The 63746-nt window shown below is 45.1% G+C and overlaps 1 protein-coding gene and 1 pseudogene across 2 annotated transcripts; one reads left to right on the top strand and one right to left on the bottom strand.

The window, feature by feature from the left end:
* Positions 1 to 6221: 6221 nt before the first annotated feature.
* PLK5 (polo like kinase 5 (inactive)) lies at positions 6222 to 39095 on the top strand. Of its 2 annotated transcripts, none has more exons than XM_075611416.1 (16): positions 6222 to 6366; positions 23894 to 24122; positions 25085 to 25189; positions 28600 to 28716; positions 29212 to 29341; positions 30706 to 30793; positions 30909 to 31004; positions 31445 to 31643; positions 31980 to 32118; positions 32207 to 32292; positions 32393 to 32498; positions 33024 to 33104; positions 33711 to 33870; positions 33974 to 34103; positions 37512 to 37622; positions 38003 to 39095. In XM_075611416.1, exons 2-16 carry the CDS (start codon positions 24024 to 24026, stop codon positions 38183 to 38185), a joined length of 1830 nt encoding a protein of 609 aa, XP_075467531.1. In that variant the 5' UTR covers positions 6222 to 6366; positions 23894 to 24023; the 3' UTR covers positions 38186 to 39095. The 2 variants fall into 2 exon arrangements, with proteins under 2 accessions (XP_075467531.1, XP_075467532.1); XM_075611417.1 differs by having other exon boundaries at positions 6225 to 6366; positions 23891 to 24122.
* Positions 39096 to 57796: 18701 nt separating this feature from the next.
* LOC142501465 (thimet oligopeptidase-like) overlaps positions 57797 to 63746 on the bottom strand; it is a 32574-nt pseudogene continuing 26624 nt past the window's right edge.

Here is a 63746-nt window from a genome sequence, read left to right as displayed (position 1 = left end):
TTGGGTGATTGTCGAACTCTGTATATATATATATATATATATATATATATATATATATATCAATCAATGTATGTGATCCTGAACTGTCACAGTGAAAGGGTTAATGTTGTAGGTATATAAGAAATGCTGCTGATGAGCTGCTCCTTACACTGACGTAGGGTGGGGGGGCGCGTCGTGCTTGATACTTTATGTCCCCGGCTCGGACGCGTAATAAAATACGGATCAATCCGAATCGTGGTAACCTTGCCCCCGTTTTCTTTACTCCAGTGTCCCTCTGTTTCCCATATCAAACCGATATGTAGCAGCGTGGGATCTGTTTTCCCGTCATTATCCCCCATGTGCAACCACCTTTGTGTCTGGGTCCAGCAGAAGTTCTGTGAAAGAATCCCCGGAGCACAGTATGAGCCGGTCCATACAGGGCCCCTGCTAATCTGTCTGTGCTGCGGAGCACAGTATGAGCAGGTCCATACAGGGCCCCTGCTAATCTGTCTGTGCTGCGGAGCACAGTATGAGCAGGTCCATACAGGGCCCCTGCTAATCTGTCTGTGCTGCGGAGCACAGTATGAGCCGGTCCATACAGGGCCCCTGCTAATCTGTCTGTGCTGCGGAGCACAGTATGAGCAGGTCCATACAGGGCCCCTGCTAATCTGTCTGTGCTGCGGAGCACAGTATGAGCAGGTCCATACAGGGCCCCTGCTAATCTGTCTGTGCTGCGGAGCACAGTATGAGCCGGTCCATACAGGTCCCCTGCTAATCTGTCTGTGCTGCGGAGCACAGTATGAGCCGGTCCATACAGGGCCCCTGCTAATCTCTGTCTGTGCTGCGGAGCACAGTATGAGCCGGTCCATACAGGGCCCCTGCTAATCTCTGTCTGTGCTGCGGAGCACAGTATGAGCCGGTCCATACAGGGCCCCTGCTAATCTCTGTCTGTGCTGCGGAGCACAGTATGAGCAGGTCCATACAGGGCCCCTGCTAATCTCTGTCTGTGCTGCGGAGCACAGTATGAGCAGGTCCATACAGGGCCCCTGCTAATCTCTGTCTGTGCTGCGGAGCACAGTATGAGCAGGTCCATACAGGGCCCCTGCTAATCTCTGTCTGTGCTGCGGAGCACAGTATGAGCCGGTCCATACAGGGCCCCTGCTAATCGGTCTGTGCTGCGGAGCACAGTATGAGCCGGTCCATACAGGGCCCCTGCTAATCGGTCTGTGCTGCGGAGCACAGTATGAGCAGGTCCATACAGGGCCCCTGCTAATCTGTCTGTGCTGCGGAGCACAGTATGAGCAGGTCCATACAGGGCCCCTGCTAATCTGTCTGTGCTGCGGAGCACAGTATGAGCAGGTCCATACAGGGCCCCTGCTAATCTGTCTGTGCTGCGGAGCACAGTATGAGCAGGTCCATACAGGGCCCCTGCTAATCTCTGTCTGTGCTGCGGAGCACAGTATGAGCAGGTCCATACAGGGCCCCTGCTAATCTCTGTCTGTGCTGCGGAGCACAGTATGAGCAGGTCCATACAGGGCCCCTGCTAATCTCTGTCTGTGCTGCGGAGCACAGTATGAGCAGGTCCATACAGGGCCCCTGCTAATCTCTGTCTGTGCTGCGGAGCACAGTATGAGCAGGTCCATACAGGGCCCCTGCTAATCGGTCTGTGCTGCGGAGCACAGTATGAGCCGGTCCATACAGGGCCCCTGCTAATCGGTCTGTGCTGCGGAGCACAGTATGAGCCGGTCCATACAGGGCCCCTGCTAATCGGTCTGTGCTGCGGAGCACAGTATGAGCAGGTCCATACAGGGCCCCTGCTAATCTGTCTGTGCTGCGGAGCACAGTATGAGCCGGTCCATACAGGGCCCCTGCTAATCTGTCTGTGCTGCGGAGCACAGTATGAGCAGGTCCATACAGGGCCCCTGCTAATCTGTCTGTGCTGCGGAGCACAGTATGAGCAGGTCCATACAGGGCCCCTGCTAATCTGTCTGTGCTGCGGAGCACAGTATGAGCCGGTCCATACAGGGCCCCTGCTAATCTCTGTCTGTGCTGCGGAGCACAGTATGAGCAGGTCCATACAGGGCCCCTGCTAATCTCTGTCTGTGCTGCGGAGCACAGTATGAGCAGGTCCATACAGGGCCCCTGCTAATCTCTGTCTGTGCTGCGGAGCACAGTATGAGCCGGTCCATACAGGGCCCCTGCTAATCTGTCTGTGCTGCGGAGCACAGTATGAGCAGGTCCATACAGGGCCCCTGCTAATCTCTGCCTGTGCTGCGGTTTACAGCTGCCTCTATGCACAGTCCCTGCTCAGCAGCCAGGGCTCAGCTCCACACACACCAGCTCGGTCCTCAGATACAGCCCGGTAACTCTCCCCAGTCTCTGGTCATGTGGCTCTTTTTCTAACTACCTTCAGGCCTCCTCTGCTCTGTCTTGTGCAGTGTGTGCAGCGTGTGCAGCGTGTGCAGCGTGTGCAGCGTGTGCAGCGTGTGCAGTGTGTGCACTCCCGTGAGCTCTGCCCCTGGATTTGTCTTTTATCGTCTGGTTCTGATTGACAGGCGGTCTCAGTAACCCAGCTGTCAATCACAATTGCTCCCACCTCACCTGGTTTATAACTGTCTGGAGTTCACTTCAAGCAGAAATTCTCCTCCCCCGCTCCAGGAACCTATATAATTTTAGAATCTGTACGTGTCCTGCTCTTTTTTTGTTTAATGTTTTTTTTTTTTTACGTTAAAAAAAATATATGATTTTCTTAATCTCTAGCTTCTTAGGTTACCATGGTAACCTTTATACTGCACTGGGCTCTTGGGAGAGCTCCATTTTAACCTCCCAAACATTTTATATTTCAAACACTTACATCTCCTGAACAGAGCATTGGATATAAAACGTAAAAAGAGCGTTGGAATGGACACGAAGAGGTTTCTTAACTCTTTGAGTGCCAGTGGGTCTGCGGCACCAGAGTTCCACACCCCTTCCGGCAAATCGCAATAACGAGACCCCTCTCCTGCGCAACTCCCCCCCAGAAAACGAGCTGAAACCCCATGATGTAGCCCCTACGCCGTGAAACCCCTGGAGGGCCAGACCCCCGATGTAATGGCTTACGTCATGGGTCACCCAAGGGGTTAAAGTCCTAAAAAGCAAAAGAAGATGGCGATTAGCGCAGCCCGCCACCGCCGCCCGAATATAATACTTTTGCTCTACATCGTGCTTTATCTCCTTTTTTAATTGCAGGGAATACGGAGGTAATGGAAATTAACGAGCTGAAGAATGTGATGTTTGGTAAAACATAAAAGCGTGATGTTTTCATAACTCAAATGCCTGTGACTCCATGTCCACGATAAGCCTGTTTACCCTGCTCCTTCTCTAGCTGCTGCGAGTAGCATTGCTGAGTTGTGACAGACCCCCTGACATTAACCACACTCGGCAGCTGGCGGCAGAAGGCGGTGGAATGAGGAGCGGATTTCAGGGAGATTTCTGTGCAGCGAAGTGATAAGATCTGGGTGAGGACGGCAAGCACAATGACAAGTTTCCAAGAGCCCAGTTTGCTGTTGGCACTGGGAAAGCGTGTCGCGATTTTCCAAACATTTTTTCGGCTACATTGGAATTGAACATTTTCTTACAGGTTAATGGTTTGGGGATATTGACATTTCTGGGAATACTTTCGTTCGTCTTTGTTTGGGTTTAGTGTAAAACTATGTAGTAGTAGATCTACTCTCCCGGCGTCTGCCCGCTGATAATGATCTTGCTGTAGCACTTGGCTGCCCTTACACGCCCGTTTGATGAGCCGCCAGGAGAAATTGTGTAAACGTGAAGATAAAAAAGGTACTTAAAGAAAGCTGGACAGATGCTATTTCCTGCGGGATCTGCATATTGTGTGCGTTCCAGCCCTCATTCACCTCATATTTTCTTGGGGGGGTTAAAGTGGTTCTTAGGTACATTATCATTCTGTATTATTCCCTTTACACCTCACCTGAGAGACACTGGCAGCATCAACAGTCAGCAGGACCAAGAGTAGGACAGCTCCTCTGGTTCCGTGCCTACGAGGTGAAATAAACCAGTGTGAGTCAGACGCACAACTTTCTGTCATCTGAGCTCCAATAATAACATTTGGTTCTCTATTCTCAGAGTAAGAGGAGCTTTGCACGATGTGGAGGCTCAGAATTGCTTTCGTACAACTTAATGACGCTGCATGAAATACTATTTCAATGTGCTTATAAAAGTAAGAACTCACCAATCCTGCAGACACATCCCAGACAATTTAGACGGGACTAGATTTGGGATATCCGGAGACCATTTCACCAGCTCTTCGCTGAATCGGGTCCCTCAGAGAATGTAATTCAGTGAAAGTCACTGATACTCTGTGAAATCCTTCCTCATAATGTCCTGTCCAAGTACAGGTCAGAGAGATGCCAGCCACCCGCCTCCCATTCCACACAGGGCTAAGGCGATGTCCACATGTTCAGAGCTGTTCTCAGCTGCCCTGCTCCAAGAAACTGATCCCAAAACTTAGACACAAACCTTTCCTCCCCACTGTCCCGCCCCTAATGTTCTACATTATTTAGATAATTCCTTCCCATAGCAGTTGGTTAACATTATCCAACAAGGATGGTATACCAGTTAAATAATAATACAAAAATACTTTGGTTTAATTCTGGGGCTGAGCACTATATACTAACATTTTATTAAAGGAATATTAATTATTATTAAATCCTTGTTATCTCTGCACAGTACGTGTGTTCTGTTATTTTCTCTATGTGAATACTCCTTGCTAATTTTTCTTGCAAGAATTCTATCTGTCCTGATTACTCAAATTAGCAAATTAATGACAGTGCTTTATTTGTAGGTTATTAGCCTTTGAAATGTAATGAGCTGATTTTCACCCATATAAGAATACATTGTAGGTGCTGAGTTGCACTGATGGAAGGTTTGATTTCAAACTGGAAGGCAGTCATTTAGTGAACCCTGGAAAGCAGAATTTTGCTGATCGATCACAGGAGAACTAATCGATTGGCAGTTTAGACAATTAGTTTTCAATAAAGGTAATCAAATACTGCATACATAAAAAGTGTGTGTGTGTGTGTGTGTGTGTGTGTTTTAAGCTGCTTAGATTGCCTTTTTAAAACTCATTAACAATGGCATTAAGAGTTGAATAATAAAAAATAAAAAAATACAGTAAGTATTATCTAATACTGTACTACAGAATGTATATATGTATATACAGTATATATATATATATTTATATATACAGGCATACCCCGCTTTAAGGACACTCACTTTAAGTAGACTCGCGAGTAAGGACATATCGCCCAATAGGCAAACGGCAGCTCGTGCATGCGCCTGTCCTCACGTCCTGAACAGCAATACCGGCTCCCTACCTGTACCGAAGCTGTGCGCAAGCAGGGAGACTATAGAGCCTGTTACACATGCGTTATTTACATCAGTTATGCACGTATATAACGATTGCAGTACAGTACATGCATCGATAAGTGGGAAACGGTAGTGCTTCACTTTAAGTACATTTTCACTTTACATACATGCTCCGGTCCCATTGCGTATGTTAATGCGGGGTATGCCTGTATATATATATATTTATATATATTTAAAAACCATAAGATTTCACATGTTTTGCTGCTTTAGAGTCCTGGGCTGGAAATGTGTGTCAGCTTGAAGGTTTATAGTGGTGTCAGAACAAAACTTTTACCCCTAATATTAGCAAATTTGGTAACGTAGCTTTTGAAACCATACTGAACTGAGCTAAAATTCCCTGAGTTAAATCATACGTAACTGGTGTTGCACCCTTCCAAACCCTGTAAGAGCCCTATTTCCGTGTCTGCATGGAAGTAATGCCAAGATTAGGTATGACCTAACTAACATAACGCTAAGTCCTAGCGTTAACCTTAATGGACTCTAGTGGATATGTGATAAATGTGCCTCATTTGCAGTGCTGGCTTGATGGCGGTGCCACAGCGCTACAGAGGCCCCGCCAAAACTCCACTACACCAAGCCCCGCAAAACTCCCAGCTGGGGTTACCTATTTGCATATCATTTGCATATCATCACCAATGGTCGTTAACACAATGCTCTTTACTGGAGAAGACAGGGCTTCGTTTTTCTCATTTGAAGTTACTCTGTTAGTCTTAGCATGATGGCAAGTGACTTAACAGAGCTTTGTGGATCTTGGCCTAGGAACCCTGTGTATAAAGGGATTATAATGCGGTGCTTTTTACCAATAATGAGTATGTAAATCGTTTCTCATATACCTTTCAGAGCAGCCCAGCTAATCCCTTGCAGCTCTCTGCTTCAATGTATACACAGGAGATGCATCAGTGCAGCGTGGTGATGTGCGTCTTGTTGCAATGCATCATTTTCCTACTTTCTGTCGTGTACAAGGTAAGATACGTTTCCTTGTGCTATGTGCAGGTTGCTGACCAGGGAGGTTTATGTCACCCAGACCTTGTGGATTTGTGTGTGTGTGGGAATAAAAGATAAATAATTGTACAGCCTCGATGGAGCACTGATACTTCCCATAGGACTAGGTCCACTTTAGGAATCCTCCTCCCAACATTCCCGATGTTGCAGCCTGGCGTTGAAGTTAAACACTTGATAAATGGATGCAAAGAGGTGCACAGCCATAGCCTCTCCGACCTTGGACACATAATTCAGTCTGACTTTTTGAGACTTGAAAATTGGATTTCCCAAAACAAACTGTTTTTAAACACTGACGAGACTGTAACAATGGTATTTGGGACCAAGGCTACATTTTTTAAAGCTTCCAATGACTGAGCTCCAGATCAGAACCAACGCTAATAACACCCTAACTCCTGTTACTAGTTTTAAATACTTGGGCATATGGTTTGACTCCCATTTAACATTTGGGATGCACATTGATACCCTGACATCCAAATCCTGTGCCACACTAGGTGTACTTTACAGGAACAAATCCTCCCTAAATCTGCTAGTCAGAAAGCGTATCGCACAGCAGATGCTAATGCCAATTATCGACTATGGGGACATAGTTTACGGCTCGGCACCACAAACCCATCTTAGCAAACTTGATACCCTCTACAATTCAATATGCTGTTTTGTTCTCCAATGCAACTACAACACACATCACTGCGAAATGCTCAAATAACTAGATTGGTCATCACTCAAGTCTAGGCACAAAGTTCACCTTTCCTGTCTTGCCTTCAAATACTTTCTGGGCAAGCTACCAGTCTATCTGAACAAGCTCCTCACCCCTACCACACGCAGTACTTATCACCTGAGATCTAACTCCAAAAGACTGTTCATGGTCCCAAGGTTCAGCTCCTCTTACCGTGCACCCCAAAACTGGAACATCCTACCGGAGACTCTCACAGCCGCCACCAGTCTAAGTTCTTTAAAATCTAAGGCTGTCTCACATTTAACCTGGTCTGTAACCGTTACAAACGCCTATAATATATATTATCTCTAACTGTGCATGCAATGTCTTGTATATAATGTATACCATGTTCACTAATGTAACTATGTATTTGTAACCATGTATTATTTGTCTTAACTCTGTGCCCAGGACATACTTGAAAATGAGAGGTAACTCCCAATGTATTACTTCCTGGTAAAACAATTTATAAATAAATAAAATAAATAATATCTGATTTACGTGCACTCTCGGGGTATGCCTGGCAAAGGCAATTACTCCATGTCATGGTGCTGATGTCACAGGGTAACTGACAAGCTGTTACTCTTTAACAGTCCAACATGAATCAGAAAAAAATAGGTAATAAAATGACTAGCGATGAAGGATTTCGTGTGATGCAGCCAAGGATACAAGACTCTGCCCTGAAGTGAGCTAACAATAGATGTTACTTTAGTAATATAAGGATACATTGTAGCTGCTGAGTTAAACTAACGGAAGCAGCCATTATGTTAGTCACACAATCAGGTTTTTACACATTTATAACAGGAGCACCAAACGATTGCCAGCTTGAGTAGCAATGTAGAATTATACATTGCCACATACTTTATATATACATATAAGAAGAAAAAAAAGAGAGGAATGTACCAAGTACTGTCTGTCACTACCTGTAGAGCATTATTAACCTCTGTAACATAAAACACCCTTTTGTTTTATAAAAGTTCCTGGCGCCCATCTTTTTCCTATCCACTTATTCATGCCCGGCCTGCACCTAACCAGCACCCTGCAAAGGCCTGAGATACTGAGCCCTGCTATTGTATATAACCCAATTGATGTGACCCCCTTTAGAGCCGGGTAAGGAGGGCTACACTTGCTTCTCTTATCCCCATTGTTTGTACTTTATTTCCCCTGTACTGTAATTTTTTTTTGCAAAGTGCTGCATATCCTGTGGGTGCCATATAAATAAAATTATACAAACAGTAAAAAAAAAAACAATTCTTGGTCTATCGGTCGAACAGAGAACACAGGCCCGGGAATTCCCGAACGACAGACATTTCCCAAACATATTATCTGCATGCTTTGTTTAGAACATTTTGAACACACAGTAGGCATAACCCTGCAAGCTTCAATCTTTTCAGTAAGCGATGAGATTGTTTGTACACAGAGCTGTATGGACAGAGCACTTGGAATGGCATATACTTCTGATACATCGGCAACAAGAGATTACATTCTGGTTTCATCTGACTGCAGAATCAGGCGCGTAGAAATCAGCTACTCTCAGGATCAATAGATATAGAAAAAAAGGTTTTATTTGAACGGGATCAACATTTCGGTCCTTTGTATATATATAGTATAGACCCTCACCTGCATACAGGGAATTCTGATTGCCTCCGCCCCCTCTGCCCCTATCATTCTCTCTTGCGGGCAGCCGTTTCGCTATCTGACTGGAGCTTCACTGTTAGCAATTGTGTATATATAGAAACTGTCCACCCAGAAAAGTAGCAATTGCAGTGTCGGTGATCAACAGCCCCCGTAGCAAAGTGCACTGTAATTCCAGTCTGACCAGGGATATACATTCCACACTTCCTCCCCCATAAAATCTAGCATCCCACAGCACTGATAAGGAGCTTCAGATATAAGATAAATATTTGGAGCAGGGTGAGCTGTAGATTCACAGAGGCACTGAGATTATTACAGGAGAGGCTGCTATATCAATGTGGCTTTAAACTAGTTTGTGATCTCACGCAGACACAAGTCTGACTCGTGGTCAGTTTTGTTAGGGTCACTGTCAAGCAGCAGGATGGGGATCTGATCATCTGACTACAGGTGTGTGAGATCCTTTTAATTCAGGTCCCTTTGTACCCCTGTGAGTAGGGTTTCTGGCTCTGCACTTCTTTAACCCTTGCTGTGCTGCAAAGCTGTGTAATATGGCAAGCCTCATTTTGTAGTTGGTGTATATGTTAAAATGAATAAGAAGTAAACAGTAACACACTATACTCATTTGCATGTCATTACCCAGAATCCCTGGCTGCAGTGGAAGCATTGTTTGCTAAAGCCATATACATAGTACTGGCGCGCGCGACCGCGTGTGTGGCTTTGCACACGCCTGTACTTGCCACGATCTATGTCCTGCAGGGTTGCTCGATGGGGGGGGGGGGGGGAGCGTGGTGAGGGCGTGCCGGGGGTGTGTGTGTGGGGGCGTGTCCGTGACATCACGTGAGCGGTTCGCCCTCATTGGCTGAACCATGCACGTGACCGGGCCGTCGCGCGGCAAATTCAAACCAGTTTGTCACGCCTAGTACCGGTCGCCCACGTGCAATCTTTGCGCAAGCACATTGGCATCCATTTGTTTGTATTCGCTCGCGCCGTCAGATCGACTATGGATGCAGCATAAGAGATAATGGGGAAGAGCAGGGTAGCAGACCTGTCTGAGACATGGGAATGTGCTCGCAAGCGGCGTTTTTATTTACTGTACCCTGTACTGTGGAGGGGTTATTTACTGTACCCTGTACTGTGGAGGGGTTATTTACTGTACCCTGTACTGTGGAGGGGTTATTTACTGTACCCTGTACTGTGGAGGGTTTTCGTCACCGTCTCCGTTTTGTTACCCACCATAACTTGTTTAATGTCGGGTGAGACTTATTTTTTTATTTCCAGTCCCAGAGAAAGGGGGTTTATGTAACGGGTTCCTGAAGGCTGCACAGTATATACAATCTGTAGCGCAAATCAGGGAGGTGCAGCTTAAATTGCAGTTATGGCAGCACTCTGTGTTACAGAAACCAATGACGTCAGAGCAGGCTTAGGCCTTGCCCCCGCTGCCTACTGCAGCGGACGCTGCACGGATGAGAACCCTCCCCTCAATGGCGCCAGGCCCGCTGCGAGGGGGGGCCGCAGCGCTCGCGCGAGAGCTATTCCTGCTCTCAATAGAATTGAGAGCAGGACTCGCGACGAGCGATAAGGCACGCCCCCCGGCGGTTCAGCCAATGAGGGCGAACCTGCCGGGTGACGTCATGGCTGCGCCCCCGTCACTCCCCCGCCACGCCCCCCCCCCACCGGTCTCTCTTCCTGCAGTGAGTTGCAGACCGGGGAATCGGCTGCACGCGCCGCCAATCTCGCGGGCGCGCGTTGCAGCGGAGTTACCGGGGCCTTAGCCTAAGAGCCCAGGAGGACAGGCAGAGTAAGGGGATCTCCTGGGAGGAGACATGGAAGCTTTGTGATGGCTGCAGAAATGGGGGGTTATCAGTTAAAAGATCTTGTGCTCTATCCAATGGTTTGACTTTTGCATTGCTGGTGTAAATGTGGGTTCCTTCCTTCATGTGCATCTATGTACCTTTTTGTTTCAACATTGCACCTTATTCCCTTATTGATTGTAAACTCTCAGGAGCCAGGTTCCCAGTACCTTCTGTATCTGTAATTGATGTCACTCTGTACCCCCACTCTACCGCGCTGGGGAATATGTTGGTGCTTTACAGATAATTATAATATAGACTTGTGGTGTGAATGATGACGCTGGACCAGTTTGTACATGAATCTGCACAACTGGACATCTAGAAGTCAAATGATCTTTATAGGTCTGTTTATTCTCCATCCCAGCAATAATCCACCAAGAACTGATGCAGGCTACTCACCCCTTTCCCGCAAACAGCCGGATCCAGCCACAAAACCCCTGTTTCCACTCTCAGACTCACAGGGTGGGGAGGGGAGATTGAAACGATAGACAGCTGTGAGCCAGTAAAAATGACTTACTGCGGGTCACTGTGCTGAGGTTTTGAGTTTCCCCAGAAGTTAACATTAAATTAACACAAGCAAAACATTTTTTTTAATGGGTTCTATTGGAACAAACCAGTGTTAACAGAGGATGAGCAGTACAGATGCTTGTGATGCACAGATGCAAACAGTATGTGCTAAAAACATTTGTATACGCGCGTCTTAAAATGAGTGGCAACTGCATCAAAAGTTATGCCAAGTGAAACCTAGTGTCAAATCTACAAAGTCTGTTTATATTGTTAGCACAGAATTAGGAGTGTGTAAGCTGCTATGTATCAACAACATTTGTTTGGACGCAGAAGAAATGTTTCATGATATACATTAACAAAATGTTAATATTCTCACAGTAGAGCTATTATAAAATCTATTAAGCTACCTGATATTTTCTACATCTTGTTCCGGTGGTGGGGACAATCCGGATTTGTTTCATCTACATCTCAGCAGTCTGCCATCATTTTTCAAGCCTCTTCATTGCTGCCGCACGCACGGTGACGAAGGTCCCAGCTGACAGGTGCGGTATCAGCGGACATCCCTAATCGGCACAATTGGGAGTCTCCATCCAGGAGCAAGAAGGTCAGTAAAGACACTATCAAGAAGTGCTTGGCTCTGCTTCAAACTGACGGTTTATTTCTTTTTATCACGCAATTGTTTCCACCAATTGAAGTAATCACGGGACTCTGGCCGACACATATTGATTGCCAAGCATTCATCCGTTTCCTATTTACAATCATCTATTCAGTGCCAGAGACTTAGTTCAGCCCTGAACAACATGCCCAATATCTCCAATTGGGGATTACAGCTATCTGGTGTCTTACCTTTTATCTCATGTATTTTATATTGTATATATTTTTATTCTGCTAGCGGATGTAGGTTGTCCTATTTTTTAATTAAATCTGTTATACATTTATCTTGCATTAGGATTGAGCGTGTTTCCTTTTTTGCTATATATATATATATATATATATATATATATATATATATATATATATATATATATATATATATATATATATATATATATATATATATATATATATACATATATACAGTGTTCGACAAACCTATACATTTGCACGCCCCAGGTGAGTGGATTTAACATCGTGGCGAGCTCCTATTGGCCCAAGCAGCACACGTTTGGTACTAGGTGGCGAGTAGATTTTTTTTTGTTCGGCGAGTAGATTTTTTGGTGATTTGTCGACCATTGTATATATATATATATACAGTTAGGTCCGGAAATAATTGGACACTGATACAAGTTTTGTTATTTCGACTGTGTACCAAAATAAATTCAAGTTACAGTTAAATAATGAATATGGGCTTAAAGTGCAGTCTAACAGCTTTAATTTGAGGGTATTCACATCCAAATTGGAGAAAGGGTTTAGGAATTATATCTCTTTAATATGTAGCCCCCTCTTTTTCAAGGGACCAAAAGTAATTGGACAATTGACTCAAAAGCTGTTTCATGGACAGGTGTGGGCTATTCCTTCATTATTTCATCATCAATTAAGCAGGTAAAAGGTCTGGAGATTCCAGGTGTGGCATTCGCATTTGGAAGCTGTTACTGTGAACCCACAACATGCTGTCAAAGGAGCTCTCAATGTAAGTGAAACAGGGCATCCTTAGGTTGCAAAAAAAAGAAAATCCATCAGAGAGATAGAAGGAACATTAGGAGTGGCCAAATCAACAGTTTGGTACATTCTGAGAAAAAAAGAACGCACTGATGAGCTCTGCAACACAAAAAGGCCTGGACGTCCACGGAAGACAACAGTGGTGGATAATCGTAGGATCCTTTCCATGGTAAAGAAAAACCCCTTCACAACATCCAGCCAAGTGAAGAACACTCTCCAGGTGGTAGGCATATCATTATCCAAGTCTATCATAAAGAGAAGACTTCACGAGAGCAAATACAGAGAGTTCACCAAAAGGTGCAAACCATTCATAAGCCTCAAGAATAGAAAGGCCAGATTAGACTTTGCCAAACAGTATAAAAAAAGCTAGCCCAGTTCTGGAACAGCATTCTTTGGACAAATGAAACTAAGATCAACCTGTAGCAGAATGATGGGAAGAAAAAAAGTATGGAGAAGGCTTGGAACGGCTCATGATCCGAAGCATACCACATCATCTGTAAAACACGGTGGAGGCAGTATGATGGCATGGGCATGCATGGCTTACAATGGCACTGGGTCACTAGTGTTTATTGATGATGTGACAAAAGACAGAAGCAGCCGGATGAATTCTGAAGTGTATAGGGAATAATTGTCTGCTCAGATTCAGCCAAATTCAGCGAAGTTCATTGGACGGTGCTTCACTTTACAGATGGACAATGACCCAAAACATACTGCGAAAGTAACCCAGGAGTTTTTTTAAGGCAAAGAAGTGGAATATTCTGCAATGGCCGAGTCAATCACCTGAACCCGATTGAGCATGCATTTTAATTGCTGAAGACAAAACTTGAGGCAGAAAGACCCACGAACAAACAACAACTGAATACATCTGCAGTAAAGGCCTGGCAAAGCATCACAAAGGAGGAAACCCAGCGTTTGGTGATGTCCATGCGTTCCAGACTTCAAGCAGTCATTGCCTGCAAAGGATTCTCGAACATTTTATTTACGATTGTGTTAATTTGTCCAATTACATTTGAGCCCCTGAAATAAGGGGACTGTGTATGAATATGGTTGCAATTCCTAAACGTCTCATACGATATTTTTGTTCAACTCCTTGAATTAAAGTTGAAAGTCTGCACTTCTATTGCATCTCATTTGTTTCATTTCAAATCCATTGTGGTGGCGTACAGGGACAAAATTATGAAGATTGTGACAGTGTCCAATTATTTCCGGACTTAACTGTATGTCTCCATTCAAATATCTTCAAATTAGACACTTCCTGCATAAACTATTAAGGGACATAGACTTCCCGGAACTGTCCAACTTTGAGTCCATGTGTAAAAAAGGCACTTACTAGAAGGGCTTGATAACAAAAATATATGCAGGAATTGAAGCAGCAGGTAACACTCCAGATCATGGATATATGATCAAATGGGCCAACGACCTGGGCCTGGAAATTGATAGGGAGGGTTGGAGCGATATCTGGGAGAACGCATCTAAAACATCCATATGTACCGTAACTAAAGAGAACATCTATAACATTATCTACCAGTGGTACCTTACCCCAAAGAGGCTCAGACAGATATATCCCGAATCCTCTGATCGATGCTGGAGAGGATGTGGCCTTCTTGGGGACATGGTCTACATTTGGTGGAACTGCCCGATTATACACGAATTCTGTTTTTTCTTTCCATGAAATTATCGAATCCACAATTGGTCTCAAAATCGCACTAGACCCACTGATCTATCTACTAGCCATCTACATGTATATGGAGTGATGCCTGTCAGTACCTAGACCTGCCCTGTTATGAGGGCGGGGTTACAAGCCCTTCCCCCCGGGTATAAAAGCTGACACTCCACCAAATTGAGTGTCATGATTATGGGACAGTGTGATACCCTTTTCCCTACAAGAGGGTTATAGAGATTGGGATGGGGTCTTGTGGCCTCAAGCCCCTGGGGTCTGCTCCAGGGCTGGAGAGGTGTCATGCTGTTATGCAATAAACCTCCTGTTGGACCAACTATGGTGTGCTTATTGGGAAGGAGTGTTGCCGGTGGGGACCATCCTGCACTCAGAAGGATCCTCATGGGATGGAGGCGCTGCATAGTAAAGAGATGGAGAAAGCCTGCCCTGTTGCTGCTCCCAAACTACAACTGCGGAGCCACTCATACCTCCTGAACCAGCAGGTGAGCTAAAGCACCGGGGACAATACCCATGTAGTGGCCAGATCTTCCGTGGCATGGGGTAGCAGGTGCTACATGACCTTCAAATAAGCAGGGGAACTTGTAACGTTGTTTTTGTAGATATAAATCTCCATATTGACTTAAACAGTCTGTGAAAGATCCTGCTGTCGCCACTTTTGTCTCTCTGGTGGTCGGGTCGTTGATTTATGTAATTTGGGAATCACATAAAAGACTGGAATAATGGGATTTTCCCTCAAAAGAAAACTATATTCTTCACGACTGTTTTTTTTTTTAGTGCATGTTCTAACAAGTTCTTTAAACATCTTTTATATTCACTGGTCGGATTACCTTGTAGCTTTTCATGCGCATGTTCGTCATTCAAAATTTTATATGCAATTGACTCATGGAAATCCCTGGTCATAACAACTATTTTCACCCCTTTATTTGCTTTTTTAGTAACTAGGGCGTCATTAGATATAAGTTCTCATAAAAAGCCCTTTCTTCATTTTTAGTTAAATTGCTTCTTGGGTTTTAGGTTTGAACTTATTTTTATCAAAAATCTCATCAATATCTTGTATGACCAGTTTCTTATATGAATCAATAACATCACCTCTTAAAGGAGTCATCCAAGCCAGTGATTATTTTTGTATTGGGGGGGCAAAGGTATAAATATTTTTTTTATAGATGTTTTTGTCAGAGCTGGACCCCATTTATTTCCGCTCCAGAGACCCCCTGCTTCCAGAGATACTTACCTCAGAAGAGGGTGCCGGTATCTCTCTGCTTCTTTAAAGCTCCCGCGTCATGCTGGCCAATAGGAAACCGTACTGATGACGTCATGGGTTCCTACTGGCCTGCAGGAGCTTTGATGCCATTAGGTGATCCCTCCTAGCCAAGCAGAGCGCCTACTGACACCCCCTATGGATAAGTATTTCCAGGAGCAGGGGGTCCTGGAGCTGAAATTAACTGGGTTAAATGCCGGAGACCCCCTGCTTCAATGCTATGTTAAAAAAAATTCGCCAGCTTGGATTGCCGCTTTAAATGCATCAAATAAAAAGTCAAGTCATCCTTTAAATTACTATGTATAATTCCCTGTTCAACATTCCCCTTTTCTAGGTTGAACTGTGAAACAGGGACAGCATTAAATGTACCATTATCTGAACCTTTGATAACATTGAATGTCTCTTGTTTATTACAATCAGGACTCATATCTTTTTATTCTGTTAATTGATAAGTTGGCTTTAATATTACTTGTTCTTTTTTTGGTATTATTTTCTGTATGGGGTTCCCTGGTTGTCCTTTGAACCATCACACAAGATAAACGATCACCCGCTATCTGATCTCCATGAACTTTTGAAAGAAACATTTTAAAGCAGTACTCTTGGTGATAATTTTTGTTGTTTGGGGGGTAGCTCTGGCTGGGCTAGTTGGGCTAACGTAATGGTGGCTTAAATGTCTTGCGGTCCAATAGGAAGCTGTGACATCATCCCTTGTTGCTTCCTATTGGCCTGCGAGACGTGGGACCTTTAAACTGAGCAGAGATTCCGGCACCCCCTTCAAAGGTAAGTAAGAGAGACAGAGAGACAGACCCTTGCTTAATACTTGTGTAGCCCCTTTTCCCCATAACTAAAGGAACCACCAGTACTGCTGTTACCTGTTTGGCTAACAGAAGGCCTGAGCCTCCACCTCTGTGAGTCTGGGGTGTCGCTTGGTCGCCTCGGTGCAGCGTCTCCACCTGAGAGGGATCGCAGCATAGCGGGATAAACCCTCACAGGAACCAATACTAACAGTAATCACACACTCGGGTATATAATAAAGGGTTTTACTGAACATATATATATATGACGTCATCAATGTTTTTTGTTTTCGGCAAAATCACATGGTTTTCACGGCCCAATCAGGACCGTGGGAACCATATGATGAAAATGTGACGTCATAGGCCTATAAAAGCCTATGTCGTCTCATTTTGAAGCCAGCCGCCGAGGAGGAAGGACCTCTGGAACAAGAAGAAGACTAGGGCGTGGCAGATGAAGATAAGAAGACCCGGAAGAAGACAGATGAAGACGGAGAAGATACAGATGAAGACCCCCGCTATGGATTACAAATAGAAGAAAGAAGACACAGACACTTTTGGATTGTAAGGGTTTATTTTTTTATGGTAACCTGGTTTCTGTTGTTGGATTATTTCTTCCAGACATCCGGTTCAACGGGATTCGGTGAGTGGTTAATGGTAAGTAAACCAAAGAAATGTATGTTATTTTACTTTTACAGGTTTTTTAGAATTTTTTTTCATCTCATCCATTTTTTTTTAATGTCCATTTATTGGCCCTGAATTTATGTATGTCACTGGACATACATACATACGTACGTACAGGGACAGTCACTGGATGTATTGTATATTTATTTTGAATTTTATTAAATTGTTTTTTATGCTCTTTTATTGCACCTGTATGTATGTATGTATGTAAACTATAGATGGACATACATACAGGTATAATAAAAACTTGTTTGCCTAATGTTTGCTTGCCTTGTTTTGATGTTTTTTTTATTGTAATTTGCTGCTTTGTGTAAAAATGTGTTTGTAATGTACATTTTATTTTTTCAAAGGTTCTTTTAAAGGCTGTTTGAAATAGATTATTTAATTGGCTTATTTTTGCAAGTTAGATTTAGTCACATGTTTACTTTGAGATAGATTATTTTTCAGAATGGTTTGTTTTTAGGATTTGAACTCTGTAATTGATTTTGATTGTAATTGATTTGAGATTAGATTAATTAATTGATGGTAATTTAATTCTGTTGATTTGCTTTGTTTGTATTTAATGATTGGTTTGTATCTTGTTTGGAATAGTTTATTTGATTTTGAGCATTGCTTGGCAAAGTATACATGATGCACAGATTAATTGTATCATGTACACATTGTCAAATTGATTGTTTTAATTTGCATTTCTTAGATATTGATTTGGCTTGGTGCTGTTTGATATTTGGAGATATTTGTATTTCTGCATGTATATCCTTAACCATTCATTTGTATATTGGTTATTCATGTGTGTATATATATATATATATATATATATATATATATATATATATATATATATCCCCCATAGCCTCTTTGCATACCCAGTTAAATCAGCCCCACACTGATGAGACCCATTAAGGTCGAAACAGCTGTCTGTGGGTGGTTTTCTGGGTATGCACCTTAACCCTGGCTGTGCTCAAAGCTGTGACCATGCAGCAAGCTTAAGCCTATAGGGAACCATGTTAAAAATGGCTTTTGAGGCAAAAAGTGACACTGTGTGCTCATTTGCATGTCATTTCCCAGAATCCCTTGCTGCAGTGGAAGTGCTGTATGCTGGGTGATAATGGGGAAAGGCGGGGTTGCAGACCTGCCTAAGACATGCAAATGAGCATACAGTTGTATTTGCATATATATATATATATATATATATATATATACACACACACACATACAAACCATACGATACCGTTTGAAGCACGAGATCAGGAGACAGCACTCTGGTAAGTTTGATCACAAGTTTTTGTATTGAAAAAGACACATAAACCAGGTTTATGTGTCTTTTTCAATACAAAAACTTGTGATCAAACTTACCAGAGTGCTGTCTCCTGATCTCGTGCTTCAAACGGTATCGTATGGTTTATTATTGCTTTATGGGACAAGCACCCAATTTTTTCTACTTGCAAGTGGAGTGCCGGCTGCTTCTGTGGATTCTATATATACATACATATATATATATATATAATGAAGCCACTGTACAAACGAATGGGTGAAGGGTGGGTATCGGGGCAGGGTGGCTTAACCCCTTAATTACCTTTGTGATTATGAACCGATAAGGTGATTAATGGGTTAAGTGATATCCCAATGTATTTGCTATGTATTTGTTTGGCTACGGAGGACAGAGGGCACTTGTTGATGGAGGTGATTGATATTGCTGAGGTTAGTAGAGCTGTATTTATTTTATTAGGCTAGTTAATGTGTTTAATAATGGACAAATCTGGATAATAATTATTTTGCCCATTACTGTACTGTATGTGTGTTTGGTGGTGGTGGTGGGATTTATTTATTTAAATGTATAGGACAGGTTTCTTTTTTTGACATACAGGGTTGGTTCTTTAGGTCTGCGGGGACCTCTGGAGACCACCTGAGGTCGCCTCGGACTTTCCATGGGTACCAGGCTGCGGACTCACGGGGGACACCTGCGGGGAAGAACCGATGGCCCCACATCTCCTGTGGGGGCACCGCGGACCCGTAGGGACCACCCAAATACTTTAGGTCACCCTTCCTTACGAACATTATTTAAGTGAAACTGTACCCCACTTCTGTGGTTTTCTTACCCCTCCCATTTATTTTCCGAGCTGGGAACCACCGAGGACCCTCAGACACCTGTGGGGCTGACCCGGGGACCCCCAGACATCTGCAGGCCCATCCGTGGAGACCCCATTTGGGGCCCGCGGAGACCACCTGGAGGCCCACGGTGCCTGATGGGGACCACCCGTAGGCCTCCAGACCCTGTTTGAAACCTTTTGCTGGGCCACTATGAGGTCTACGGACACCCGCCAGGGCCACAGGGGACGCTCGTGGGCTTGGGGTATTAACCCTGTATGTCAAAGAATAAATCATGTTGTATGGGGGGGCACAGGGGGTGGGTTATATATTATTTATTAAATACAGTAATGTTTATTGTGGGGCTGTGTATTGTTTTGATTGTGGGGGAAGGGGTTATTGTCCCCGAGCCTGGGTAGGTCTCCCGGGTGTGTAGTGGGTGAGGGCGGTTAGGCCTCACGGGTGGGGGTAGTGGGAGGTATTTAGGCCTTGTGAGTGACGGTGGGTTAACCCCTTAATGACTGTCGCGGTTAATAACCGCTAAGGTGATTTAAGGGGTTAGGGGACATTAGATTGGCTCTTTTTATTCTTGTGTATATTTTTCAGCACCCGAGTGTATGGACGGTGATGAAGATGAGGATGGCCTTCATCGTGGGTGCCGGACAAGGGTGAGTACAAAATGTATTAATTTTGATTAATGTATATTTAATGGGCAAATGCATTATTATCCATATGTGGATAATAGTAATTTTGCCCATTACTGTAATGTATGTGTTAGGGGGGAGGGGGTATTTTTTTACAGTACAGTATTGTTTATTTTTTGGGGGCACACTATTGGTACCGCAGGCCCGCGGGGACCCCCGGACGGCCGCGGGGTCCCCCGGACACCGCCGAGGGGAAACACGGACACCCCTGGACACCCCCGCAGTCCCGCGGGGATCACCCGGGGACCCCCGCGGGGTCAGCCGGCTACATCCGCTGGCCTGTTGTATGGATGGTGTGCCTGCAAAAAGGTAAACAAAGAAAACATTTCTAAGTCCAGCTCCTTTTGCGCCTGCCTTTAGCTGGCGCATTTGTCAGGCGCGTTTTTTAAGACTGATTCACTTAGCGCTTCTTAGTGAATCTCAAGTACTGGCAAAAATCAGCGCATTTGCCGGATCGGGCGCATTTTGCGCCGAGGGCTCAAAAAAGCCCTTGTAAGAGCGTTAAGTGCAGTTATCACTGCTTAGTGAATCGCACTGCAGCCTTTATCGGGCTTAAAGGGTACTTTGCGCTCTTAAAGCCACTTATCGGAGCTTAGTGAATCACCCCCCTTGTGTTTAAAGAGTTCCTTCTGTAGGCATTTTATTCCATTAGCAAGTAATTCTTATTATAGGCTATGGCTGTAAAATTCCGGGCATTATTGAAATCCCTGCTCTCTGATTTGTTAGAATTCTGGGCATTATCCAATCAGTAATGCCCTGAATTTTTAGCAACTTGCCAATTCACCTTTCAGAGATGTAGGAGGGGCGCGCTGAGAATTTGAAATAAAAAAAATTGCCTATTTTAAAACAGTAAATACCTCTTCTGGTCCAAGCTCCAGCAGCACCTCCGCTAGTGCTGTCAGAAGCTGGGGGTCCCAACTGGTAACTTTGTTACTTGCAACAAAGTAATATTTCTCACCACTTCTATAGCTTGTGCTAAGGTAATTTGTATTTACTTTTTACTTAGTTGTAGTTAATACCACTGTCCCCCCACTTCTTTCCGCCATCTCCCCTCCACTCACCTCTCCCCCTCCACTCACCCTATCCCCCACTTCTCCCCCTCACCCCTTTTCTCCCCCCACCTCTCTCTATTCCTCCTTCACCCCTCTCTCTTCCCCCTCACCTCTCTCTCTTCTCCCCCCTCACCTTTCTCTCTTCTCCCCCCTCACCTCTCTCTCTTCTCCCCCTCATCTCTCTCTTCTCCCCCTCTCTCTTCCCCTATCTCTCCCCCTCTCTTTCTCCCCTACCCCCCTCTCTCTCTCCCCTCCTCTCCCCCCTCACCTCTCTCTCTTCCCCCCTCTCTCTCATCCCCCTCACCTCTCTCTTCTCCCCCTCATCGCTCTCTTCTGCCCCTTCACCTCTCTCTTCTCCCCCTCCCCTCTTTCTTCTCAACTCTCTCCCCCCCACCACTTCTCTCCTCCCCCCTCACCTCTCTCTCCTCCAACCCCCTCACCTCTCTCTTCTCCCCCCCTCACCTCTCTCTTCTCCCCCCCTCACCTCTCTCTCTTCTCCCCCGCCCCTCACCTCTCTCCCCTCTCATTTCCTACGTTACATATTTTTTCTACACTGGTGCATCAGCGCAGTTCCGATTTATATATATATATATATATATATATATATATATATATATATATAAATCTATTCAAAAGTGTCTATTATTTTATGAAAAAAGCCTACATTTAGCCTATAATAGTAAGAATCCCCTCAGAACAGGGCATTACTGGCCAATAATGCCCTGGCTGGGTTAATGTCCATCGGCTTCGCCTCAGGCCTTCAACTCTTCCAGCCAGGGCATTATTGGCCAGTAATGCCCTGTTCTTTGGGAATTATTACTTAATTCATGTTCTTTCACTATTCATTCCATTAATTTTAAGGGGCATGTATTGAATATATAATATTTTATTAATATAAGCACTCGTTGGGTGTAGTTAGTAGAGCACAGTTATTGTCTTGTTTTTGTATGCATACATACATAGAAACTCACATACATACAAATGTTGCTGATTTCCTTGGTTTTGATATTCTGCACCAATTTGCCATGGAATTCTACGGAAACTTTGGGATATTCTGCTTTATAAAGGAATAGGTTCTGTTTTCTGGGGGAAGAATGAAGCGGCTACATATATACATACATATATTCAGTGTAATTGTATAATGCAAAATGTATTGTCTGTGTGAGAAATATGAAAAATAGGAAAATCTTCACTAACATATTCAAAACCACTAACATTTGGTACCAAAATAGGTGAACAAAGTAAAACAAGTTATTTGTAATAACTAACTATGAAGGACACAAGCGGGTTAATTACCTGGTCTAGTAACTATTATATACATAGAGTTGGAGGATATGCAGTAGTTTTTTCACCTTGGGAAAATATTTTAAAAAAATAATATTTTAAGGGTTTTTCAATTTCAAGATGGATTTTCACAACAGACGTCAGATCACTGTATCTTTTGAATTGCTGCATGATTTACACAGCTGGGAATTATCTGAACCCAACATGATATATATTATATTGCAAGTTATTGCTTAGTGCGGTGTTCGCAGTTTGGTTTCCAGTTCTGTATTTGTAGAACTGTTAAACATACTTCAGATTCTGAGCGGAAATAATAACAGTGATAGAGAAGGAGTTACATGGGTGAGTGCTTTCACTTAATTTTAGCTCCTTATTGCCCCCAATGAACCACCCCACATACATCATGTTAGGGCCATCAAGGTTGGTCCCTATGTACACATCTATTATCAATTGATTATTTATAATTTATTTATAAAATATTTTACCAGGAAGTAATACATTGAGAGTTACCTCGCGTTTTCAAGTATGTCCTGGGCACAGAGTTAAGACAAATAATACATGTTTACAAATACAGTTACATAATGAGCAGGGTATACATTATATACAAGAGATTGCGTGCACAGTTAAAGAAAATATATATTATGAGCGTATGAAACCGTTACAGACCAGATTAAAATGTGAGACAGCCTTAGATTTGAAAGAACTTAAACTGTTGGTAACAATTGATAACATGTATCCTGGAATCCGTAGAGCATAAGAGGGATGAGTAACAACAGCTCATATAATTTAATCCCTGGGTCATGTCATCTCTCTTAATTCTCCTCTTATTACAATTTGCATCCGATACATTTTTATCTTTCATCACTTGACCCCTCCTATCATCACTCTATCGAAATGTCTGTCTTTTGTCATAGGTTGCCCCCTAGTGCCATAAATACAGTACTGCAGCTTGTATGGTACTAGACCTAACACTGACATTTAGAAAAACAATCTGAAAACAGAATCCTAAAACTAAATAGCTGACACTGAATAAGAAGGGAGGGGGTAAGTGTGCAGAATTCACCTAATGTAAAGTCAGTGGCTCATCCTCGTGGCCTTGCATACAGTTGCTGGTGCCACATTGTGAAGCTAGAAGCATATCGGGCACAACGAGTTTAGGAAAAGGAGGCAAAAACTGTGCAGTATATAGAGTAATATAAAGAGAGGACACTGGAGCACACCCTGATTCCTCACTGCGAGTGAACAGTTTCTGATACAGTGTTTAAAATGCAGCTTTCAGGATTCTCTCACATAGTAAAATGACTGCAGCTAAAAAAAAAACACCTCCAGATATAGTATTAACAGCAATTAGGGGTTTTCCTTTGATGTGTTTGGTGCTGTGTCTGTACTTCCTGAAGACTTCATAGCAGCCTATTGTGTTCTATTAGTCGGGTATTTATACATCATACCACAAGTTGGTATGGGTAAATTATTTCCATATTTAATTTGGTCTCTCGGTCTGTCTTTCTCTCCTCTACTTTTGGCCTCTCCTCCTCCCTCCTCCTCCCCCTCCCCTTTCCTCTCTCCTCCCATCTCTTGTTCTGTCCCAGCAGCGATCCTCCAGTGGGAGGTGAGGACAGTTTTGATAGCTGGAGGTTTGTCCTCTGCCTGTGGTATTGGGCGCCTTGTAGAGGATTCCCTGGCTGGACAGTAAGAGCTGGAGCTCAGGATCATGTGCAGGACATGGAGTTCCCAGGGAGCCTGCACAGAGATGGGCTGCATTATTTTATCCAAGAACCTGACTCTGGGAGATTGTACAAGAGAGGAAAACTCATTGGGAAGGTAGGCTACTCTAACAAACATCAATGACCAAATCCGTTTTTTTCCAACAGGGGTTCCTAGGAACCCTTGGGTCCCCCAGGCATCCCTAAATAGTTCCCTGTAACTTTCAGATTATTTGAAAATTGTACAAAGCACAGAAGAATTTACAATGTATCTGATCTCAGATGCGCTATTAGAGAGGGGTTGGGCTCCTTACAATGCATCTGATCTCAGACACGCTATTAGAGAGCGTTGGGGTTCCGCAAAATGTCACAACATAGTTATAGGGTTCCTTAACCAAAAAAAGTTGGAAACATCATGTCAGCATCAGTGAGATAAACAGCTGGAACAAAATAGCCAATGTGCATATTATTAAATGAGAAAACCTTTATCAAAACTTTTTTTGTACATTAACACAAAAAAGGGACCTGGTTTATTCAGAGAAACTCCATTGGATGGATTTCCCTTGAATAAATCAAGTGCTTTCTTCCCCGGTCCAGAGCTGGATTACAAAGCGTGTATAATGAGAGCAGTTCCCCGCTCCTGTCTGTACAGGTCTCAGGTAAAAATACCTCCTTTTGGCTACTGAGATATTTCAACACTTGGGTGCCTGTTTCTCCTGATATTCAGATCCTTTTTGTTAGAATAAAAAGGATCGGAGTTGCGTATTTACTTGGTGTTTATAAGGCTGGCTCCTGATTTTCTGCTCACACGAGTAAAGACATTCCTGGGAGAGGCGAGCGGAGTTTAAATGTTTAATCACCAGTAACATGATGAGCCGCTGTGAAATGTTAATGAATGCTTTGTTAGAGACTGGCTCATCGGACAGTCAGGCTATGGAATGAAGTGAGTGGCCGAGGTGAGACGCTTGTACCATATGTCATTTGTTTCTTTGAGATGGTTGGTGTCAGGTAGCATGGTACAGATATGTAAATTGTCACTGCCATTGCGTCAATGTTTTGTATCCCATGTCATAACCTCAGGGTGCTTTTGGGAGGTGCTACAAGTTCACAGACACATCGAGCAACCACGTGTACGCCGTGAAGATCTCTCAGACAAGAAAAGCTCACCTGCAGCACAGAGGCGGGGTGAGCGCTGAAACATTGGCACATTTCTTTACAATGCGTCATTTAGTTGGAGAATGTTTTATGACACGTGGGTAAAATTATTAAATACCTTGTTTTAGTCAATGTGCATGGGTGTGTGTATATATATATATTTATATATATAGATATATATATATAGATATACATATCTATATATAGTCAGATAGAACAGTTGGCACTCCTATAGGCGCTGGTAAGCTGTTGGTGCATTTCCCATATAGATAATATGTTCATACGTTACCGTTTCGAGGTCTGGTAATCAAGAGACAGCACTCTGTTAGAAATACTTCAACTCAAGTGTATTAGTGATAACAGTGATACATAAAAAAAACAACGTTTCGGTCCTCCAAAACGGGGCCTTCCTCAGGGGGATGCAAGGGGAGAATGACAGAAACACCACATATATATACATCTAACAGTGCCAGCCAATTAACAAATCGGCACAAACCAATTAAAAAGACATAAAAACCGTGAATCTGACGTCATGTGTTAACCAACGTTACATAAGGTAACGCCATGCTGCCTACGTCATGTGTTGTCCCGGCTAAACGGTTGCTAGGCGCAAAGTGTCCATGTCAACCCTGCTGGAGGCACGGAGGTTCCCTGCACTTGCCTGGTCACGCACGAGCACCTTACCATCGTCTTCCTGCAGTCACAGTAACCGTCTAGTGCATGCGCATTGCGGGGGCTTCCCCGGTTGTCAGGGCAACGCGAAGGCACAGTCGCACGAGCGTGTGGCAAAGCAAGGCACACTGTCAGCTATGGCTGTGAGTGAGGTGTCACATAGATCGTCAGTGCGGTTTAAGCCTAAATAAACCAGGGATGTGAATGGGGGACGTGCAGGGGAGTGTTGTGGTGTGTATCGCAGAAAAAATGCCTAGCAACCGTTTAGCCGGGACAACACATGACGTAGGCAACATGGCGTTAACTTATGTAAGGTTGGTCAACACATGACGTCAGATTCACGGTTTTGATGTCTTTTTAATTGGTTTGTGCTGTTTGGTTAATTGGCGGGCACTGTTAGATGTATATAGTTGATGTGGTTTACTTAGATTTTGCAAAGGCTTTTGATACGGTTTCACACAAGAGGTTGGTGTACAAAATAATGAAAATTGGACTCAGTAATAATATTTGCACCTGGATGGAAAACTGGTTAAAGGACAGACAACAGAGGGTTGTCATAAATGGAACTTTTTCAGGTTGGGCTAAAGTCGTGAGTGGAGTACCACAAGGATCGGTACTGGGACCCCTGCTTTTTAACTTGTTTATTAATGACCTTGAGGTTGGGATCGAGAGCAAAGTCTCCATCTTTGCTGATGATACTAAATTGTGTAAGGTAGTAGAATCAGAGCAGGATGTAATTTCTCTTCAGAAGGACTTGGAGAGACTGGAAACGTGGGCAGGTAAATGGCAAATGAGGTTTAATACAGATAAATGTAAGGTTATGCATTTGGGATGCAAGAATAAAAAGGCGACTTACAAATTAAATGGGGATATATTGGGGGAATCCTTGATGGAGAAGGATTTAGGAGTGCTTGTAGACTGCAGGCTTAGCAATAGTGCCCAATGTCATGCAGTAGCTGCAAAGGCAAATAAGATCTTATCTTGCATCAAACGGGCAATGGATGGAAGGGAAGTAAACATAATTATGCCCCTTTACAAAGCATTAGTAAGACCACACCTTGAATATGGAGTACAATTTTGGGCACCAATCCTAAGAAAAGACATTATGGAACTAGAGAGAGTGCAGAGAAGAGCCACCAAATTAATAAAGGGGATGGACATTCTAACTTATGAAGAGAGGCTAGCTAAATTAGATTTATTTACATTAGAAAAGAGGCGTCTAAGAGGGGATATGATAACTATATACAAATATATTCAGGGACAATACAAGGAGCTTTCAAAAGAACTATTCATCCCACAGGCAGTACAAAGGACTCGGGCCATCCCTTAAGGTTGGAGGAAAGGAAATTTCACCAGCAACAAAGGAAAGGGTTCTTTACAGCAAGGGCAGTTAAAATGTGGAATTCATTACCCACGGAGACTGTGATGGCAGATACAATAGATTTGTTCAAAAAAAGGTTGGATATCTTTTTAGATGGGAAAGGTATACAGGGATATACCAAATAAGTATACATGGGAAGGATGTTGATCCAGGGATTAATCCGATTGCCAATTCTTGTAGTCAGGAAGGAATTTATTTCCCCCCTTATGAGATATCATTGGATGAGATGACTCTGTGGTTTTGTGTTTGCCTTCCTCTGGATCAATAAGTAAGTATAGATATAGGATAAAGTATCTGTTGTCTAAATTTAGCATAGGTTGAACTTGATGGACGTACGTCTTTTTTCAACCTCATCTACTATGTAACTATGTAACTATGTAATATATATGTGGTGTTTCTGTCATTCTCCCCTTGCATCCCCCTGAGGAAGGCCCCGTTTTGGAGGACCGAAACGTTGTTTTTTTTAATGTATCACTGTTATCACTAATAAACTTGAGTTTAAGTATTATATATAATATATCATATATATATACACACACACACACACACACACACACACACACACACACACACACACACACACACACACACACACACACACACACACACACACACACACACACACATATCTCTCTCTCTCTCTCTCTCTCTCTCTCTAAATTGTAAGTATGAAATGCGCATAAGTGGTGTTATAAAATGGCAATAATAAGTCTTATTAGTATATTATTAGTAGTAATTATGGAGAGTGATAAGCATTTCTCATGTTTGTACCTAGTATAGAAAGCTTCCAGTCCAAATATAAAATTGTAAGTATGAAATGCGCATAAGTGGAGTTATAAAATGGCGATAATAAGTCTTATTAGTATACAGTAGAAAGCTTCCAGTCCAAATATAAAATTGGGGTAGTTTGTGATTCCTGGTATCTAGTTGCATCTTCTTGTTGGAGGAAATCTGTCACCTCAATGAGAAAACCTATGTGATAGAAAACAAAAGCGCAAAAACAAACACCCCGAGATCGCTTTGTAAAGCGCGGAGTACACTGTGAGCGCTATATAAATAAAGATATACATGAAATATAACTTTAATAACAGCAAAAAGGATATAGGTGGTGTAGGGCTGAATGTCTTAAGATAAGCCTGTTTTTAAGACACAACCCTTTTTACTGTTAAGGTTTTTATATTTCATGTGCTGTACATTGTATGTATATAGTGCCCGCAATGTACTTAGCAAAGAGATTTCATGGTGTTTCTTGTTTTTGTGCTTTTGTTTTCTATCACACAGATGCATATTTATATATAATTAGCGTGACATCTGTTAGCTGTTCATCTTATTGCTGTATTCCTTATTATCACTTATTTCATTACGTTTCTTTGTATTTTGTACTCAGGTGGAAAAAGAGATTGAGCTTCACAGTCAGCTGAAGCATAACAATGTTGTTAGATTCTATCACCATTTCCAGGACCAGAAATACATGTATATGATACTGGAATATTGCATGCACAAGGTCTGGTGTATACTTTTATATGATATCCTCTTATTTACTATTTGATTGCAATTAAACTGGTGGCAGGTGGATGGGGTCAGATGTTGAACACATTCCTTTGGGCTGTGTCAGGAAGGCTGAGGGTTGGTTTAGGGAAATTCAGTTATATGCAGTGATAAGACGAGGCAGTTTACAGAAATTGGTCATTTAATTTGACTCCATAGCTTTACATTTTCATATCTTGCCATTAATGACCTTGACCTATGGCTCCTGTTACATATTCTGCTTGCGTTACAACCAGTTTAGAGGCAGCAGCTCCTGGGAATGAGGATATTAAGAAGAGTGAACAATTCTAGGGTCCACAGTCCCCTCAGGCATCTGGATTGTTTACTTTTCCCCAACGACAGAGCCTTGTAAATCCAAACTCCCGGCCTTGACGATGCTATCACTGATGGGGCTGGGAAATCCCAGGCTTGGACAGCAAATTGAATTTACCTCTTTCCTGTTTTCCTTCAGTCGCTCGCTCACATCCTGAGGGTCCGGAAATTGCTGACAGAGCCAGAGGTCCGATACTACATGAAGCAGATAACGAGGGGACTGGTGTACGTGCACAAACAGGGCATTATCCACCGAGACCTGAAGCTGAGTGAGTGACTTCTTTCATGCTACTGGCTGATCACATCTATGGTTACATTGGGGGCCACATTGTGCTCACCTGCAGTCTGTGTCACAGAGGAATAAAGTATGATATTCAGTGGGGCTTTTTAAGACCAAGTAAAAAAAAAAGTCACCTTGTTTCTCCCATGAATATTTAGCCACTGTCTGGTGCCATAAATAGCCAGAGACACAGATTGGCTGCGGGACTTCTAGTGATACCCTCAGCCCCAAGCACATCATTCTCATCTTTTTATGATGCATTTTATAGCACTCACAAGCCAATCACGTCTGGTCCGCTCCACCGCCCCGTCTTCTCATTCTCCCTCGTTGGCCTTTTTTTTATATCAAAATATTGATATCAAGGATTTAAACACAAAGTGTGAAGGGATGTGCTAGAAATAAGAAATTGGAGGTTACACAGAGTTCCCTTATCCTGCCAGTGTAAGATTGCTTTGTTTAGTTCTTTGACGAGAAGACTGCACAGCACAGTTACCCCTGCAGTGAACCCTCTGTCCCTCGCCACTCTGAGCGACACATTTCCGAAATTCTACTTACAGTTAAAAATATAAAACTCAGACATGGCTGTTTAGCTGCTTCTGGCATGAACTCCAGGACGATTACATCAGAGCTATTCTAGCAATGTCTGATTCCTCAATCTGTCTGCAGTGCAAGGGAAAAAAAACTAGTAAATTCACTAGGAATATTTTATTGCAGCTAGTAGCATTCCCAGAAAAAATGTTGTGATCTATTTTTACACACTCATACAAACATAGATATATCTAAACACACACACACACACACACACACACACACACACACACACACACACACACACACACACACACACACACACACACTGTATATATATATATATATACACATACACACATATAGATGTATCTAAACACACGCACATACACACACACACACACACACACACACACACACACACACACACACACACTATATATATATATATATATATATATATATATATATATATATATATACACACGCACATACAGATATATCTAAACACACACAGACATAGATATAGCTAAACACATACACACACAAATATCTAAACACACATACACTCATACAAATACTCACACACTCATACAAACCTGCGCACAGATACACACACTCATACAAAGATGCACACAGATACACAGATACATACACATTCAAACATACACTCATACGAACATGCACACACATACACACTATCTTTGTTGTGACCTTTTATTATTAATCTAAATATCATGGATACAGAACAGTAACATGCAGATAAATTAACATTTGTGCAGTTTAGGAATTCACAAGTGATTTTGTTCTGCTGTTAATTGGCAGGTAACTTTTTTATCACTAAGAACATGGTTGTGAAAATTGGAGACTTCGGGTTGGCTACAACCTTGGACCATTCGAAAAAAAGACCAGGGTAAGGAAAGATTGTATATGATGTCTTTAAGCTGTCAGTCAATTTGCATGAATCCCAACGCTGACATGTTTGTGGGACTCCGAATCTGATATTCGGCGTCTTTTTTTAATTCCAGAACAATTTGTGGGACGCCCAACTACCTGTCACCTGAGGTTCTAGCCAAGGAAGGTCATTCCTTTCAATCGGACATCTGGGCCCTCGGATGCATAATGTAAGAATAGGATGATCAGTGGCACAGACTGAGAAACTCCTCAGTTTCACGCACGAAAAATATCACATTCATCAGTTAAATTACTGAGCTATATTTAAAGGAAAAACCAGATGTAGAGCAGAGCTGAACCTAGCAGTTTAGCTAACTGAAGTTAACGTTGAATACGTTTTTTCATTGTAAGATGGCAACATCTCATTATAAAACAGGTGTTGGCAGTGAAACGTAGTTGTCTCTTTAGCACTTTATTGCACAGACACAGAGAAAGTGAGATAAAGACGATGAATCCCTCCAGGTCTGGCCATTCCCTTCCTTATCGTACCATACATACATAATGTCTGACACATTGCACTGTCTTTGAATAATAATATAACCAGGCGAATGCAGGTCATGCAGTGAATCTGTGGCGTGCTCAGTGTGGAATGACCTTTATCTCCTTGCAGGTACACACTGCTGACCGGATACTCCCCGTTCAGAGCCCGTTCCCGGAAGGAGATGTATTATTTTATACGCGAAGGCTTTTTTCCAGTGCCTATGTACTTATCGCTAGATGCCAGAAGACTTATAATCTCCTTGCTCGCCAACAGCCCCAACAACAGACCATGTTTGGAAGAGATTCTTGGACATGAGTTCTTCACCCAGGTGCAGAACCGGCACATTGAATGTATTTATTGCTTGTGTTTTTTTGTATGGTGAGCGGGGATTCCAAACCAGCCTGAAGCATTCATTTATTGTCTGCTAAAACACATATCGTCACATTTATGTGTTGAGGTGTTAAAAGCAGAGAACACATCTGATGGGAAGAATGGTAATGAATAGTCCCCAAAGTGATTGGGGGGTTCATTATAAGGCACTCTGTAAGGTAAGGACATGGAGCATGTCTGTTCCTGGTAAGTTCTTTCTTCTATACAGTGATGTTTTTGACACACAAGCTGTAAATATCACTAATTCAGGCTAATAATCCCCTGATTGTTTTAGGGGTTCACACCAGAGAAGTTATCCTCCCGGACGTGCCACACGGCTCCTACCTTCTCACTTTCCAGCCACCTCACTAGATTCTTCAGGAAGGCAGCAAAGGTTTTGTACAGAGGAGTATTTCAGAAGCCCTTCTGCTCAGGTATATGGCTCTTGCCCAGCACAGGGTAGAAGGTGAACATTTTCTTTCTGCTGATCATTAATCATTAAGTCTATCTTATTTTTTTCAGATAGTTCCGTCACTGATAAGCGTGGAAACGCTGTCCTCATTTCCACACAAACCCAGATGTCCCAAGGCTCTGACAATCATTATAAGGTAGGACGAGGGTTGGGAGCACAGGAGGAAAATACGTTGAAGAAAGATTTATGTCCCATATATCTCATGACCCCTTTTTGTGACCTTTTTTTTTTTCAAGGGTGCAGAGTCAGAAGACTCCATCACTTCTTGTGATGGATCCCTGAGCCCGCTAAAAATCCTCATGAAAGGAACATTGAGCCACAGGAGCAGATCGGCTGTCCACAGTGAGCTTCACTTTAATCGTCTATTAAAATCCAACCTGCAATGCCATAACAATAATGCCTTGTATTTATGCAGTGCTGTCAGTGTGCACAGAGTTGTATACTGCACTATATAAAAAGATTATTTAATCCAGCGGTGTGTAAACTGGGGGGCGGGAAAATTTCAAGGGGGGGCGCAGCGGTTACAGAGGGCCCGCGCTCTTCCCCACGGCATTTAAATTAAATGCCGGGCATGGCGTGAGGCCTCTGTAACTCACCTGCTGCCAGCCGGGTCTTTGGCGATGCACCCCTGATTTAATCCATCTCAAGAACTAAGAACCTTCATTTTATTTTCTCGCGCCCAGTGAGATAAAGGGACATGTTCGAGGTCACATGGACTTGGTACTGAGTTCTCCTACCCGCAGGTCCCTTAAATTGTGGGGATGAGCTCAGAAACATAATGGTGGAAACAGACTAGTATTCTGAGATAGCGCTGGTGTCAACTTGGTTCTGTGCACGATTCACACATTTATCTCCCTTTTCTTCTAGTGCAGAGAGGCGCGGTGGGTAAGAGAGCGGTGGAGGATGTAACCCTTGTATTGCAGAGCTGTCTCCACAATATGGAACCAGGTGAAGAAGAGAAGTTCCTTATTGTCACTGTGTGGATGTGTTGGGTGCTCCTTCGGGATCGAGGCAGTTTTACCTATTGTAGGAATAGATGTGTATAGTTTATTGGGCCAACGTAAACATTATACATGAATACCGCACCTGCCCCTGATTGGGACACACGAGATTATTTATAATATTGTTACTGTGGAAGTTTACCTGAAAATAATCAAGTTTTTCCAGGTAAAAAGTTTGAAGGTGAGAACTAGATCGGACACTGCCGGGAAAGATACTCTGGTGGGAGGGGAGTAAGGAGAAAGAGCATTTGGAGATGTTACCTGTTTTCTCCAAATCAGCCTACAGTATATCAGTCTATGAGGAAGGCCCAGTGAAAATGACCTTGTGTTAGAAGTGAGGGATTCTGGAAGGAGCTGGGACTGAGAGTCAGTGTATAATATGGTAGCATTCATTATTTCATCAGGTCAGGATTCATTATAACAAAAAAGTAACGACTAATTTTGCCTGGAATTCTGTGAGCTGCATGTCAGGGCTATGTAAATATAAATTATTGTAGGACCAGCCTTTCACAGACCTCTCCCCTCCCTCACCCTTGTGCTCTCCATCCTCCAGGAGTCCTGGATCCCAGGGAGCAGGTGACATGTCCCATCCTTTGGGTGACTAAGTGGGTTGATTATTCTAACAAGTACGGCTTTGGCTACCAGCTGTCGGACAGCTGTGCTGGAGTCCTCCTGAGTGATGGGTCTCACATTTCCCTCTCCCCGCACCTGCAGTAAGTACAAAGCACACAACAGGTTTCACTAATTCACTGGCATTATTACTATACCATTATATTAATTGTAGGCAGCTCTAATGACTTCTAACTTTGGTTGCAGAAAAGTTTGTTATTCTACCAGCTCGGGAGAACATGTTACTTTCCCTGAACGGAGCCCGCCCTGCAGGCTGGACGTGAAGATGGGAATTCTCAAGTTCTTCTCGGAATACATGCAGGAAAGGATACTTGAGGTTAGTTGCGTGGAAGAGCAGCCGGTAGAGTGCAGGTCACTTAAACACACAATAGATCACATAAATAGAATATACACAGTAGATCACAAGGATCCATCAATGGTTAACACAATGGGGCCATGTACTAAGCTTCACAAATAGCTTTTTTGCTGCAAAATTGTCACCCGAAAATCTATGTACTAATCTGAAATGTCTTAGTCTGCACTAAAGTGGACTCCGCTTGGTGTACAGATGTTAATGGTATGTACTAAAAAGGAATACTTCTGTGCGCAAAAAGGAATCCGTGAGTTCAACTTGGTGTGAAGCCTCAAATGTCTGTTAATAGTGTTACCAGCGGTGTCAACCAAAACTTAATTTGATGTAGCAAGGATGATTCATTATATATGTTAACAAAATTGCATTATCTTTACAGTACATCTATTATAAATAATATTACATTCATTTATATTTACCAACATTAGTTATACACTTTAAAAAAATGCACATAATTCTGTTTCAATTTAAATTGTATCAATCAGGTATTGGCGGCAAAAGGATTTGTGGATTCTACATAGTTACATAGTAGATGAGGTTGAAAAAAGACATAGGTCCATCAAGTTCAACCTATGCTAAATTTAGACAAGAGAAACTTTATCCTATATCTATACTTACTTATTGATCCAGAGGAAGGCAAACAAAAAACCCCATTAAGGGGAAAAATTAATTCCTTCCTGACTCCAAGAATTCGCAATCGGATAAACCCCTGGATCAACATCCTTCCCATGTATACTTATTTGGTATATCCCTGTATACCTTTCCCATCTAAAAAGATGTCCAACCTTTTTTTTGAACAAATCTATTGTATCTGCCATCACATTCTCCATGGGTAATGAATTCCACATTTTAACTGCCCTTACTGTAAAGAACCCTTTCCTTTGTTGCTGGTGAAATTTCCTTTCCTCCAACCTTAAGGGATGACCCCGAGTCCTTAGTACTGCCCGTGGGATGAATAGTTCTTTTGAAAGCTCCTTGTATTGTCCCCGAATATATTTGTATATAGATATCATTCTAGTATGAATTCAATCAGTGGGACATAAAAATATAAGATGCCTTAATCACATCTAAGCAGAAAATTCATGTGCCTGTTACAACGCATTGGGAATACAGACTCTCAACTCTTGATGATGCTCTTGGTAACGCTGCGGTTAAAAGAAGATGGCGTTCTTCATACCACTTCCCATGGAGTCTGTTGATACAAAAGAACATAGCAAAAGCCTGTGTCTCTTCCCTTTTCTTAGTAGAAAGGTATACAGAGGCACTCCCAATGTCAATATGAGTGCAAAGAAAAAAAGAGAAAAGATCTTAGTACAAACTAACCCATTAATGCCCCTATGTTCCAAACAGAGGCCTGTAGTAGTGTCATGTAGAAAAAAGATGGAGGCACACATGTAACTATGCAAAATTGCTAAGGTTTAGTGCATAGTAGTAGGCAGAACTAAAATAACGTTTTGGGGACACAGTCCCACGAGTGGCTTTTGTCTGCGGAAGGGGCTGTGTCCCCAAAACGTTACTTTAGTTCTGCCTTCTGCTATGCACTAAACCTTAGCAATTTTGCATAGTTACATGTGTGCTTCCATCTTTTAATCCATCAATTATTACATATTACATAATCCACAGTCCTCAAACTATTTGGTTGTTGTTGTATCAATCAGTTATTCAAGATGACTCAATGCATCAAAATTCATTTCAAACAGCGAACAATGCATCATATGTATGAAGCCTTCATGCATGTAACGCCCAGTTTGTGAAGGTTTGTACTAATATTTAGCACTAAAACCTAACAGGTTGGTAGCCCTTGAGGGCTAACAGGTTGGTAGCCCTTGGTAGCCCTTGAGTCAGCCTGAGTCTGACATATACAGTACGCCCTGTCTATCTGTTTGCCTCAGCATAAAAGTGCTGTGAGGCTGTGATAACGCCTCGTTTCAGTGCTGACAGGTGACAATGTGAAGTATTCTTTTGTTTCGGGTGCTCATTAAAAGTAATTAACATTGTATATTGGGAGTGAATTTCAAATTTGCTCATCTCACTAAGTTCCTTTTCTTTACTGGATATAGATCCAATGTTGGTCTTTCTCCCTCCTAATAGAGGTAAATGAGAATTTTAATCCTAATAGATGTACAGTATATTAGTATTTTATCTGGTAGTGTTAGGACCTGTGAACTGTGTCTGCTTTGTGGGGGCTCACAGGCTTACAATGCTTTGGCCAAAGGGTTAAACTAAATGACCCTTTCCCAAGAGAATATACAAGTATTTTACTGTGTATTTCTGTCATGTTGGATGTAGCATTGGGCTTTTCTGTCGCTTGTTGTATACAATTTCCACACTCAATAGCACTCCTATTTGACACTTATATACATATATATTTTGTGGGGGCTCAAGGGTTCCCAAAAAGAGCTTACTGGGGTTCTGTGTGTTGTTCATCTCACTAAGGGGCTGATTCTATATGTTCCTAAGGGCTGTTTTGGGGCCACCGTTCCCTATTGAGTTCGATAAGGGTTTTCTGTCGACAACATCTTGAACAGTCACATCGGACTATATAGAACAGGGGTGGCCAACACCAGTCCTCATGGGCCACAAACAGATCATGTTTTAAGGATATACCTGCTTCAGCATTGGGGCTCAAACAGTGGCTCGGTCAACTTCACAGTTAATGATCGAGCCACTGATAGAGCCAGCTGTGCTGAAGCAGGGATATCCTTAAAACGTGACCTGTTGGTGGTCCTTGAAGACTGGAGTTGACCACCCATGACATAGAATAAGCTCCTTAATATGACTTGCAAAACTTAGCAAGAAAGACAAGACTTCTTTAAAGGTGGTCGGTCGGTCCAGGGTGCTCATCTTTTTATGGACATTGCTTTTTGAGTTCCTTCTGTGATATTTTATTTGGGTGAGGTTGCAATCCAGAGAGATCAACCTCCATTTACTAAAATTTACATTGCTGCCATTTTCCCTATAGACATCAGTGGGATAAAGATTGACTAATAAAAGCTTATTTTAGCATTTCTAATGATGATTGGAAAAACATGACATTGTATATTTTTAAGAGTATATGGACTTCATTTTTTTTTTACTTGCAATGTGGGATTGAACCTATGACATTTGAGAGCAGTTCAGAGCCAACTTTATCATTATTTGTGTGAATAAAAGAAGATTATCTTAGTTTGCTTGCAACTAAACGGATTGTAATCACTTGGAACGCTTACTCTGAATCTTTAGATAAAGTTTGCTGTATATTTCACGGATATTTCTTAATTGTTCATATTTGCTCCTTTTTATTGCAAATTGTTTTCTTGTACATGTAACGTTTGTGTTTCTTCACTGCTGTGACTAGTGTACTTGTTAAACCAGTAAAATGATTAATCATTGCAGGGTGGGGACCTCAGAGCTGATCCGAGCCTCTCTGCCAGGACCATATGTCTGCTGCACTTTCTGAAATCTGATCAGGCTCTGCTGATGCTTTTCAGTAATGGAACCTTGCAGGTACCTGCTTTGTTACAGCCCAATGCACCATGTTACCCATCAATGCAATTGCCACAGTCCCCCGTTTAGGGATAACAGACAAATGTATCACCACACATTTTCATGAAAATTTCTTAAATGTAGTGAGAACCGGTTGGGCAACCTCTGATAAAGCTAATTACTGTACATCTCATAAATTCAGCTGTATCCAGGTTTATGCACCATATTTTCCATTACCTAATTTAACTAGTGTACAAAACCTATAAACTCATGTAGTTTTGGGTAAACATTTTAATGTACCTTTTGCAGAGTAAAATTAAATCAGTCTCCCACTTGCAGATCCCAGCAGATGTATTTATTGCACACCCAGAGTTGTAATGATATCTTTTTTTGTTGCATAGGTGAATTTTTACCACGATCGCACCAAGATAATCCTGAGCCAGGCCCAGCAGAAATATCTTCTCACGTTCATTAACCAGGACAGGCAGAGCTGCACTGTACCCCTGCAGTGCCTGGAGCGTGGCTGCCCAGAGTACATACACCAGCGCATAGAATATGCCCTCAGAATGATGCAGAACTTGTGAGGAACACAAGAAATCTCTTCTCATACTGGAGGATCTGGAATCAGAAGTGTAGAGTTCCCAGTGTCTATAAGTTTGTCCATTGCACATTTCAGTCGCCACACACCCTTTGTATCAACAAGAGGTTAATGTGACTGTTAGTTATTGGAGACTAGGAAGGGTGTAATGATGTTTAAGGATGGGGAGAGAGAAGGTAGAGTGTGATGTAAGTGCAACCAGAGTTGTAATAATTGACATAATAGAAGGAGCAGAAAGTGGCTTAATATTACACCAAGGAGATAGTGTCTCAATACTGACCAACCGGACTATCAGAATAAGCGGTTCTATAAGACGGTCCTCTTTGTCTCAGAAGACGGATGTTCTGAGCGATCTGGAGTTCAGATGTTTCAGTTCTGGAACTGTATAGGATGTGTTATTTCCTGCAGACCAGTTCATGTGTAGCTTATACAAGAATGCTTTGCAAACGAATGGCAAATTAATTGTACTGTGAACATTATGTGCACTGCTTATCAGCCTACAGTGTACTTACAGGAGGGGGGGGGGTAGATGAACCAACTCTGGGAAATATAACTTATACAGAGAGGGGCAGCTTAGGGAGAACAGCATTGAATTGGGCATGGGGTCAATCCAGTTGAAATCTCCCTTGCAGCTCTCTGGGACATTACTTTCATCATTTCACTTTCCTGAGCTTCAGGGACATAGATGTATAAACTCCTCAGGCCAGGCATTTACTTCACCTTCACAAGTCCATGTACACAACTGCAGTGCTCAATAACACAAATATAAAGTGGCCATAACGAGGAACCGGGCAGCGCTGGAATGTACATTCTTAGGGTTTGGTTAAATAAGTAACATGTTTGTACAGGTTTTTTTTATATTGTCCATAAAGTTTGTGATTAGTCCAACAAAGTAATCTTAAAATGGTGATATTTTTATTGTGCTCATTGAGAAGCCCTTTTTCAGATTTCTACAATTAGGTTTGTGATCATGAGATGCGACAAGTTTGAAATTAAATATGGATGTACAGGAAGGGGGAGTTTCTATTTAATGCAAACAAATGCTGCAGAATTATTTAACAGCAACCCTTGTTTTAAAAAGTATCATGCCACATATTAATATTTATAAATGGCTGTTTATTTGTCTTGGTTCCCTGTAAATAAGGGTACAAGCTCACTTTTTCCACCAGCTGTAAGGCAGGAGTTCTCAACTCCAGTCTTTAACTGAGCCTCCTGTGCTGAAGCAGGGATATCCTTAAAACGTCACCTGTTGGGAGGGTCTTGTGAACTAGAACTGGCTACGCCCGTAGAGTAGCTTTCCAAATTACAATTATCTGTACTTGACCTTCAATTAAAAGAATCACAGATAATTTTAGCAGCTAATTAATAGTAGCAAGTGCTCTGATTAAGGCTGCGCTTATAGTGCCGGCGACACGACGTCGCGGCAAAACAAATGTATTGCCGCCGTCGCGCTTACTATAAGCGAGCGACGTGGCGGTGCGAAATTTGGAAGCCGGTCAAATTTGATTTTCCAGAAACTGTCGCCACATGTGACAGCCTGTGAACCAATCAATGGCCAGGTCGCTTGCGATGTCGCTGCAAAGCGAAATACAACTTTCGCGGGTGGCGACGGGTGACGTCATGAGTCACCGTCGCGCGCACTATAAGCGCGGCCTTAGCTAGACTTGTCATTTCTTGCACAGGTGCAGCTCAAATGCAGTTTGTGTCAAATGTGATAAAAACCTGGCAGCAGAAAATATGAATACACGTTGTTTATCCTGAAAACCACAATCAGCCCCACACATGTATTCATTGCCCTCCTGCTCGCCACCCCCTGTCGGCTGCACATTGTGGGGCCTGAGTCGGGGCGGGGCCCTGAGATGCAGTAGGAAGGACAGAGGGGAAATTCCTTCCTCTGCAGAGCCTCTGTAGGTGGGTGGGGCCTAGGTCATGGGGCGAGGCCTCAAGTAGAGCAGCGTGGGGCCGGAGCTGCAGCCTGAGAGACAGGCTGGGAAAGGTGAGAGAGAGAGAGAGAGGGAGGGTAAAGGTTAAATCACGGGTAAAAACAGACATGGAAAGGATACAGGAAGGAAGAGACAAAGATAAAATGAAGTACAAGAGATAAATACATAAGAGGGAAAAGAAAGATAAGAGAGAGACATGAGGGGGCCCTGCATGTTTTCACATGACTAGTTACACCTGCTCCCACCGCATATATTTTACCTTCTTGCATTAGGAAGCTAAGGATTGCACCTTCACTCTGGCTAGCTCTATGCTGGGGTGATGCCAACAGCTGATGCTGAATCCAAGCTGACACCTCTCACGTGGAGGGGGCAGGAGCCCAAGTCCTGCTCCAATGAGCCAAAATCTTTTGTATTCAAGCGTGAGCTGGGTTATATCGGAAGCCATGAAGTGTTCTCTCTATAAATATAAGAGCCCGCTGATGTAACAAGAGCCTCCTGAAGGTAGACAGTGCTAGGGATGTATCCGACAGAGGCATGCGTCTAAAAGAGAACTGCACATAAACTAACACCTACTAATAAGTCAAAATGCAGGGAAAGCACTTAGCTAAGTAACACTATCTTCTGTTTGTAACGTTGGTCTAAACCAGGGGTGACCAACTCAGTCCTCAAGGGCCACCAGCAGGTCAGGTTTTCAGGATATCCCTGCTTTAGCACAGGTGGTGCAGATTGAGACACCTGTGCTGAAGCAGGGATATCCTGAAAACCTGACCTGTTGGTGGCCCTTGAGGTCTGGAGTTGGCCACTAATGGTTGAAACGCTTTACTAAATTAAGCCAAAAGCCAAACTATGAAAAGCATAATAGGAAATCTAACAGCAGATACAACACATGCTGCTTTTGTTCGTGAATGTATCAGACCCAGCTGTTTGCAGACAAACAGTCCAAGTGATTCTAAAGTTGTTTAAATAAAAAGGTTTATAGAGAAGGACAATGGTAGCCATATTTGCATACATACGACCTGAATTTATTAATCATTATTTTAGCAACTTATTACTGACCCAGATGAGATGTGGCTGTTTCAGGCTCAGAATGAGATGTCCTCAGGAATACTTGGTAAAGGGGTTAGAGTCAAAGCATTTTGCGCTTCACTTCTCACAGGTAAAGTGCGTGCGTGCGTGCGTGCGTGCGTGCGTGCGTGCGTGCGTGCGTGCGTGCGTGTGTGTGTGTGTGTGTGTGTGTGTGTGTGTGTGTGTGTGTGTGTGTGTGTGTGTGTGTGTGTGTGTGTGTGCAGCAGAGCACGTTGTCCTGAAGGGACAGAAGCTGTCACTAGCACAGCATCGTCCTACAGCCGATGCCAAGGACCAGTGGACAGGCCAGGAATGTCACATGCTGGTTAGTGAGATTAGCCCTCCGCCGCCCGACTGCTACCAGCTCCTAGTAACATTCCTCTCTAAAACATTTCAGAATATACACATTGTAGGAATTTAAATCTCTCTCACCCTGAAATAACTAGCGAGTCACTGGGATGACATGTGCCTGGGGTCATTTTCATTATATAAATCCAACTACGTTGATCCATCACCCTACTCTCTGCTGTAAACACCACTTCGCATACATACAATTTACCCTTCAGATAGGGCATAAGATCATACCCAGAAACCTAATGAAGACGGATATATATATCTATTAAATTGCAGGCAATTTGTGTTAGATATGTGCTTATATAGCATGCCGAGAGTGGCTCTATTGGGCTAGGGCTTATTTTTAACACGTTCAGCTGATTGTTAGACGCAGTACCCTATGAACATACTGCAGCCCACCCAGAAGGGTAATCCCCCCCCCCCCCACAGAAACTTGCCTCAGCCAAATATCTGACATTGCAAATTTATTTTTGTATGCTCATAAATCAGTAATGGTCACATCATATTGTACTTTTATATTAATGTAACGGGTGTTCCCTCTGGCCTGACCCACCCAATCTCATATTGGCCCGTGTAGTCTAACCAGTCCCCCATTACAAGGCGTGTGTGGTGGTGCACCTGCAAGTAACAGGACTCTTGAGTCTCCCGCTTGGTGTTATTAGGGGATGTCATCAGGACAGGTAGCTGAGGTAGTGGGTGCGAGTCCAACTTACTTCATGTGCAGCGCCTCCACCTCATCAGGATCTGTGCTTCCGCAGGGAGATGGTCCTGGTGAGGAACTCCTTCTTGGTGGTGCCATCCACTGCTGAGTAACTTCACACTCACCCAGTGGAGGTATCTTTAACAAGGGCATCTTTATTTGCATGGTGGTATGGGCAAGCTGCCCCTCACAGATAACAGCTCAGCCACTCATCTCTTTGCAACACTCTCTTAGGAAGGTCCCTTGTCCCTAATAGAGTTGCTTTCCACTTTTACTCTCAGAGAGAGATTCCCCAGCTTCTCTGGCTGCTGTAATCTCCTCTCCTGAGCTGCTTTGTCTCTCTTTTGAGCTGCTCTGTCTGTCAGCTCCTCTAACTCTGCTCACTCCTCTAATACTGCTCCGTCTGCTTACTCTGCTCACTGCTAGCAGGAGACACTGCAACACTGTTGCAACCTTCACGTGCCTCTCAGTGAACAGGCAGCACAACAACAGGAAACTGACTTCTAACTTTAGACAGTGCTGTGTCTTATATCACCCCCCGGAGAACAAACCTGCTCTGTACCACTAAGTGGGGGCACAATGCATGTTGTCACTTCCTTTGGGGACATATGACACCTCACCAGGGTGTGAGGGCAAACCTCCATGATAACTACTGGCATTCCTGCATACTTACCAGGTTTACTGCCAGCATGAGAAAGAGATATGTACACCAATCTTACACATGGCTACATTCTCCCCCTGGTGGAACCCCAACGCCCCGGCTGGGATCTAAATTTGCGGAACCTTCCTTCAGGTAGCACTGCAAAACATAACAACACATTACAGTACATATCTTTTCATCATAACCATAATAGATACATCCTAACTTTAGATGTATAACAACTAGGATTACCTCATGCTGGAGTATCCATTACTGGGACTACTCTACCCTCTTAAGGTGGCTTGCGCAGAGCATGGTCCACTGGGCTTAGAGCATCAATGCTGTAACACTCTAGGGGACATACTGTACACCCACCATCAGCCCATAACTCTGGCCTGGATGCTAGTGGACTGAGAGGATCATGCCCATACATTTCCCCAAGGCATCTCTTGAAGATGTAGACTATCCCCTCTTGACTACACCACTTCTCATCTAACCCGCCAGGATCCCAATTTTCTGAATCAAGGGAACCCATTTCAAACATAAGTTCGTTCTCCCAGGGACGATGAAAATTACGTACCAACTTTTGGCGATCCCTAATAACTCTTCCTGACAGTGAAGGCACATAGGGGGCTCTCCGAGCAATAGGCACAATATGAGCAACATTACCCAAATTCCCAGACGAAACTCCCAATGTCCCTGGGGACCCAAAGTTTGACCCAAGGCTCTTAGAATCACACCCCACCATAACAGTACGATTGTCATCATGAGGGCTGTATAACATTCTTTGCATAGCCATCTTCCTCCCCGATCCCTCATCGGAGGTAAAACAGTCACCCCAGTCCAGATTTTCCCCAGTCCATTCTTCAAAAGTGGCTCGGGACTCCCCAGACAACCCTTGGCTAGACTGGGACCCATAGGAAAAAGTGACAGGGGCAGGAGTTTTAACTATGGCCTGGGGTTGGGCATAGGGAAACACCGCCGGCATACGCGGGGCTACGACCCGCAACTTCTCGCTACCTTGCCCGGTACCATCGGACTGGCACTCTGGTTCACTCGCCTCCTTACTCCCAGGCTTCCGCAGGGCCTGCTGGCTCTTCTCGGACCCAGGCAACCGGGTACAGCTGCTTGGCCGAGAGGACACGGCCATCTCGCTGGACTCGCCGCCATCTTGCGTTGGGTTCCCAACCGGAACCTCTTCCTCCAGAACGACATCCGCCATTGCCACCACCGGCGCCTGTGGGGGGTTAGGAGGTTCCTCACCACTCCGCTAGCTTGCGATGTGTTCCTCTGTGGTAGGCCGGACTGGCTGTTGTAGAGCACACGGGCCTACATCATGGTCCGCAGCCGATGGGATAAATGTCTCTTTATCTTCAGCTTCACTTGTGTGGTCCGCCGGCTGGCGCATCACCACCGCTGGTTGACTACTGTCTTCAGTAGTACAGGATGGGGATAGGGACATCTCCGCAGGGGAACAGCGTCGGGGCGCTTCGCATTCGCTGATGGCCATCGGCCTGAAGCGGTCCTGCTCCAGCGGTACCAGTGGTAGCGATCCCCCTTCTCCCTGGGCAGTCACCTTACCCTTCGTTGATTCCGTCAGGAATGGTTCCATCATCTGGGGTTCCGGTATTGGAACCGGATCTGGAGCCGTCTCTGTCATCGGAGCTTGGAACTCCTCACGCTTAGGCAGATAACAGCTAGACACAAGCAGGATTGCTCCTTTTGCAAAGAAAGTAGCTCCCCAAACAAGTTCTTTTCCCAGAGATACACAATCAGAGTCCTCACACCTCAAGCTGGTGATTCCGTCATTGGATACTTCCCGGAATCCTTTAGGCAATGAATAACTGGCAAAGATCCTATCACCCCTCTTCCTTTTATGTATACACGGGCACAAAAGAAAGGGGTAAGTCACTCTTTTGGCCCGCCATGCCCCTTGTAGCTGAGGTTGTGCTTTGCTGCATTCTGTTTCGTTCTTAGGGGAAACAGAAGTTGCTACGGGCAGTTCACTGTGCTCACTCCCCCTGGTGGACTCTAGAGGAGGGTCTCGTAGACTTGTAGGCGGACCCAGCACAGGGGCGGAGTGAGTCATAGTCCCTGAGGGCGCGGCTCCAGCTTTCGCGCCAAACTCCCCAACGGGGTGGAGTTTTCTCGTTGGCGCCAATCCTGGCCAACAATCAGCAAACTGCAAAGTTGCAAGACTTTCTGCAGCTGGCCCACGCGGTGTCCTGGGAACGCGGGAACCGCCATTTTGGGTCGTATTATCTTTATTCATCACATTTGAGGTGGCGTGTGGCTGTTTGTATATTGAATGATAACAAAGTCCATTTCGTTCCTCCCATCTAGCAACACTGTCGTCCTCACTAGTCTCGAGGTTACTTTCCCGAGAGCATAGACAGGACAAACCCGGCGCAGCCACGGCTGTCACGCCAGTCTCCAACAGGCTCACAGAAGTCTCTTCTGTAGCTTGTTCTTCTTCCACGCACAGGTCATATGCATGTTCCTCGGTTACCCGCCTTCCTGGACCTTCTGCGCTCTGCAGATCCTCCATTCTGACGGTTCTCTCTGCCCCCTGCCATCCTGGACCTTCTGCGCTCTGCAGATCCTCCATTCTGACGGGGCTCTCTCGAGAAGGGACACTTTCTACCAAGGAGTGGTTCTGACTCTGTGCTGAACTACTCACAGTGCAGGGGCGGGGCTCTGGTTTTCGCACCCACACCCAACAACCCTGACAATACTCTGCAACAATTTCTTGCACAGTCCTGGTGCTCTCCCGACTTGGCGGGAGCCGCCATCTTTGGTGTGACTCACTGCTTGAGAGAGCCTCCATTCTTGCGGTCGCCATTCTTTTCTCTGCTATCACACATGGAGCTCCTCTCTGCGGGGCAGCTGCCACACCGATGCAATAAAATGCCTTGTGCACCACCTTGTGTACCTAATGTAGATCTGACTCGTGTTTGCACTACCTCAGGCTAGGCTCACTCTTTCTGTGTCTACTGTAACACGTTCCTCCAGTCTGTGCTCCTTGGTAAGTGATCTGGAATGGAGACTAGAGTACTCTGGCTCTTCCATGCAGTACTTTGGGCGTCGACCTACTTTTGGCTAGCCTAGTGCGGACCCTTCCAGAATTCCTGCTCTCAGTTACCAGTTTACCCCTTCAGGCGTCCCCCGCTAGCGCTACCTCAAGGCGACTAGAACAGCAATAGCCCCCGGCTCCAGACTCACTAACCCCTTACGGATCCCAAGGCGTCTTTGCGGCATGCATCTCCAGCATCTCCCTGACTACCCCTGGCTCCGTCCCACGCAGCACAAAGTGGCAGCAGACACTTCTCTCTTTCCTTATGTGTGCCTAGCAAAAGCCTGTCCTGTTGACAGGTCTCTCAGCAGCGCCTCCAATTGTAACGGGTGTTCCCTCTGGCCTGACCCACCCAATCTCATATTGGCCCGTGTAGTCTAACCAGTCCCCCATTACAAGGCGTGTGTGGTGGTGCACCTGCAAGTAACAGGACTCTTGAGTCTCCCGCTTGGTGTTATTAGGGGATGTCATCAGGACAGGTAGCTGAGGTAGTGGGTGCGAGTCCAACTTACTTCATGTGCAGCGCCTCCACCTCATCAGGATCTGTGCTTCCGCAGGGAGATGGTCCTGGTGAGGAACTCCTTCTTGGTGGTGCCATCCACTGCTGAGTAACTTCACACTCACCCAGTGGAGGTATCTTTAACAAGGGCATCTTTATTTGCATGGTGGTATGGGCAAGCTGCCCCTCACAGATAACAGCTCAGCCACTCATCTCTTTGCAACACTCTCTTAGGAAGGTCCCTTGTCCCTAATAGAGTTGCTTTCCACTTTTACTCTCAGAGAGAGATTCCCCAGCTTCTCTGGCTGCTGTAATCTCCTCTCCTGAGCTGCTTTGTCTCTCTTTTGAGCTGCTCTGTCTGTCAGCTCCTCTAACTCTGCTCACTCCTCTAATACTGCTCCGTCTGCTTACTCTGCTCACTGCTAGCAGGAGACACTGCAACACTGTTGCAACCTTCACGTGCCTCTCAGTGAACAGGCAGCACAACAACAGGAAACTGACTTCTAACTTTAGGCAGTGCTGTGTCTTATATCACCCCCCGGAGAACAAACCTGCTCTGTACCACTAAGTGGGGGCACAATGCATGTTGTCACTTCCTTTGGGGACATATGACACCTCACCAGGGTGTGAGGGCAAACCTCCATGATAACTACTGGCATTCCTGCATACTTACCAGGTTTACTGCCAGCATGAGAAAGAGATATGTACACCAATCTTACACATGGCTACATTAATGTAAGGATGTGCATATATATAAAGGTTCCGCGCTGTCATTTACAAAGGAAGCGCCATATTGTCCTTTTGCCAGCAAGGTCACTGTGTACTAGTTAGGCTGCGCATGCGCGAGAGAAGCGCGCGAAGGGCGGCCAATCTGTAGAGACTCTGAACTCTGAACTCTGAACTATGAGAGAGTCAGCTGAGGCTGAGGACCAATCGGGTGTGAGACTCTGGATAGAGGAACCGGATGCGTGTGGGCGGTGGGTCAGACACGAGAGGGAGGTGAAGGAGGAGGTTGGCGGAACCTCGTGTGCGTGAGCGGAGGGTCAGTGACCCTCCCGCTTAGGTGAGAGACATTCCCCAGGCCCGAGGAGCATTCCCCCTGTCATCGTAGGGTGCTGTTTTGTAGGGACGGCCATAGCTGTTAGGGACGTTTCCCTTTAGTGCGGTGTGAGCTGCGGAGCTGCGGTTGCCATCTTGGATTGGATACAGACGGCGCAACACAACGGAGTGTCGGTGAAAGGCTGGAACAACGCTAAGGACCCTGTGTGGAGTGTGACGGTCACCGCAGTGACCGGAAGGTATCATTGTCTACAAGTGCACCTTCACCGGTCAACAGGCGCTGATCCCGCCTCCCACTAACTAATTGGGACATCAGTGTGACACCATATGGTACAATACAGATACTGGTTACAGGACATACTCCTAGGGAGAGAGTGGCAGAGCCACCTGTGTGTGCATAACATTATCCCTGATAAGGTGTGGCCGAGCCACTGTGTGTGTGTGTAACGTTAAGATATATATTAGGCATTTATTCCGTTCAGTATGCATAATACATAAAAGGTTGCTATTGCACAATACGGTTGTTATGTTCTTGCTTAGGGTATATTCTCTATCATGGGGATCCTGGGCAAGTGGAGGCGCTGCACCGTGATAAGTAAGGGTATGACCCCAGGCTCCCAAATAGCGGAGGCTCAGAGCTCCTGAAGCCACAGGTACATACAACACCCGTAGTTCCTTAGTGTATGCAGTCACAAAAAGACTGAGATCTTAGACCTGGGGTGCCCCCCCAATTTTTTTTTTTGTCTCTATTGTGCAACCAACCCACATCATGTTGGTGCCCTCGGCGCTCGAGGTGCGCAAGTGGGCCCAGCGGCGCGGGATTCCCTTGAACCGTGCTTTCGCGCTGGGCCACGTCCCCGCCACGATCTCGTTAGGCACAGTGACCGAGCAGGTCCGAAAGCTTCCGCTCCTGGACAATGCCCAAGTACAAGACCATTTCTATGACCGCGACCAGGCCTGGCGCCGGATCTTGTATGCCACTGAACGAGATATATGCCCCGAGGCTTTGCCCCGTATACTGCTGCTGCCCGAGGCCCCGGGGGTGCGCTGCCCCATAGTCCAGGCGGACACCCCTGCGCCCCTGGCCACCTCCACCCCACAGAGAGAGTATACACCCGCCGTAGGTGCCGCGACCGGAGTTCCTGACCACTCCCCTGACCGTGGCCTGCACCCTCGCTGGCCGGCAGCCCTGAACCTAGGCTCCTCACCCACCCCGTCCGGCCTGCGGTCTGGCCTCAACCGACTTAGCTTATCAAGATTGGACACTTACCCCGCAGTCGGGGATAGCTTACCGGGAGACACCTCTATTCCCGCCATAGCCGCCGCTCTCCACAACACCACCCAGTCGCTCCAGTACAGGAAGTTAAAGGCCTTCTCCGGTGAGAAACCCACGCCCCAAGGGGAAGTAGGGATAGAGGACTGGTTGGATCATACCGAACAGGTACTGCCTGAATGGACCTCAACGGACGCGGTCCGCAGACAGCGCATCGTTGAGTGCTTACGGCCCCCTGCGTCCCACATGGTGCACTACTACCGAGATGACAATCCGGAAGCTGATGCGGCAGATCTCATCTACTGCCTGACAAAGGCGTATGGAGCTCCGGTGGACACGTATGCTTTGATGGCCAAATTCCATGCGTTAGCCCAGAAGGAAGGGGAAATGGTGTCCGATTTTCTCAGGCGACTACACCTGGACCTTTGGAATCTGGTGAGGAAAGGCGTGTTGCCGAGGATACAAGCCAACGGACTACGCACCACTCAGCTGTTGAGGGGGCTCCTACCCCTACACCCCGTGTCGGTGCGGGTCAGTAGCTGCCTAACGCCCGGACAAGCCTTGTCATTTCACGACCTAATGGATCGGGTCCAAGCGCACGAGACGGTGTTGTTAGGGCGTGACCTGGCCACCGGAAAGAAGCCACAGCCCGGGAGTAAGGAGGTCAAGAAAGTGGAACCCAAGCCTGACGTGCCCGAATCCGGGGATCCCGACCCCGAGGATGTCACCCCCCCAGTGACACCCAGATCTCGTCCCCCGACCGGGCGAAGTTCACCAACCAGGAGAGGCGAGGATTACCTCAGCCAAATGCAGTGCTACGCATGCGGAAAGATGGGACATTTACGGGCCCGCTGCCCCACCTTGCGGAGGACGTCGTCCCGACCGGCGCAGTCAATGCCGTGCCAAACTCTGGAGGATAAAAAGGCATCACCGCCCTCTCAGAGCCACCGAATTGGCCCCGCCTCCATTATTCGGGTGGTTATCGAGGGCATCTACGCCGCCGCATTGTTGGATACGGGATCCCAAGTGACCATCGTATACCGGCCCTTCTACGACCAACACCTACACCAATTGCCGTTGCTATCTGCGGATGCCTTGCGACTACGGGGATTGAGTCATGAGGATTACCCCATAGACGGAGTAGTAAAGGTGCAGTTAGATATTCTCCAGCTGAACACGGGTAAACATCACCCCATGGAAGTGGAGGCCTTAGTGTGCCCCGAACCTCAGGACCACCCCAGCGCCCCAATCATCTTGGGGACCAACGTTGACATTGTGCGCGCGGTATTCCGCCAGTTTTTGCAGGAAGCGGGAGAAGCCCCGCTGCTGGCCCTAGCGGCCTGCCCCGCCCTCCAAGAGGTCTGCGGTAAAATTGCGACTGAAGAGGAGTATGGCGTCCTTTACAGCCAAGAATGGGGGCTGACTCAAATTCCCCCGGGGGAAGGACGAATGATGGTCGCTGCTTGTCACTACCCCCGACGACGGTCGGAGGATCAACTCTTCACCGTGGAAAGTGTGGCCCAAGACGAACAACGGTTGGGCTACAAAGTACTGGCCTCCGTAAAGAAATGGCCCGGGAAGATTCCGAGTCGCACCTGGGTGTACGTGCAGAATATATCCCCGTATCCCATGACTATTGACCGGCGGCAGACGCTGGGAAGAATATACCCCGTGACTCCCGAGGAGAGGGTTCCGACGAGACAATCTAGGTGCTCCCCTATTACCTCTGATTCAGTGTTGGAATTTGACTTCGGTGATTCGCCACTCCCGGATGAATGGAGGAAGAGACTGCAGAACGAGCTACACGACCGAAGGAGTGTGTTCTCCACTAGTGATATGGATGTGGGGTGCAGTCGCAGTGCCCACCATACCATCCGAATGAGCGACGCTACCCCCTTCCGGGAGCGCTCCCGCCGGCTTGCCCCCAGGGATGTTGAAGAAGTGAGGAGATTACTCGCCGAGATGGAAACGGCTGGCATCGTGCAGGAATCTCGGAGCCCTTACGCCTCACCCATCGTGGTAGTCCGCAAGAAGAACGGGACGGTCCGTCTCTGTGGATTACAGAACTCTGAATACCCGTACTATCCCCGATCAGTATACACTGCCCCGAATCGAGGATCTCCTGAACGCTCTGACGGGAAGTAAATGGTTCAGTGTGCTCGATCTCAGGTCCGGGTACTACCAAGTGCCCATGGGCCAGGAAGACCAAGAAAAAACGGCCTTCATCTGTCCCTTAGGGTTTTACCAATTTACCCGCATGCCACAAGGGATCTGCGGGGCCCCAGCCACGTTCCAGAGATTAATGGAAAAAACCCTCGGGGACCTGAACCCGCGAGAATGTTTGGTGTACCTGGACGACATTATCGTGTTCGGGCGGACTCAAGAGGAGCACTCCGAGAGGCTGATGAAGGTGCTGGATAGACTTCAGGGGGAGGGTCTAAAACTGTCTCTGGACAAATGCAAGTTCTGTCGATCCTCCGTGACGTATGTGGGTCATATTGTATCGGCTGATGGAGTATCCACCGATCCAGGGAAGATAGAGGCGGTGGTGAATTGGCCTAGACCTCATAATGTCCAAGAGTTGCGGTCCTTCTTGGGATTTTGTGGCTATTATCGCCGGTTCGTTGAGGGCTATTCTAGCAAGGCCAAGCGATTGAACGATCTTCTAAAAGTATATCCGGGAGAAACCGAGAGGAAGGGAATCACGGCACAGACGCCCTTTGGGGAGACATGGACCCCGGAATGTGAACAGGCCTTCATGAACTTAAAGGCCAGCCTCACTCAGGCTCCCGTATTGGCCTATGCGGACCCAGAACGAGAATATGTCCTACATGTCGATGCTAGCCTTAGCGGCTTAGGAGCGGTCTTGCATCAGAAGTATGAGACCGGGCTACGTCCGGTGGCCTATGCGAGCCGAAGCTTGACCCCTAGCAAACAGAACTACCCGGTCCATAAACTGGAATTCTTGGCGTTAAAGTGGGCTGTGGTGGACAAACTGCATGACTACCTGTATGGGGTACAGTTCGAAGTACGTACGGACAACAATCCCATGACATATATAAATACATCTGCCAAATTAGACGCCACGGGCCACCGTTGGTTAGCTGCTCTAGCCAACTACAGGTTCAACCTTAAATACAAACCCGGACCCACCAACATAGGTGCCGACGCCCTGTCTCGTCGACCTGGCCTTCAATCCACCCCTGATGAGGAAGTCTGGGAAGAGATACCGGGTCCCGGGATTCGTGCCCTCTGCTCCGTGGCTGCGGTAGTCGACAACCAAGTAGCATTCTCGGAATTACGGGTTGTTGACTCGTTGGGATGTCAGTCGCGGGCTATTCCTCGGGCCTATCAAGGTCGAGAAGGGATGAACATCACTGAAGATAATATCATCTCGTGGAGGGATCTAGTGCATTATCAAACTCAAGACCCCATAGTGGAGCTAGCCCGTCAAGCGGTACAACAAGATAACCCTTCTATACTGAAGCGAGCCCCCAAAGACTTGGTGAAACTCATGTCAAATGAGTTTGGGAAGTTCGAAATGGACAATTGTTTGTTATATCGGGTGATACCCTATCATAACCATCCCGATCGGCGCCAGCTGTTTTTGCCGGAACGCTTGAGAACCCTAGTCCTCCGGGCCCTTCACGATGACCATGGCCACCTGGGCATTGACAAGACATTTGGGCTACTACAGGATAGATTCTATTGGCCTAGAATGAGGGAGTCCGTGGAGCGACATTGTCGGAGGTGTAATCGCTGTTTGCAAAGAAAGACACTGCTCACCAGGGCGGCCCCCATGGCACACTTGAAAAGCTCGGGCCCCATGGACTTGGTGTGTATGGATTTTCTCTGTATCGAGCCCGACAGTCGGGGCGTTAGTAACGTTCTCGTGATCACTGACCACTACACTAGGTACGCCCAAGCGTTCCCTACGAAAGACCAGAAGGCCGTAACGGTGGCCCGAGTACTGTGGGAGAAATATTTCATTCACTATGGATTACCCAATCGTCTTCACTCTGATCAGGGCAGGGATTTTGAGAGTACGCTGATACGGGAGTTACTCACACTACTGAACATTGCCAAGTCGCGTACTACCCCGTACCACCCCGAAGGGGATGCTTTGCCTGAACGGTTCAATCGCACTTTGTTAGATATGTTAGGAACTTTGACGAGCCCGCAAAAGACGGAGTGGAGTAAACACGTCGAGGCCTTGGTACATGCGTATAATTGTACCCGACATGAATCCACCGGGTATACCCCGTATTTTTTGATGTTCGGAAGAGAAGCCCGGTTACCGGTGGATGTGCGTCTGCGGATATCTACCGATGGGGTATCCAATAGAACGCATTTTCGATATGTACAGCGGCTAAGGGACAGTTTACAGCTGGCCTATAAATTGGCTGAACGGACGACAGCGCAATTGAATGCGGGAAATAAAAGGCGCTACGATCACAAAGTACGTCACAAGGAAATTCACCCCGGAGATGCGGTCCTCTTACGCAACTTAGGTGTTCCCGGGAAGCATAAATTGGCGGACCGGTGGCGGGAAGATGTGTATGAGGTGGAGTCACAGATGCCTGGCCTTCCTGTGTACCGGATCAAGGATTCCGAAGGCCGCGTAAAAGTGTGGCATAGGAATCATCTACTTCCCATACCTCAAGTAGGAACTGATGAATTGGAAGTTCCAGCCACGCCCATAGATGGAGGAGTTGAACAACACACAGAGGATGGCCCAGAGACTGTAAAAATTGCCACCTCTGAGGATCCGATGGAAGGAACCTCTCAAAGGGGCCTTCCGGCCGTGGGGGCATCTCCCGAAGGAGCTACGGGTAAAGAGCCTCTTGGCCCGAACACTGACCATTTGACTCCAGCGAGTCAGTCCCTAGATCCACAAAGTCCCTGTTTCACACCCCAAAGAGACTGTACTAATGCTGAAAACCCCTCAAGGGTAGAGATGGAAATACCAGTTGAGACTGGATACTCTGCAGAGGAAGCAGAGGAGAATCAACCTCGGCGAAGTCAAAGAACCAGTCAGCCTCCCATGAGGATGGCATATTATCAATTTGGGGCACCCCATTATGAGGCTCAGCAGTGGGCTCGGCATAGGATGCAATCTGTGATGGTACTGTTTAACGAAATGTGTAACCTAATCTAGGAAGAGAGGGTCGTGTAAATAGTTATATATATGTGGTTCAGATAGACCAGCGGGGACGTTGGATTCTGGAGAGGGGAGAATTTAAGGATGTGCATATATATAAAGGTTCCGCGCTGTCATTTACAAAGGAAGCGCCATATTGTCCTTTTGCCAGCAAGGTCACTGTGTACTAGTTAGGCTGCGCATGCGCGAGAGAAGCGCGCGAAGGGCGGCCAATCTGTAGAGACTCTGAACTCTGAACTCTGAACTATGAGAGAGTCAGCTGAGGCTGAGGACCAATCGGGTGTGAGACTCTGGATAGAGGAACCGGATGCGTGTGGGCGGTGGGTCAGACACGAGAGGGAGGTGAAGGAGGAGGTTGGCGGAACCTCGTGTGCGTGAGCGGAGGGTCAGTGACCCTCCCGCTTAGGTGAGAGACATTCCCCAGGCCCGAGGAGCATTCCCCCTGTCATCGTAGGGTGCTGTTTTGTAGGGACGGCCATAGCTGTTAGGGACGTTTCCCTTTAGTGCGGTGTGAGCTGCGGAGCTGCGGTCGCCATCTTGGATTGGATACAGACGGCGCAACACAACGGAGTGTCGGTGAAAGGCTGGAACAACGCTAAGGACCCTGTGTGGAGTGTGACGGTCACCGCAGTGACCGGAAGGTATCATTGTCTACAAGTGCACCTTCACCGGTCAACAGGCGCTGATCCCGCCTCCCACTAACTAATTGGGACATCCGTGTGACACCATATGGTACAATACAGATACTGAAAACAAAGAAAAACCTGGCGCCAAAAGTTCATTGGATAATCCTGTACTCCTCAGGGGATCAGCACACTTGCTTGACAGGCCATATAGGGGAAAAAACACAAAGAGACACAGATCATAGTGCAACACTGTAGGGTTAAAACAGGTCTACACTAATACACACACTGCACATATAACATAGAGACTCCTAGTGACTATAAAAACTATTTATTAAATAAAAAGAACTATGCCATAAATGGTTTGGACAAATGAGAACACCGCTGGTCATCCAGATATGAAAAATCAGAGCCCTACTTACAAGCAGCAAGGCAAATACAGGCAATGCAACAAAGAGTCTTCCGGCTGCTGCTGATGTCTTTGCAGAGATGTGATTCCTGCTGCACCGTGACTCTCGTGCTGACTCTCCCTCCAGGGGTTAACAGGAACAGTGGCAGTGTTGGAGGCCTGCTTGTGGGGCTCACAGCTCTCCTCCACGTGAGGCTGCTCTCCTCACTTCCTCCTCCGGTTACACAGGCTGTCTCAGCGTGCCTGCACGCGAGTGTGCACGTGCCCTTAAAGGGACAGTACAAACGTCCTGTATGCCAAGAACTAACGGCTGCAATGGGGCTCAAATGTGACCAAGTGTCCCAAAAAGTCCAATACCAAGCTCAAAGTGACTGTGTCACCTGCCCTACGCGTTTCGTGGATGTTACTCCACTTCCTCAGGGGCTACAAAGACTGACACTGAATGACATGTACATATACCCTAACCAATTAAAAATTAATTGCCCAATTAGGCTGTATAGCCTGCATGTCATTAATATCAAATCACTACGTCTCTAACAACATAATACACATACAATACATTAAACAACATTAAAAACATTCAGATATCAACTGATAACCATATATCCCAAAATTGAGGCCAGATGTAATATCATAATAGGCATTGATATATACCAAAATGCCAAATTGTGGCCAAAGGATAAACAAACCTGCTTAAGCCACTTAGTATGCTACTGCTGGTACAGAGTCAAATGGATAAGGTGTCATCCATTAAGTAATGGTTGCATTTAACTAATGTTTGTTTGAGCCATTTCATCTACCTAAAAAGGAGCCCAATTCAAAATCAATATTGAGCCCATATGGGGATAGAGTCTTAAGTTCATAGATCCAAAAGGCCTCCCTCCTATTGATGTGTTGAATGTTATTACCACCTCTCCAATTGGGTGTACACAATTCAATAGGTTGACAGATAAGGCCCTTTGGATTTTTGCCATGATGTACCAAAAAGTGGTGGGACACACTGTGTGATGTTAAACCCTTTTTGTGTACACCCAATTGGAGAGGTGGTAATAACATTCAACACATCAATAGGAGGGAGGCCTTTTGGATCTATGAACTTAAGACTCTATCCCCATATGGGCTCAATATTGATTTTGAATTGGGCTCCTTTTTAGATAGATGAAATGGCTCAAACAAACATTAGTTAAATGCAACCATTACTTAATGGATGACACCTTATCCATTTGACTCTGTACCAGCAGTAGCATACTAAGTGGCTTAAGCAGGTTTGTTTATCCTTTGGCCACAATTTGGCATTTTGGTATATATCAATGCCTATTATGATATTACATCTGGCCTCAATTTTGGGATATATGGTTATCAGTTGATATCTGAATGTTTTTAATGTTGTTTAATGTATTGTATGTGTATTATGTTGTTAGAGACGTAGTGATTTGATATTAATGACATGCAGGCTATACAGCCTAATTGGGCAATTAATTTTTAATTGGTTAGGGTATATGTACATGTCATTCAGTGTCAGTCTTTGTAGCCCCTGAGGAAGTGGAGTAACATCCACGAAACGCGTAGGGCAGGTGACACAGTCACTTTGAGCTTGGTATTGGACTTTTTGGGACACTTGGTCACATTTGAGCCCCATTGCAGCCGTTAGTTCTTGGCATACAGGACGTTTGTACTGTCCCTTTAAGGGCACGTGCACACTCGCGTGCAGGCACGCTGAGACAGCCTGTGTAACCGGAGGAGGAAGTGAGGAGAGCAGCCTCACGTGGAGGAGAGCTGTGAGCCCCACAAGCAGGCCTCCAACACTGCCACTGTTCCTGTTAACCCCTGGAGGGAGAGTCAGCACGAGAGTCACGGTGCAGCAGGAATCACATCTCTGCAAAGACATCAGCAGCAGCCGGAAGACTCTTTGTTGCATTGCCTGTATTTGCCTTGCTGCTTGTAAGTAGGGCTCTGATTTTTCATATCTGGATGACCAGCGGTGTTCTCATTTGTCCAAACCATTTATGGCATAGTTCTTTTTATTTAATAAATAGTTTTTATAGTCACTAGGAGTCTCTATGTTATATGTGCAGTGTGTGTATTAGTGTAGACCTGTTTTAACCCTACAGTGTTGCACTATGATCTGTGTCTGTTTGTGTTTTTTCCCCTATATGGCCTGTCAAGCAAGTGTGCTGATCCCCTGAGGAGTACAGGATTATCCAATGAACTTTTGGCGCCAGGTTTTTCTTTGTTTTCACTTTCACTTTCTCTGTCAGTACTGACAGTATTACTAGGCAGCCTTTATATATATATATTTTGCAATTGTCACACTGGTGTTTTAGTCTTTAGCGCTTGTGCACATTTTTTCTTTTTCACAATACAGATACTGGTTACAGGACATACTCCTAGGGAGAGAGTGGCAGAGCCACCTGTGTGTGCATAACATTATCCCTGATAAGGTGTGGCCGAGCCACTGTGTGTGTGTGTAACGTTAAGATATATATTAGGCATTTATTCCGTTCAGTATGCATAATACATAAAAGGTTGCTGTTGCACAATACGGTTGTTATGTTCTTGCTTAGGGTATATTCTCTATCATGGGGATCCTGGGCAAGTGGAGGCGCTGCACCGTGATAAGTAAGGGTATGACCCCAGGCTCCCAAATAGCGGAGGCTCAGAGCTCCTGAAGCCACAGGTACATGCAACACCCGTAGTTCCTTAGTGTATGCAGTCACAAAAAGGGCTACATTTACAAATTTTATAGCCCCCTGTTTTCTGCTCAGATCTGTAAGTGCTGTGATGAAATGATTACCTTGTGCGTAAACTGAAGTTAAAATGAAATAATTACATCCAGTTTACCACGGTGTAAAAGCCAAAATTAATCTGTTACACAGAAGATAACCCTGGTGTAAATTGGGGGAAGGGGTCAAATATAATATTCTATACATTTGGGAAAAATGAAAATCAAGTAAAGTCAAACCAAATATGTTTAGAATCTGAAGCCAGACCCTCACACATCTTCCTCCTGGAATTATCCAGCCTGTATATTTCTTCTGTTTATTATAACCGTGTCTTATTCTCAGAGCAAAATCACTGGGTTCATTGTTAATTGGACTGAAACATGATTAAAGATGATCAGACACACTCTGTAAGATGCAATGAATAGGATGGAGATCGTGTTGCTTACAGCAAATCAAAAAATACTTATCTAGGAACTGGGACATTTTTAATGCAGCAAATGTCAGTCAATGTGAGTGTGTGCATGTGTGTTATACATTTTGAGGTTACATGTAAATGAAAGCCTATTGCCTCTGTATGCTCTTGTGCTAAGCAGACACTGGGATCATTGGTTCGGGTTAGTTCTCCTGGGTAGAAGCCACGAGGTCAGTCCCTCAGCAGGCAGAGGGCTCAGGGCAGGACAGTTAATCCTTTGCTGTGGAGGAACGCCTCCTGATTCGGGTCACGACCTAGGAAGTTACGCAGCATTTCTGTAGCATCCAGGGAACCCCCTGGCCTCAGGATACAGTTCCTGTAATCTGCACCCACCTAAAAAGAGAAGAAGATGTGTGAGTAGCAGAGACTGAACACCAAGGAAACTGAGATATAGAAACTCGTTTTTGCCTTGGTAGCCTTTCTGTGAGCTGCACCAATCCAGGGGGTCTGTTACCAAAACATAATCCCAATACGAGAGGTGGGATAATTATACAGTGCCTAATTAGCACTAACTGTCCAAATCATCAGATTAAAAAAAAGATTGATTCAGAAGCAGCTCTTAGGTGCAGAGATAAACCCACATCCTTTTCCAAAACAAGGCATCTAAGGGGACTTTTGATGTTTGTTCTTCAAATTAACCACTCACTTTACTGCTCATAATTCCTTCTTGTTTGAAGCGGGTGTGGAACATGTCCATAGAATACACCTGACTCCAGAGGTAACCATAATACTGGGCATCGTAACCTCCAGCAAGGTGTCCAAACGTGGCCATCAGGTTTGTACCTTTGAGAAAGTGCAAATGGTTCATGGAGAGGTTCCTTATCCCAACTCATGTTGTGTACATATAAACCTGACAAATAATTATCCGTAAGATGCAGCTCTCACCTGGCGTAGCTGGGACTCCCAGGATCTCCTTGCACAGCCGGGCATATTCCTCAGCAGGATCTACACCGATTTGCGTGTGCAGACCCTGGTCTATCTTGGCCAGGACTATCTGACGTAGATTTAAGAGACCTGGAAAATAGAATACAAGACAAGAAGACAGTTTGTCAGTAGTCATACTTAATGTAACAAAGCTCTTCATCTACATTGCAAACTGGAGGGTGACTCTTCTTGCTCCACAAAACACTGCCTAACTTTTGCACCCTTTATAGAAGAACTGCCCTATCCTGTCCTCTAGACCCATTTCCATGGCGAGCCTGTATCGCTGGAGCTGCACACAGTAGACTCAGTTCTATATAACATGTGACTTGTACCTGTGTTTGCCAGCCGAGATTTCAAGAGCTTCTCCAATGTCTCCTCTGGGATTGGGCTGTCGCTCTTGTAATGTTTTGACATGCGCTGTAGTGCTTCTCTCTCCCATACCCAGTTTTCAAGCATCTGAGAAGGAGCTTCAACGAAATCGCGCTCCACAGGAGATCCACTGAATATTGCAAAATCTGCCTGTGACACATACACGGCTTTAAAAGTGACATGTCAGACCGGTGGGTCACATTACAGCCGGACGTGATCTTGCCACTTACCTGTGAACACATTTGGTGCATGACATGTCCAAACTCGTGGAAATAGGTCTTCACCTCGACATGGTGCAGAAGAGATGTGGTATCCGGGGTGGGTTTGGTGAAATTGGCGACCATGGCAGCCACAGATATCTGCCGCGTGCCATCCGGCAAAAGACACCCAGGCTGTAGCTCGAAGCAGGCGGCGTGGGAATACTTCCCCTCCCTAAGAGAGAGAACAATTACATCAGTGACTGACGTTGGGCCCTACGTACTGTATATTCAGTTTTCTACTACTTCGGCACACAAAAGGTTAATTTGAGTTACAAGTTACACCTAAAAAAAATACATATTTTTGGTTTAACTTGAAACTATTTTTGGGGTCAGTCCAGAAATATCCCAGCATGTTTTACGTGTTGTGTAAAAGTGGGGGAATATAAGAGCACAGTGATCTGTAAATATCAACTTCTGGTTCCCCTGTCCTTTGCAAGTCCGGATTCTAGGTTGTGTTCCCCCTTCGTATTATTGTCTATGGAATCAGAGCGGTTGCTAAGTTCTGGTTCGCCAGATGAAAATCAAGAACCAGAACTTAGCAACAGCTCTGTTTCCATAGACAACAATACGAAGGGGGAACACAACCTAGAATCTGGGCTTGCAAAGGACAGGGGAACCAGAAGCAGCAGCTGGATTGTGGATCAGAACCAGGTTCCAAACTAACCCGGTACACAAACTACTATCTGAGTGAGTCTGTCAGAAGCAGCAACTGTAAAAAGTGCCGGTGCACTGGAGGAGAAGAGATGATAAAACTCTGCAGTCGCAAATGACTAGAAATACCTGGAAAATGGAGTGAAGCCTTCATGATTAAGACCCACGGTGCCCGAGGATCGACGTCATCACGTGCGGACGCTGATCACGTGAGGAAGAGAAGTCGGAAGTGAGAGCCCCAGCCTAACACTGCGGAAGAGCTGCCAGCGCACCGACTTCTCTGCAGGAGCTCACCACCCGCTCGTGCATCACCCTCAACTACCGGACACCATCCCAACCTAATCGTACAAAGCCCTTGCATGGGGCTTCCCTGTAAGTTGACATTGCCTACTATCTTTGATGCTACTGTGTACCATTGTGTATTTCAATATAGCAGCACTATCACCATCTTCTTCGCTACAAATAAAGATACCCTGGATCTGATTATATTATATATATCTTTGTGATATTTGAAATTGGACTGATTAAATGATGCTAAACAATCCATGATTGTGGGTGTGAAAAGGCCAGATATTTGTTTGCTACAAAATTAGGAATAGATCTGTCAAGATGAATCTCTACGCCTGCTGCAAACTCACCTGAATGAAATAAGGCTGGTGCCATCATTCATGGGGTTATAGAAATAAAGTTATGGGGTATTTTTATACTCGGGCATTATTACATTCAGAAAGCTATTCTCTCTCCCCAAGTCTTAAAAATATTATTAGAGATTGCTGAGGGGGGAGTTAAGGACATGCCCAGAAAGTTGGCTTATTCTGTTCCAATGCAGGGATTTTTAAGATAAAACCATGCATTTGATATACGAATTGAAAATTCAACAAAGGAAGTGTCAAATGATATGACATGTGAATTCTGCAAAACTCTCTGAAATGCCTAATATGTGGGAATGTATGTTAGTAATTTGTATGTTTTATCACTTTATTTTTATGAAACTGTCTGCATAATATACTGTACTGTATTTTCTTGTAATGTTTATTTTCTTGTAACTAAGCACCATACTACTATTCTATATTAAATCTAAAATGTTATCAGTATGTATGTGTGTATGTCTTTATACAGTGCCATCAATGTACATAGCGCTTCACAGCAGTAATACAGTAATACACGTGACAACCATATAAATAACAAATAATATAAATAACACATAAAGGGGAGAAGTGCTTCAGACATAAAAGTAACATTTAGGAAAATGGGTCCCTGCTCCAAAGAGCTTACAATCTAATTGGTTGGTAGGAAGAACGTACAGAGACATTAGGAGGGTGTTCTGGTAAGTACGTCTGCAAGGAGCAAAGGTTTATTTATTTATAAAAATGTTTTACAAGGAAGTAATACATTGAGAGATACCTCTGTTTTCAAGTATGCTCTGGGCACAGAGTTATAAAAAATACATGGTTACATTAAAATAACAGGGTTATACAGTGAATTCAGAGACATTTCATGGACAGATAGAGTTGGAAAATTGGGTACAGGGGATAAAGGGCTTATAAGTTTCAGATTGAAATAGAGCAGCTTTAACATCACCAAACATCAGCGAATGGCAGCAAACGGTTCACACCCTTTGGCTGCCCTTCGGCTGCGCCAAAGGCTGTCCGCCTTTGGGGCAACGCAGATGTAACAAGAGACAGGGGGTGCCCAATGCGGCATCCAATTGACAAAACACATATAAAGTAAAATACTTCAATAATAATAATATAAAATACTTGGTTATTTAGTTAACCCTTTGGCCAAAGGCGTCATAAGCCTGCATACCAATGTCAAGGTATAACCAAAATAATGCAGGTCCTACACTACACTGTGAACCCTTCCTTTTACCTCTGTGAGAGGGGAAGAACCATAATGGGTCTTGTTCCTGCAGCAAGTGAAATGACCTTCCAAGTTAAAAAGGTGAAGGAGGAGGAGTGAGCTCTGGGGGGAGGTGCCACAACCTCCAATTGACTGCTAGCAGTCAGACATAGGTAAACACAGATTCCCAGCAAGCTCAAACTCCCACACCCACCACATAATGAATATATATTTATGTCAACCAGAGAGCTACTGAGCGTGGCAACGCAGATGTACACTGGGGTGGTTGAGATTGAATCTGTTGCATCTGTGGTTTATGTACGAGGTGTTAATTATCAGCCATGGAGCTACTCATATGCTTCCTTAAGCAGGTGTGTTTTCAAGTAGGTCTTGAAGGTGGATAGAGAGGGTGCTTGTCGGATACTGAGGGAAAGTTTATTCTAGAGGTGTGGGGCTGTCTTTGAGAAAGGTTTAAGGCGGGAGAGGGCTTTAAATACAAAAGGGATAGAGAGAAGACATCCTTGAGCAGAAAGCAAGAGTCGAGGTGGTGTTGTAAAGATCAGGGAGTCAAGCCACCCTCGGCGCGCTCCCCACTCACCTCCGCTCGCTGCCGAGGCTCCCGCCTTTTTCTCAAAGGATGGGCATCTCCATACATTTTTCTTCAGGGTATCATCCCCAAACCAACGGTCAGACAGAGAGATCCAATCAGTCCTTAATGCAATACCTGCGTTGTTTCATCTCGGACACCCAGGATGACTGGACGGATCTTCTTCCCTGGGCCGAATTCGCGCACAATAGTCTGAGCAGCGAGTCCACATTTTTTCATAAACTATGGATTTCACCCATCCCGCCTCCCGATGTCCACATCTTCTTCTGAGGTATCGGCTGCGGATAACATAATTCATGGAAAATGGTCCAGGAGAATCTTAGGACTGCAACGGCTAGACAGAAACTCCAGGCGGACTGTCACCGGTACTGACGTCGGGGGCGCGCGGTGCACACGCAGCACGCATTTGGCGCACACAGTTCACGCCTCCTCAGAAGTTGTCAGGAATCCTTATCCCACCTGATCCCTGCTCCGGATTCACCAACCACAGTCCTCGCTGCTGACGCACCTCCACGCTGCAGATTACTCATTGGTTGCTCTCTCCTATTTATGCTCAGCTGCCCCACTGGCAAATTGGCTGAGCATAATCCTATGTTACGTTGTGTTCATTGCTTCCTAGCCTTGCAGTCTTGTCTTGTCCTCTTGTTCGCAGCTCTTTGTTATTGACCCGGCTTGTTTTGGACTCTGATCTTCTGTACTCCTGATCCCGGCTATCTACGACAATCCGCACCTTCCCAACCCTGACCTCGGCACCCGTACAACGACTATTCTCCTCTACCAACCCGGACCCCGGCTAATAGTACCTGCAACGATCCGTACCTCTCCAACCCAGACCCTGGCAAGTATGTCGACTATCCGTACCTCTCCAACCCAGACCTGCTACCTTGACCAACCTACACT

This window comes from Ascaphus truei, chromosome 8, assembly GCF_040206685.1.
Source record: "Ascaphus truei isolate aAscTru1 chromosome 8, aAscTru1.hap1, whole genome shotgun sequence".
Lineage (NCBI taxonomy): Eukaryota > Metazoa > Chordata > Amphibia > Anura > Ascaphidae > Ascaphus > Ascaphus truei.
This window is presented reverse-complemented; position numbering and strand designations above follow the sequence as displayed.

Coding starts and splice junctions, on each gene's coding strand:
- PLK5 (XM_075611416.1), top strand. CDS start 24,024: ATGGAGTTCCCAGGGAGCCTGCACAGAGATGGGCTGCATTATTTTATC. Junction 25,190..28,599: donor ACCTGCAGCACAGAGGCGGG/GTGAGCGCTGAA, acceptor TTTTGTACTCAG/GTGGAAAAAGAGATTGAGCT. Junction 32,293..32,392: donor GCTCTGACAATCATTATAAG/GTAGGACGAGGG, acceptor TTTTTTTTCAAG/GGTGCAGAGTCAGAAGACTC.